At 40.9% G+C, this 72,089-nt stretch overlaps 3 protein-coding genes and 1 long non-coding RNA gene across 4 annotated transcripts; 3 read left to right on the forward strand and 1 right to left on the reverse strand.

The window, feature by feature from the left end:
* The first annotated feature begins 5,082 nt into the window (after positions 1–5,082).
* Positions 5,083–12,443, forward strand: LOC143415019 (uncharacterized). The gene is made up of 3 exons (XR_013095627.1): positions 5,083–5,163; positions 5,944–6,028; positions 12,398–12,443. It is a non-coding gene; the product is annotated as an uncharacterized LOC143415019 (long non-coding RNA).
* On the forward strand, positions 12,442–18,647 carry LOC101471363 (uncharacterized). Its single transcript, XM_076880322.1, has 4 exons — positions 12,442–12,688; positions 13,160–13,444; positions 13,663–13,812; positions 15,618–18,647. Exons 1-4 carry the CDS (start codon positions 12,442–12,444, stop codon positions 18,485–18,487), a joined length of 3,552 nt encoding a protein of 1,183 aa, XP_076736437.1. The 3' UTR covers positions 18,488–18,647.
* Positions 18,648–46,778: 28,131 nt separating this feature from the next.
* On the forward strand, positions 46,779–49,632 carry LOC101470897 (type-2 ice-structuring protein-like). The gene is made up of 8 exons (XM_004573210.5): positions 46,779–46,797; positions 46,904–46,977; positions 47,067–47,154; positions 47,350–47,412; positions 47,689–47,795; positions 47,904–48,038; positions 48,120–48,228; positions 49,295–49,632. The coding sequence occupies exons 3-8, from the start codon at positions 47,094–47,096 to the stop codon at positions 49,369–49,371; spliced, it is 552 nt and encodes a 183-aa protein (XP_004573267.1). The 5' UTR covers positions 46,779–46,797; positions 46,904–46,977; positions 47,067–47,093; the 3' UTR covers positions 49,372–49,632.
* Positions 49,633–54,793: 5,161 nt separating this feature from the next.
* Positions 54,794–64,416, reverse strand: LOC143414078 (type-2 ice-structuring protein-like). Its single transcript, XM_076877724.1, has 6 exons — positions 64,346–64,416; positions 64,201–64,236; positions 63,186–63,295; positions 62,959–63,087; positions 62,618–62,723; positions 54,794–54,924 (listed from the first exon to the last, which is right to left on the reverse strand). The coding sequence occupies exons 1-6, from the start codon at positions 64,401–64,403 to the stop codon at positions 54,794–54,796; spliced, it is 570 nt and encodes a 189-aa protein (XP_076733839.1). The 5' UTR covers positions 64,404–64,416.
* Positions 64,417–72,089: the final 7,673 nt, after the last annotated feature.

The following is a 72,089-nucleotide window of genomic DNA, read 5'->3' on the forward strand; positions in this document are numbered from 1 at the left end:
TTTATTAATAAAAAAGCATCAAGAAGTCGCAAGCAAAATGAGAACACACCGTGGTACATGTTTAAACAAGGAAGGTTTAATCATCAAAATGAATTATTAACCAAAAAGACATAACATCATTTTCTTTTTCACCCAAAAATGTCATGGCTGTGTGCGGGCAGACAGGGAGATAGGACCGAAAATGCAGCACTCTGAGGCAGACGTGAACTCAAAACACACAGCTTTATTGCTGGAGCAACGGAACAGAAACTAAACTAAACTGAGAATACAAAAATAAACTGGGCAGGCAGACGGACGGAACACACAGATAATGTAAGAGTATGACGCAACACTGAGCAAACATAAGAAACTCAAAATGCTGGGTCAACACTGACTCAGAACCGTGACAAAAAAACACATGTGCAATGCTTTTGGGATATTAGGACCACCAGTTTTAAAGTACAGCAGAAATAACATGAGCCTATATGAGACTGCTTGCTGTGTTGTTTTAAAAACAACAATGACAGCACAAAGAAATGCATTTTTGAAGATTAAATATTCAGAATTTATTTCCAGGTCTGTGTTGACGAGCATAACACATTTTATTTGAATGACGAACAGGTTTTAACAACTGTTAAGCACATTGTTGTGTGCTTTTTTTTTTTCCAGAAGAATTTGATGTTTTGAGAGTATAAGTTAATTTTCAAATTTTACCAAGTAAACATTTCAAAAAATGTGCCAAACAGTTGTAAAACAATCTGTAATCTGTAACACTATCTGTAGTGTCTTTGTTTCTGTCTCTTATTTAAATCACTATCTTTTTCATTATTATAAAAAAATTATAATTTTAAATAAAGTTAACATGTATAAAAAGGGTGTTGAAGTAAGAAATATGTTAATAGATAATATGATCTCCGTGTGGCATATGTTAATATCATATGTTAAACTTTTTCCACGTAATTATTATCATTATCATTCTGTGGTTTCCGAATTGCTGAAACTATATTTACTCTCCTGGGCCCTGTTTCAGGAAGCCGGTTTAGTGGAAAAACTGAGTAAGTATACCCTGAGTTAACGAAAACTCTGGGTTTTCGGTTTCACAAAGCGAGTTCAGCTGCAGCCTGAGTGAGTCACTATGACGACACACTCCGTGAAGCTAACCTGCCCCCTAGCAGGTTTACTACAACTAACCCTGACTGTCTCCGCCCCTTTGTCGGAAACCTGACAGTAGGAAGTGTCAGACATGGCGTGCCACTTCCTTGAAGAGCCAGTAGATCGTGAAGCCCAAATTCTCCGCAGAGCTCTCCGCCGGGAGAGAGTGATTAGAGCGCGTTTGGACATTTTATCATTTCCTGATGATTTTCTGTGCGAACGTTACCGTTTCTCAGCACAATCTATAAGTTATTTGGATAACATCCTCAGGCCATATATTACGCATGTGACACATCGCGGACATGCTCTCAGTTCATTACATATTATTTGTATTGCACTTCGGTTTTTGCAAACGGGAGCTTTCTGTATAATATTGGTGACGCTGAGCACGTTTCCAAGGCTACCGTCTGTCGGGCAGTCAGGAATGTTACAGTTGCACTGAAACGTCTCCTGTACACGTTTGTGGTGTTCCCCGGTCATAGACCCACAAGATTTATCAAAGAGGGATGCCACAAAATTGCAGGTATCAGGATGACCAAAACTTAATTCATGATGTGGTGATACTTGGACTACTACTTAAATTTCACATTTATTTTCAGGGTTCCCAGGCGTGATTGGCTGTATAGATGGCACTCACATTCCAATCATTGCTCCTTCAGTAAATGAAGGAGACTATGTGAACAGGAAGTCTTTCCACAGCAGTAATGTACAGGTACATAGTTCCCTGTAGCATTTCAAACTAACAAATTATTTCATTATAGTAATGGATGCTAATTTGTGTTCTCTGCACTGTGAAGATCATATGTGATGCTGCCAACATTATCACAAATGTGGAAGCCAAGTGGCCAGGCTCTGTCCATGACTCACAAATATTCCGTGAATGTACACTGAGCACAAAATGTGGACATGGTGAGTTGAGAATACTTTAAAATATATAAAGACCAATTGCTTCAGGGACATTTGAACTGAAGTGTATCCTTCTGTCTTAGGAGAGTTCACTGGCTACTTGCTTGGTGATAGGGGGTATCCATGTTTACCCTATTTGCTTACCCCTTACCCTGACCCTGAACCGGGCCCACAGCAGCGATATAATCTGGCTAATTGCAGGACAAGAGCCAGAATTGAAATGACTATCGGAATGCTTAAGGCCCGGTTCCAGTGCCTGCAAAGACTCAGGGTCACCCCAGAAAGGGCATGTGACATTATTGTGGCATGTGTGATTCTTCACAACATTGCCACAATTAGAGGAGAACACTGTCCTTCTGAACCAAACATCAGCAGTGATCCAAACCATGAACATCCTGACCCTCCCACGGACATACAAGATGGAAGTGCAGTCAGAGACACCATATGTCACAATCATTTCTTTTGACCCATCACCTCAACATGTTGAAAGAAGAATAAACAGATTTTTTGTTCAACTGGCTTTATTGGTCGCCTGTATTTCCTGTACACAAAGTATTAAAAGATGTAAACCTCATAAAGTGTCTCTGTTGCTTCCTCCTCTGTAACAGCTGTCAATGTTTCTTCATTATTTTCCTGCAGTAAAGAAATAGACAACATTGCTGTTCTACTGTAAACTCATATAATCTGTGGAGTATTACTCACAACTGCATGTTGGTCTGGCTCAACAGGAGGCTGCACCAGATGCAGTACACCACCACCATCAACTGATAGAATATGAGGTTTATACAGGTCACTTATAACTTACAAGGGACCAAATGGCAATTAACAAACATTTACCAATCACCTTACACTTCATTGTCATTATGCTCTCAAAGACAACCAAGAGTGAGGGAAGGCAAAATCAGTCGGAAAATAACTTCACTACAAAATAATCCATTATGGTAAAGAGTTTATCAAATGAATGAGTAGCACTGCAAAGGTGACTGTGAAGAAAGGATGTATGCACATCATGTATTATTTTGGATTTACCCCTTATGTAGGCACTTGTGTCTTGCGGGGTTATTGACTCAGAGGATGTCCCCGCAGAGATGCCTTCGGCCACAGGGCGCCCACTGTTTTGGCTGAGGGCCAACTGCTCAGCCTCTGTGAGTGGTGGTGGTGGAGGACCCCCACCTGTTTTTTGGGCCTCCGCTTTTTCTCTGTTGGCTATAACGGGCCACATTTGAGCATACAGAGTAAGCAAATATGTACTTGTATGTGCTCAGATAATTTCAATAAGTGCTTACAGAAAGAAAATTAATGTAGCCTCTAACTGCAATTGATTTACATCGGACAAACAGACCAAGCACTATGGCTCATAATACAATTACACCTCACCTGTTTGGACTATATTTTTATATTTCATTTTTACTTGCTGCCAGGCACGTTTGGGGCCTGTTGGGTTGCACCTGCGCTCACATCACATCACAAAATAAAATGTATAAAATAACAAATAAAATAACATATGATAAAATAACGTGTTAAATGGGTGGAAATCCCTAGATCAATGTTTATATTAACACTCACGCATTGACTCTGTCAGCTATGTTTTGCCATGCATGCTCCCTTTCTTTCGCAGCTGTGGCTGTGTTACTTTTTTCCTGCAAGATTTGCATGTTATCGGCATATGCTGCCATCAGAATTTCGGCCTCAAGCGCTGTAAAATACATTGACCGCGCCTTCTTTCCCTCCGTCTCCATGGTGACTCGCTTAATCTGTGCTCCACTAATCAGGGCTTTATGTATCCTCGTCCGCGCGCTTCACTTGGGGTTAAAGCAACTCCGCGTTGATTGAACTACTTGTTTTCAGCCTTTCTGAAACCGAATATTCCGAGTTGGACAGTTCGGGGTTACTCAACCCTGAGTATCGTTTTTCACTCTGAGTTTTCTAAACCGGCTTCCTGAAACAGGGCCCTGACCTCCCCTGCCTCTTTTTGTCCATGCATTGTTGGCTCAGGCCTCCTGGCTCTGGCTCAATGCATGTAAATGACATCGGCAATCAGCAGCAGGTGTGAACAATTCTGAGTTGTTGTGTTTAACTAGTGTTGTATTTGTTGTAGTCGTGTTTAGTTGTTGCCTCCAGTTGCTTCGATCCCGTGTCATCAGTAAATCACTGTGAAAAATGGGTTTCAGTGACTGTTTAGAGTTTTACTGAAAAGTGGCTCCACAACATGATGTCAAAACTGTGTGAACAAGATAAAACGTGTTTAAGGTTTGGAAGAAGATAGACTCATTCAATGAAATATTTTAAGAATTTGAGACAATGCAAGTCTCTGTTTTGTAATCTGGCGCCCCCACAGCCGGACATGACGTCAAAGGTAAACTTCGTAAACAATAAATCCTGGAAAAACAACACTTTTCTTTCCTGTGTGATGTATGTGACCTCTCTGCTGCCGTCTCCGCTGAGTTTAGTTTCACTGTTGTGTGTAAAATAAAAGAGTGATACAGTGGAGAACAGATCTGTACTGAAACCTGTTTATTTTAAATATTAGACCATCTGAAAAGCAGGTTTGAAGCTTTGTTAAGTCAGCATGGATTTTTAATATGTTGCTGTTTTGTTTTTGTTTTTTTAATTTGTTGCACTTTGCACTTCCCAGCCACCGTAGTCCACATTAAACCGCGACCGTCGCCAGGTAACTTGGTTCCCCTTCAGCTGTTCCCTATCAGGTGAACAGGCTGTAACTTCAGGGTCAGTCGAGCTGATCGGTGGTGCCTTGAGGAAGACGTCGGCTCGTTATCTGTAAGAGAGGGTTACCAGGCGGAATACTTTGTAAAAAAAAAAAAAAAAAATTAAATTAGGATAATTTCCTTGTCTGAAGATAATATAATGTTGATACGCGTATGCATTTGCACGAGCTGGAGACCGTTTTTTCCCTGAAGTGAAAATGATGAATCTACGGATTCAACATTTGGAACACGGAGAGTGGAATATGTAAACGTAAACAAATCTAATCGGTCCAGCCGCCAAAGATATGCGGAAGCTCACCTTTTGCAGCAAGTGAGCGGAAACAGTATTTACTCTTTACTCTTTCTTTGATTTTGGTCATTGATCGCTGACAGGGAGCTTTCCGAAATACTGGGTTTGCAGGTATGATTCCATACATGTGTATAATGTGCTCTGCTCGGACTTTCGAGGAGAAAAAAAGATTATTTTGATTTAATTTAAAACAAGGACAGTGCTGCCTTTGTCCTGTGGGAGTGGCGCAGGTTACCACACTTGTACTTTTTTGTTCACTTTTTTTTTATTATAGAAAGTTGTAAAAAATAAATACAAATACATTAGCATCATATAATCGGACCATTTCGTTTTCATAGCCTGTAAGTTAATTCAGGGACATTTAATTTCGTCACCGAATTCCTGCTGGACTTTCTCTTTTGATTTGGACGTCACGAAATACTGAATTAAGCTTTAAATAATTACGCTTTGTTTTTTAAATAATCCAGATGCTGCACATCTAAAATAAGACACATTTATGTAAAAACACATTTCCATAGAAGTCTGTTTTAATGTAACTGCAAATGAAAGTGAAACTAAGATGAAGCCTGTTCTGCTTCGAAGATGACGGAGTACACAAAGGAAAGCAACAGGTCTTTTTTCGAGCAGTACATTCTGAATTAAATGAACGGAACTATTGCATAATTGGGTTAAAAGATTTGATGGATCCAGCCTGTTATACGTCTTTATTCGGACCGGACCATGTTGTTCACTTCTTAATGTAAAACAGTGACGTCACCTGATTTGTCCTTATGATATCATTACAGTTAGTGGGAACAGGAATACAGTTTAAGTAGTTTATCCATAGCATAGAAGAAAATTATAATAAATAATAAGTATTAAGTGTCTGTCTGTATTCTTTTTTTTCCCCAGACCTGTAGGATGCTTAATCCTTGCTTTGATGTCTTCAGTGTTTTGTACACTTGTATTGTCCTTGGTCTGATATCCTTGTGTCAAGGTAAATTATCCAGTCATTCATTTATATAAATAAAAGATAAATTGTAGATTCATGTTTTGATGCATGCTCAATCATCCAGGTAAGAAAATCCTAAATGTCCAGATAAACAGAATCAACCGTATGTTTACATACAGAAATGAATATTTAAATTTATGTATGATTAAGGGACCATCTCGAGTGTCCACTGTATAAAAATAATCAGTGACTACCATACTGCACAGCCAGACACTGGCCATCTCATAATAGTTTAACTGTACATATCAATAGCACACACCTTCCAAAAACTCATACAATGACATGCTGGGAAAAAAAAGGTTTGCAGGCTGGAAAAACTGACACTGTTTGACTTAAGTATATTTATACAGGTGTTTAGCCAGTATTAAACTTTTGATATAGTTGCTTGGCTTCATGAGTGAATGTGTTAAATCATTTGTAATATTGATACAATAGATAATGATTTGCAAATTACATAAAACACATATTTTATTTATTATTGAACAAAAGAAAGATTCCATCCATCCTCTGCGTATGTAACTAATGCTCACTGGGTGGCTGGAGCCTGTCCCAACTACCACAGGGCTCGAGGCAGGGTACACCCCGGACAGGTTGCCAGTTTGTCAAAGGGCTAACACAAAAAGACAGACAACCACTACAAAAAACATTATTTATTTTGAATTTGAAAGGTAATCCTGGAAAAGTAAGTATTACTAAAAAGAAACAACTGGAGGAACACTTTGCATTTAATTACATTAACTGGCAACAGGACAGTACATGACTGGGTCTAAGTCATTTTAAGAAAAAATGGACACCGTGTTCTGGACCATCTTGTTATCTCTGATTGTACAGGGCTACATTAGTGCCTATAGAATTGGCATCTTGCACATCTTGGAAAAGCATCATCAGTGGTTAAAGGTAAATACAGATCTTATGCTCCAATCTAGATGACATGTTTTTCAGGGAAGGCCTTACATATTTTATCAAGATAATAGAAAACCACATCTTTTACAACAGCACTGCTTCATAGTAGAATAGAATATAAGTTCTTAACTGACTTGCCTGCAGTTCAGACTTTTCACCAGTTAAAAAACATTTTGCACATTATAAAATGCAAAATCCAACAAAGATGATAGAAGACTGCTAAGTACCTAAAATCCTTTATCAGTCAAGAATGAGACAACATTCTGACCCAAAAGTCCAGCAACTGGTCTCCTCAGATTCCAGATGTTTACAGCTCTGCTACACAGTGGTGAACATGGCCCTATCCCAACATGTTTGAGACGTGTTGCTGTCATCACATACTTAATATTTTTCTTATAATGGTATATTTACACAGCTAAAGCATTTATATATTTTTTCTGGTTTCTACTGTGATGAAATTATTTTGTTTAATTTTTCTGTGTATGTACATTGACAGCAATTTCTCCAGATTCTCTGAATCTTTTTAAAATATCATGTACTGTACATGATAAGATATTCTAAGTCTCCACAATTTTACGTTGTAAAACATTATCCTACAATTGTTCCACAATTTGTAGACAGTCCTTTTACAGATTGTTGAACTGCACATCTTTACCTTTGAGATACTCTGCCACACTGCGATGCTCTTTTTATACACAGTTATGTTACTGACTTTTTGCCAACTAATCTAATAACTTGAAAAATGTTCTTCCAGATGTTCTTTCTTTTTAATATCACTTACATTTCCAGCCTTGTGTTTCCTTGGTCCAATGTTTTTAAAACGTGTGGCGGCAAACAAATTCAAAATGAACTAATATTTTTCGTCAAATAGCATAATGTCTGAGGTTTACAATATTTTCTATGTTCTATTATGATTAAAATGATTTTCTGTAATTGGCAAATCATTGCATTTTATTTTTAATTACTTTTTAGAGCATGCCCGCTTTTTGGAAGCTGGGTTTGTATATCAGATCATGAAATGTCATGACTAGCAAGTAGTACTAGTATAATTTCATGGTGGCAACACATTTTTTGATATCTCTTAATTCTGATGGTAAGAGCATTAGTATTACAAATCATCTGACACATTAATTCACAAATGTTATAGTATTGAGGGACTATATCAAAGTCTGTTATTTGCTAAATAACCACTGGCTTCGGATGTTATCAGTCAATTTAGAATCTGATTTCTGACACCCATTGAATGGACTTATAATATCTGAAGCAGTTGAAATAACTGTACATATTAAAGATTGAATCAAGCTATGTGAGTTTGTTGAACCTGCAAAATAATAATTCTATTAATAATAATATTTACTGACACATAGTTAAACCATTATGAAAATATTAAAGCATGATGAGATTTTAACTATGAAATCCTCTTCCTTATGGGTGTACACTTGATGGAACAAAATCTATGACCTGGGCCCTATTTCAGGAAGCCGGTTTAGTGCAAACTCTGAGTAAGTATACCCTGAGTTAACGAAAACTCTGGGTTTTCGGTTTCACAAAGCGAGTTCAGATTAATTCTGAGTGAGTTACTATGACGACACACTCCGTGAAGCTAACCTGCCCCCTAGCAGGTTTACTTCAACTAACCCTTGACGTTCTCCGCCTCTTTGTCAGAAACCTGACTGTAGGAAGTGTCAGACATGGCGTGCCCCTTCCTTGAAGAGCCAGTAGATGTTGAAGCCCAAATTCTCTGCAGAGCTCTCCGCCAGGAGAGAGTGATTAGAGCGCGTTTGGACATTTTATCATTTCCTGATGATTTTCTGTGTGAACGTTACCGTTTTTCAGCACAATCTATAATTTATTTGAATAACATCCTCAGGCCTAGTATTGCTCATGTGACACATCGCGGACATTCTCTCAGTTCATTACATATTATTTGTATTGCACTTCGGTTTTTTGCAAACGGGAGCTTCCTGTATAATATTGATGACGCTGAGCACGTTTCCAAGGCTACCGTCTGTCGGGCAGTCAGGAATGTTACAGTTGCACTGAAACGTCTCCTGTACTCGTTTGTGGTGTTCCCCGGTCATAGACCCACAAGATTCATCAAAGAGGGATGTCACAAAATTGCAGGTAGCAGGATGAACAAAACTTAATTCATGATGTGGTGATACTTGAACTACTACTTAAATTTTACATTTATTTTCACGGTTCCCAGGCGTGATTGGCTGTACAGATGGCACTCACATTCCAATCATTGCTCCTTCAGTAAATGAAGGAGACTATGTGAACAGGAAGTCTTTCCACAGCATTAATGTGCAGGTACATAGTTCCCTGTAGCATTTCAAACTAACAAATTATTTCATTATAGTAATGGATGCTAATTTGTGTTCTCTGCACTGTGAAGATCATATGTGATGCTGCCAACATTATCACAAATGTGGAAGCCAACTGCTCAGCCTCTGTGAGTGGTGGTGGTGGAGGACCCCCACCTGTCTTTCGGGCCTCCGCTTTTTTTCTGTTGGCTATAACGGGTCACATTTGAGCATACAGAGTAAGCAAATATTTACTTGTAATGTGCTCAGATAATTTCAATAAGTGCTTACAGAAAGAAAATTAATGTAGCCTCTAACAGCAATTGATTTACATCGGACAAACAGACCAAGCACTATGGCTCATAATACAATTACACCTTACCTGTTTGGACTATATTTTTATATTTCATTTTTACTTGCTGCCAGGCACGTTTGGGGCCTGTTGGGTTGCACCTGCGCTCACATCACGTCACAAAATAAAATGTATAAAATAAAAAATGAAATATAATAAAATAACGTGTTAAATGGGTGGAAATCCCTAGATCAATGTTTAAATTAACACTCACGCATTGACTCTGTCGGCTATGTTTTGCCATGTATGCTCCCTTTCTTTTGCAGCTGAGGCTGTGTTACTTTTTTTCTGCAAAATCAGAATTTCGGCCTCAAGCGCTGTAAAATACATTGACCGCGCCTTCTTTCCCTCCGTCTCCATGGTGACTCGCTTAATCTTTGCTCCACTAATCAGGGCTTTATGTATCCTCGTGCGCGCGCTTAACTTGGGGTTAAAGCAACTCCGCGTTGATTGAACTACTTGTTATCAGCCTTTCTGAAACCGAATATTCCGAGTTGGACAGTTCGGGGTTACTCAACCCTGAGTATCGTTTTTCACTCTGAGTTTTCTAAACCGGCTTCCTGAAATAAGGCCCAGTTTCTCAGATTAAGGATTAAGTCTGGACAGTGCATGTCTGATGAGTTAAAAATGAGTTACTTTTTAGACAGTCAAGGGTTGACATGGATCACGTGACCATAATCACGTGCGCCAATGAGTTCCAGAAGTCCAAAAACAATGGTGACACACAAACAGTGGTGGTGCTACATTTACCAACGTAGAAGCTTTACAATTACAGAGGAAAATCCAACAAACTCCAGTTAACCATGGTGATTTGAATCTGAAAGGATCTCCTTCTAGTGGTGTAAAGAAAATGAAAATGAAATTACAAATAACAGTCATTAAAAAATGTACCAAACCCAAAATAAACTAAATATTCTACAATTTAGAGCAAGTAAATAACAATCTTTAATAATCTATAACAATGATGCTAATAATACTACTAATAATAATTTATTAGCACTGTGTGTGGTCAAACATAAACATACACAAACACACACACACACACACACACATATAGTATACTAAAAACATCTTAACAGCCTTCCATATACCATGTACAAATAGTCAAGATCCAAAACAAGCAAGTATTTTTTTTTTCTGGCAGGTTATGAGCAAATTTATTCATAGAAGCAACTTTAGATACTGTATTTATTTTATATCATAGGACTCCCAAAATCTATTTCTGTTTAAAAAACTGCCTTAATGTTTTTTTTTCTTGTAAAATTTCTCAGTGTACTTTTGTTTCAATTAATTTCATTTCAGTTTTATTTCTACAACAACAGTTGCCTCAAGGTGCATTGTATTAAAAGGTAAAGATAACAATAATACAGAGAGATCAGAGTAAACCCCACCAATGAAATGACCCCCAATCAGCAAGCACTTTGGCAACAGTGGGAAGAAAGAATCCCCTTTTAACAGGCAGAAACCAGGTTCAGGGAGGTAATCAGTAACTAATTACAGATTACTTCCCCCAAAAAGTAATACCGTTAATTTACAGATTACTTATTTTCAAAAGTAATTAATTACTTAGTTACTTAGTTACTTTTTAAAAACACGATTTACAACCTGAATAGGTGATAAAGCGATAGATCTTTCAGCCCAATTTTACTTTTTCTGCATAATCGATCATACAAAATGTAATCAAATGGAAAAGTCCCTTTTAAAAAATAATAAAAAACTAATGAAACAATAAAACTTGTTTTATTACTTTTAATCTTTTAAATTTATGCATCAAGTAAAAATTAAATTATATGCAATATTCTCTGACTTGAAGAAATTAGTTTAACATTTAAACCTATTTTCTGCACATTCCAGCACATAAAATAAAATATTTTTTTTGTGTTTACACTCAGTCTTTCAAATAGATGCAAGTAAAACACAGCAGAAAATAAATAAAATCAAAGACTAGCGGTCCTGTTGCTCTATTTTCACCTGTAAACCAGGAGTAGGGTAGGCGGAGGTTTACCCTGGTGCAGGTGTGTTGCAGCGGTCAGTTGAAGAATCCGCGAGTTTCTCTGTGAGTTTCCCATTACGTGGTAGCGCACTTGGAGCTTGCTTGGAAGTTTAGGGGGGTTTTTCGCTGTAAAAAGAAGTTTTCTTCCCACGCACAACGGACACTAATGTTTTTGTCACTTTTTATGGAATCAAACTTAAAATAAGGTCAGTACTTCCACGCTTTAAACGCTGCACAGTCATACTCTCTCCCGCACTCAGTTTATTATCCATTGTTGATCTGTTGTCATGAACGTCGCACTCGCTTACGTCAATGTCATGAGACATTGTCGCAAAAAAAAAATCACGGTTTTAGTAACGCAGTAACACACGCAGTGTTATGTGGATATGTGAATTAATTCTAAACCAAACTTCATTGTCCTGTAAATTAATTCCTATATTTAAACACAAATGTAAATGCAATGTTATGTAAAAGCCTCTACACTAATATGGTTTATGTTGCCACTGTGTGGCTGTAAGTGCAGCCATGACATACTCTCATCTCAAGGTTAAGTTCTTTATTACTTTTCTCACTGGGAATAACACGATGAACTGGCCCCATCTGTGATATTTATATTATTTAATTAATAATATCCATAACTGCTTATGTTATTTTTTTAGACATTCAAAGTTACCACATTAGTTAAGTTCGCCAGTCACTGACTCACTGGAATTATACCAAACTGTTATGTGCTTACAGTAATAACAAGGTTTGTTGTTCATTTCTGTGTGAAATAAAAACAGAAGCCTTTGTTGTCTCAGGTCAGTCAGAGGTGATTGGTGCAAATCAGCCAGTTGCTGCAACCATGGATGCTTCAGACATGACTGTGGAGTGGAGTAGACCTGACCTGGACCTCAGATTAGTCCATGTGTGGCCGGAGAGACCTGAGTTACAAAATCCATCCTACAAGGGCAGAACATCTCTGTTTATTAATGAAATGAAACATGGAGAACTTTCTCTGAAGATCTCCAGAGTAAAACCGTCTGATGAGGGAAAATACAGATGCTTTGTTCCAGACCTGCGTAAAGACTCTAATGTTCAACTTGTTGTTAGTAAGTGGATGTCTAAGTTATTTAGCTTCTTCTATTAAGAACAATTCATTTACTATTAAACATCAGCTAACATTGGCTAACATTAGCCAAAAGAATAGAAAACTCTGAAACTCAGAGTTGATAAGAATTGAACCATGAAGTTACCTGAAAAAGCCAAAATCTGTCTCCATAACACACACCTCAGAGGCTAGTAGCAGAGAGAAAGATAAAGACAATATTTCAATTCCCATGACAATTTTCATGGCAAGCAATTGGTACATATCACAAAAACATTTGTTTATGCTGAGAAATAATCTCTCTATTCTCCAGTATTCTCTGGTAGTAGTGTCCAGTATTACAAATATTACAACAAAGTAAACAAGCCTTATCATTCATTAAGTTACACAACTCATTATCAGTTAGGAAAAGATTGAAGTCAGAACTATGTTCAAAGTCCACCAGCTGTGAAGTGAGACAAGCCTCTTTTTCCAGGTGCCGTCTCCTCACCTGTTATCAGCTTTGCAGGCCTCAATAAAACCATCAGTGGAGTGGTGTTACAGTGTGAGTCTGCAGGCTGGTATCCAGAGCCTGAGCTGCTGTGGTTGGACGGTGAGGGAAACCTCTCTGCTGGACCTACAGAGACCCTCAGAGGTCCTGATGACCTCTATACTGTCAGCAGCAGAGTGACTGTGGAGAAGAGACACAGCAACAACATCACCTGCAGAGTCCAACAGAGGAACACCAACCAGCGCAGAGAGACACACATACATGTTCCAGGTAAATCGAATGTTTTATTTAATGGGGCGACAACGAGCAATGGCAAGTGCGTAAGAGAGGTGACAGAGGAGGATGCTGGGATAGGGAGAGATGGACACATATGATTTGGTGACCCATAAAGGTCTGAGAGAAGAAGTGTTAAAGATATGAATCAAAGAATGATATTTTACTAATATATATTGTAAACAATGAATTATGAATTGTTTTATTAATTTCAGATGATTTCTTCTTGGTCAGTCCTTCTGGTCCACCCAGTCGTCCAATCAGTAATCCAAATGTCACTGTTGCCTCGGCTGTCAGTGTTGCTGTTGTTCTTCTTCTAATTGGTGCAGTTTTCTTTGCATGGAAGTGGAGAAGAGGCAAATTCAGTAAGTCATTGTTTTCTCTAAATGATGAATAATTGTGTTTTACCCTCGTAAATAAGAATAATTATTATTATTATTTCTCATATAATCAATCAATCTATCAAGAAATGATTTTATGTGTTACTTCTAAAAATATTTCTGAGTCCAGTGTAAAAGACTTAAAGGGATCTATTAGAACAACAATCACCTGAAGAATAGAATTGTTGACTTCTTAACCCTAAAAATGGTTCAGTTCCACAGAGTCTGCTCATCATTGTTTATTAGTAGAGAAACTCAAAATCCACCAACATTTCTAGTGTATTGTATTTGTTGGCTGTAAGAATGTATGTTGGCTAGGAACATACAACTAGGAACCCACAGGACGCAAACCTTCCCCCAAAAAATCAATGTACTCCCAGTGCCGGTCCCATATTTCCATACTGGATCTGTTGAGGCTTGGATTAACAACAAGTGTCTCCAGAGCTGTTGATAAACAGGGTGCTCATGGAAACAGTGCTACTGTTGTTTAAAGACAAAGGGAGAGGAGGGAGACAGCATGAGAGAGGGAATATTTTAGATATCAGTCTCATGACAACATGTTATATTGGGGTGATTTGGTACTATGAGGTCATTAAGATAGATGGAGCCAAATAGTTCAAGAATATAGATGACTACTCATGTGTGGTGTCCAGTGTTGGGAAGGTTACTTTTAAAATGTATTCCACTACAGATTACAGATTACATGCCCCAAACAGTATTTTGTAATGTATTCCATTATGTTACTCAATGAGAGTAACGTAACAGAAAACTTTGGATTACTTAATATATTATAATTCTTTTTACAACTACATGAATGTACTATGGCTGTGTGATTTATTACTATTACTGAAGGATACTCGCCATACCAATACCAACTAGATTTTTAAATCTTAATATAAAATGAGTAAGAGTAGGGTGGCCATTAGGTAAGGCTGGACTTTTTGCAGTGATCCCGTATAGAAAACTATTCCGCGCGTATATAAAACAGGTCTGCAGCTCTGAACCGTAGTAAAGGGACCTCTGGCTAATACGTCTGGTTCATTTTGGGCTCGTAGCTGAAAACTAGCTTTACTTTGTTGTCTGGGTCAACTCTGCTAGCAAGAGACAGAGAGAGGCTTTGAAAGGCTGCAGTCGAGTCTTAATAGCTTAGTTACAACTGGGCTACACTGACCATGAGGCTACATTCTTTAGGGCTGTGCCTGTAACACTCTGCCTATTGCCTTCATATTGAATAAGTTTTTGAACAATCACTTTTAAAAATATTTCTTCAGGTCATTATGCGGGCCGGAAGTAGAGGTGACATGAGACACAGACATTAGAGCCTCTTGATGAGTGTTTTGTTTGGTTTCCACGACGTGGAATTACCAAAAATAGAGAGGACATAGCCTAACATATGAAACTGGAAAATACCGCCGTGTAATCCATTTATTTCAACAGAGTAACTGTATTCTGAATACCACCTTTTTAAATGGTAACTGTAGCGGAATACAGTTACTCATTTTGTGTATTTTAAATACGTAACGGTGGTACGTGTATTGTGTTACTCCCCAACACTGGTGATGTCTGTCACTGTTTCTGTGCATCCGCAAGGCAAACAGTTGGTTTTAATCTGTAAATTCACCACTAGATGGCACTAAATCTCAATCACTGCTCATTTATTGAGGTTGCTTCAAATACTTTAATGTGTAATTTATTTATTTTTTCTCACGTTTACCCATTTACCAAAAAACAACAAGAACTTTGTTTCATATTGTTCTTCATCCATTTCTACTGCTTCTTTTATTTAACAGAAAAAAAGAAGAGTGAGGAGGATGGAGCTGAACAGGCCAGGAAGAAAAACACGATCAACTCTAAAAACAGTGGGATGCCAGTGGTGGAAGAACAAAGCAAACCACTCATGACAGGAAGAGAAGAAGATGATGATGTGGACAGCAGAGAAGACCAAAGACATGAAGATGACAGAGAAACCAAACAAGATGAGTTTGTTTTAGAAACAGAACAAATAAAGAACATAAACAGTCCACAAGAAAAGAGAATAAATCAATCTACTGTTAATGACAAAGAGTCTTTGATTACAATAGAAAAAGAAACAAAAGAAAAACAGGAAGTGACAGGAAGAGAAGAAGAAGATGATGTGGACAACAGAGAAGAGAAAAACTTTAAATCGGAAAGAGAAACACAACACGATGTTCATGAGACAGAAAGGGAGCAAGGAAGGGACACTGAGAGTCCACAAGAAAGGCGAATAAATCCATCTACTGTTAATGACAAAGAGTCTTTGATTAAGATGGAACACAAAACACAGGATATGACAGGAAGAGAAGAAAAGGATGATGTGAACAACAGTGGAAAGAAAAAGAGACAAAAGAAAATGGTCATGAAAAAAACCAAAAAGAAACTGAGCAAAGAAGTGGACACTGACAGTTCAGAAACAAAAACATCTGCTGTGACTAAAACTGAGCCTCAGTTTAAAATGAAACAAGAAACACATGAAGAACAGAGCAGGAGAGGAAGACATGAAACACATAATGTGGACATCAGAGAGCAGAGAAGTAAAGATGGAGAAACACAACAAAATCAGCCTGTGACAGAAACAGTTCAAACAAGGGACACTGACAGGCCACAAGAAAAGAGAATAAATCCATTAACTGTTAGTGACAAAGAGTCTTTGATTACAGTAGAAACACAAGACATGACAGGAAGAGAAGAAAAGGAAAAAGAGACACAACGAAATGATCATGATAAAAAACAAAAACAGGAAGAAACAGAGCAAAGAAGCAACACCGACAGTCCAGGAACAAAAACATCTGCTGTGACTGTGAATGAGCCTCAGTTTGAAATGAAACAAGAAACACATGAAGAACCACGGAGAGAAAAAGAGACACAACAAGAGCAGCTTGTAGAAAAAAGACAGATGGAGAGAAATGTTGACATGAAAGAGTCAGAAACTGAGAAAAAGAGAGCAGAGGAAAACAGTGGTGAAGTAAACAATCTTTATTCTGTGTTTATGGCACAGAAGGAGACACAGAGAGAGAAACTGGAGGCAGAACAACAGAGAGAGGAAAACCAGAAGAGGCTTCAACCAGAGACACGAAGGGAAAAAAAGAAAGATGAGGGAGAACTGAAAATAAGGAAAGACAATAAAAAACAATATCGCAAGGAAGAAAAAACAGAGAGGAAGAATCAAAGAACAAAAAATTGTCTACAAGAAAGACAGGAGGAGGAGCTGATGGAGGTCGACACCCAGAGCAGAAAACCACATGGGGTCTGCACACTGCCAGTCAAGGAAGAGAAAATGCAAGCAAGGAAGCATCAGAATTCCCAAAAGGTAAAAGAGTGTGTGAACAAACAAAATGATCAGTTTATGGACGTTGACAATTTTCCTCAGAGTCAATATGCTGCAACATCACAATCGTATGAACCCATGCAATGGACCAAAGATCAGCAGAAGCTGCCAGTTCAAACAGAACCACAAGAATGTCTGAAAGAAAAGGATGAAGATCAGATGGAGGCTGAAGAATATTCAGGACTTCAGTTTTCACCATTTACAGAAGAACATAAAGAGGAGCCCATGCTATTAGGAGAAGAAAAGTCCTTTAATTTTTCTTTTCATCTGAGCAGTGATCAGGAACCACGGAGAGAAAAAGAGAGACAACAAGAGCAGCTTGTAGAAAAAAGACAGATGGAGAGAAATGTGGACATGAAAGAGTCAGACACTGAGAAAAAGAGAGCAGAGGAAAACAGTGGTGAAGTAAACAAAGTAAATTCTGTGTTTATGCCACAGAAGGAGACATGGAGAGAAAAACTGGAGGCAGAACAACAGAGAGAGGAAAACCAGAGGAGACTTCAATCAGAGACACGAAGGGAAAGAGAGAAAGATGAGGGAGAACTGAAAATAAGGAAAGATAATAAAAACCAACCAGAGGAACAGAGGGGTCAGACAGAAAGCATGATTTCATCAGTCCAAGTTCCACTGGATACACATCTGAAAATACAAGGACAAAACCACAAGAAACAACCAGAGGAAACATGTCAACAGAGCCCAGAACAAATCAGAGAGCAGCCAGAGAAACTGAGAGGAGCAGAGAGGAAAGAAGGAGCTCAGGGAAAGAAGCTGGAGGTTAATGAAGGGCTCACATCTGAGGAAACAAAGAGGAAAGACAAGGAGAGAGAAAAACTACAACTCCCACATGAAGGAGAGCTGCAGGCGGAGCAACAAGTGAACGTAAATGAAAAACAGCAGCTGGAAGAATCTGTCAGTCTCACAGAGAGAGGAGTCTGTGTGGAAGAAAAACAGGAGGAGGAGCCGATGCAACGAACATGTGATTTTGATCAAAAGAATAACCAGAGTAGAAATCGTCCAAATGCACTGAAACTGAATGAGGTCTGCACACTGCCAGTCAAGAAACAGAAAGTTGAGGAAGAAAGAAGAGCAAGCAAGCATCAGAATTTTAAAAAGCCAAAAAAGTATGTGAAAAAACAAAATTGTGATCATATGAATGTTCATGATGCAGCTCACAGTCAATATGCTGCAACATCACAATCGTATGAACCCATGCAATGGACCAAAGATCAGCAGATGCTGCCAGTTCAAACAGAACCACAAGAATGTCTGAAAGAAAAGGATGAAGATCTGCAGGATCAGATGGAGGTGGATTAACATTCAGGAACAAAAGAGCAGCTTGTTTTAGCTCAAACTCAAAACCTCTGCTGCAAAGAGAAAGTCAATTTGAAGGTTATGTGACTTGGAAATATTCAACTTTAAAATTAATTTATTTCATGTTGATATTTTTTTGAATAAATATATCTGCTAATGCATCAAAACATAATTCTTCTGTTCATATCATATTCTTCAGTTCTGCATGTACTCTGTGATTTTCTCTCCACATTTTACCTTTAAAATCTATCTACTTCGCCTTGTTTGGTATCATTCTTTTCAGCACAACCTCACGTGTCTGAATTTACAGTTATGTTTTCATTTTGACATACTGTATTAACACAATTGATCTAAAATCAGACAAAAAACATATGAACTGAGTAGAAAAAGTTATATTTTTACTGTAACAGCAACAAACATGTTTAATGAATCATATTTCATAACTTTAAATGCAAATATAAATTGTCAATTTGCACAAGTTTTGCAAACAACAAAGTTATTTGCATCCATTTACCTTTTACCTTGATTTTGTAAATAACTATTTACAGAACAATCAGTTGTTCTGCATTCAATAAGATGCCACACAAATTATTTGTGCCACTCCAAAAACATAATTTCTGGCTTATGGGTATGTGTTTACTATATCATTTAAGATTCCATGTCACAAACTACGTGCCATGTCACAAAACAATGAAAATCCGACAAACTTCGCTACTAAAGAGGCGCGCTCATATCTGACAAGCCTCCGCGACACCCCCTATGCGTATTTCATGAAGTGCAGTCTGTGGCCGCCATACCACCGAACGAAACAAAATAGGCTGGCTCACTCATGACCAACGGCAGCAACCCCCCGCCGCTATTTAAATAAAATAAAATAAAGTTCGGGGGCACCTGCTGCCGTGTCGTTTAATTTGTTCGAATCACATTTAGCCAATAAAATGTGTGCTTTAGTTTCTGTGTGAATGGGGTGGTGGAGTCCTCATGGCCAGCGAGCTCCACTAAATGAACTAAATGAAATATGAGATGTGACAATATCATTTATATCGATGTAGTCTATGTTACATTATAATTATACTCGTGGAGCCGCAAGTTTGCCTCTCTTTCGTCCACTTTTGTCTCTACGCTGTGTTACTCCGCCTCTCTCCTTCACTGAACACAACTCCCCCTCCCCCATCGCTTCACCTGCAGGCAACGACAAGATGGACACGGCAGCTATCAAAGAGGAGCTGGTCGGTAAAAAGAAAACATTTGAAGATTACTATTTTAGTGCTGTCAGCGTAAAGTTAATGCCATAACTGCATTAACGGGGCAAATCTCCGTTGACTAGTTACCGCGGATCACCCCGTGCGTGGGGCTGGGTGGCGTTAGTGAGCTAACCGGGCTAACGCGTTGACGCACGGCCTAAAATCCTTTCATCTCAAAAATCGACAGTCTGCCTTATGTATGAATTCTGGTTGTGCTTCCTGACCTCGAACCAATTTTATGTGGTACACAGCTTAAAAAAATATGTCAAAAAATGTTTTGGTACGACTTTGGTAAGCTATGAAGCTGCACTGCTTGATGGATTGTTGGAGCATTACGGCTACCGAGGAGCCTCGCAGAGTGATACTACTCTGCTTCAACGTAATATTACCATATTATGTGTGTAAGGACCATAAATGGCGCCTGTAAGAGACACGGTTACAAAGAGGATTTCAAACTCCAGGCTGTCAGTTGCGCAGTAGAACTTGGAAACAGAGCAGCTGCAAAATCTGTCTTTGTTATTATGCTCAGCATCTTTTATTTTACATTTTGACTGCACAATTGTGAGCTTTTTGTTATGCACAAAACAACATTGTTTTGGTTTATTTATGGAGCACCATTAATAAATGCACTGATAATTTAAACAGATGCTTCAGGAGTTTTATCCCACTCATACTCTCAATCCAATGTTTGTCATTCTAAGTTGTAAAACCAATCACACAAAATTATCCTTGGCTTACATAATACATCCCAGTATACTGTTGGTGCATTCCATGTAGAATACAATTTGTTAATAATAAATTAAACATTTGATGTAATGTATGTTTTGTAAATTATTTGTTTTACTGTGTTTCACATGGCATTTTACAAGGCAGAATCAGCTCACTTTAGTGAGCCAAAAAAAAATTAGGACAGGAGAAAAAAATTCGTAAGTAATGTCAGGAAGCTGGTGTTAGGGGTGGGTTTTTATAATCGATTCATCAATTAAAATCGATTCTGGCTTGGATAACGTAAAATCAATTCATTAAAATCCTGAATCGATTTTTTAATATAAATTTATTTTGTCCGAAATGCCAGAATCTCTGGTGACATCTCACAAAATTTCAAGAACCACCAAACAGTAAATGAGAGCAGGTACAGGGATTCTGCACATAGACTTAAACACACAGCGCGACCCGCGGATCAGAATCAGTTAGATGTCGCCTTTCTCACAGTCGCGGCTGAAAGCCGACAGCTCGCTGATCCGGGTCCGCGCTTTGTGTTCACGCCCTTTACGTGCTGATTCTAAAGCTGTTAGTTTGATCTCTCTCCAATAGTGATGGGATATCCGGCTCTTTTTAGAGAACTGGCTCTTTCGGTTCGGCTCACTAAAAAGAGTCGGCTCTTTCGGCTCCGAACCGGCTCTTCAGGTTGTTTTGTTGCTTTAATTAATTTATTATTAACAATAATATAAAATTATGCACAAAAGGAATTACTAACGTAAAAAAAGTGGTTTTATTTAGATATTTTTATGTATAAATATATGTGGTGGCCCCTAGAGACAAAACACGTACAAACTCCAAAACACATTTCTAGCATGAACTGAACTTCCAAAGCAGAGCTACTAGATCACTTAAATTACGCAATTGAAAGCATATGTGTATTGTTTGTGTATTTATACACAGGCACTCATATATATTCAAATAATTTAAATAAAAAGTTCATTTACCTGTTACTACCAAACACCAAATCCGGTCGTTGGTACTTGCTGGCTTGTGTAGCCACAAGATAACAAAGGCTCAACACTGCGCCCAGCATCCTGGAGCACTTCTGTTGTCTTTTGTACGTGTTTTGAGTTTTTATGTGCTTCTGAGTTTTTACGTGCTTCGGAGTTTGTACGTGTTTTTACGTGTTTTGGAGTTTGTACGTTGTAGAGTACACCCAGCACAGACACACGCACACACAGGCAGGTATAGCCAACTTTCACGTTTATTGATATTTTTGTATTTTGACAGCTGACTCAGTCGCACCGTCTGACAGCTCGAGCCCAGCTGATCTCCCTTGGCCGCTCCTCCTCGTCTCACTATAAACACAGCGGAGGAGACCATCATTAGTCCATAAACAATATCAGCTGTTCTTACCAGCCTCGCGGCGCCGCCCCGTTGAGCCTTCCGCTCCACTCCTCCCCTGCAGCTGCGCCCGGGGCCACGCCTCCGCCACACACCCCCACCGCCCGTTCGAGGCCGGGGAGCCGTCCGGCCGAGCCAACTCCCCCCCCCGCGAGCGAGAGAGGAAATCGGCCACTGCCATCTGCGCCCCCGGCCTATGGATCACCTTGAACTTAAAGGGCTGCAACGCCAGATACCACCGGGTGATCCGGGCGTTGGCATCCTTCATGCGGTGGAGCCACTGCAGCGGGGCGTGGTCCGAACAGAGGGTGAATGAGCGTCCCAGGAGGTAATAGCGCAGGGAGCCGACCGCCCACCGGATGGCCAGGCACTCCTTCTCCACGGTGCTGTACCGGCGCTCGCGCTCTGCCAGCTTCCGGCTGATGTATAGGACAGGGCGGTCGGCCCCCCTTACCTGCTGGGACAAAACGGCTCCCAGCCCTCTGTCCGAGGCGTCAGTCTGCAGAACAAAAGGGAGGGAAAAGTTAGGAGTGTGAAGCAGCGGCTCCCCACAGAGAGCCTTTTTCGCCTGCACAAACGCCGCCTGGCACGGCCCCGTCCACTGGACCAGATCCGGGGCACCCTTTCGAGTGAGATCGGTCAGGGGGCTGGTTAGCTGCGCAAACCCCGGCACAAAGCGACGATAGTAACCCGCCAACCCCAAGAACCGTCTCACCTCCTTTTTCGTCCTGGGGCGCGGGCAGGATGCGATAGCCGCCGTCTTCTCCACCTGTGGACGCACCTGCCCGCCCCCCAGGTGGTACCCCAGATACTGCACCTCCCTCCGTCCAACCGCGCACTTCTTCGGATTGGCCGTGAGCCCCGCCCCCCTCAGGGACTCCAGGACCGCGGCCACCCGCAGCACATGCTCCGCCCAGGTGTCGCTGTGGATGATCACGTCATCCAGGTAGGCGGCAGCATACGCTGCGTGCGGACGCAGTACCCGGTCCATGAGACGCTGGAAAGTGGCCGGGGCCCCGAACAGGCCGAACGGAAGTGTCACGAACTGGTACAAACCGTACGGAGTGGAGAAGGCCGTTTTCTCCCTGGCCTCGGCAGACAAGGGAATCTGCCAATAGCCCTTGGTTAAGTCCAGTGTCGTGAAAAAGCGGGCCGTGCCTAACCGGTCCAGGAGCTCGTCGACCCGAGGCATGGGGTAGGCATCAAAGCGTGACACTTCGTTCACCCTGCGATAGTCGACACAGAACCGTATAGACCCATCCTTCTTCGCCACCAGAACGATGGGGCTACACCAGGCGCTGTGCGACTCTTCTATTACTCCCATCCTCAGCATTTCCGCCAATTCCCTCTGCACGATTTTTCGCTTGTGCTCCGGGAGCCTGTAGGGCCGTGAACGCACCGTCACGCCAGGCTGCGTCACGAAATGGTGCTCGATGAGGGACGTCCGGCCGGGCAGGGGGGAGAACACGTCCGCAAAACGCTGTTGCAACGCGACAACATCCGCTCTCTGGGCCTGTGTGAGATGGTCATCACAAGGGAGGGAGGCGGGAACGATAGAATTTGGCACCTCCGGCCCCAACTCATCTCTCTCCTTCACCAAGCTCACCAGAGAAGCGGTTACAACCTCTCGCCACAGTTTGAGGAGATTGAGGCGATAAATCTGCGTGGCTCCTCCCCTGTCCGACCGAGCGACCTCATAGTCCACGTCCCCGACTCGCCGTGTGACCACAAAGGGTCCTTGCCACTTGGCGAGCAACTTCGAGCTGGAGGTAGGGAGGAACACAAGCACTTTATCTCCCGGTGAAAATTGCCTGAGCCTAGCCCCTCTGTCATACAGGCGTTGCTGACGCTGCTGAGCCTGGAGCAAATTCTCCCGTGACAACCTCCCCAAAGTGTGGAGTTTTGCTCTCAGGTCCAACACGTACTGAATCTCATCTTTGGCGGGGCTCGGACCGTCCTCCCAGCTTTCTTTAATCAGGTCGAGCACCCCACGTGGCCTCCTGCCGAACAGCAGTTCAAAGGGAGAAAATCCCGTGGAGGCCTGGGGCACCTCCCGCACTGCGAATAACAGAGGGTCTAGCCAGTGATCCCAATTGCGTTCATCCTCGTTAATGAACTTCCGAATCATGGACTTTAAAGTCTTATTCAGCCGCTCCACCAGCCCATCAGTCTGCGGGTGGTAGACGCTGGTCCGAATAGATTTAATGCCCAGTAATTCGTACAGTTCCCGCAGTGTACGAGACATAAACGACGTGCCCTGGTCAGTCAGTATCTCTTTCGGGATTCCGACTCGGGAGATGACCTGAAACAGTGCCTGCGCCACACTCTTTGCAGAGATGGTGCGCAGCGGAACTGCTTCCGGGTACCGCGTTGCGTAATCCACCAGGACTAACACAAAGCGGTAGCCGCGTGCACTCCGGTGAAACGGCCCGATGAGGTCCATGCCGATGCGCTCAAACGGGACCTCAATGAGGGGGAGAGGGCGCAGCGGCGCCTTCGGTATGGCCGGCTGGTTAACAAGTTGGCAGTCCGGGCAGGACGCGCACCAGCGGCGCACATCCGCTCGGATGCCCGGCCAATAAAATCGGGCCGTTATTCGCTCCAGAGTTTTCTCATAGCCCATATGCCCTGCCATGGGGTTATAGTGGGCCGCCTGGAAAAGCGTTTCCCGGCGGCCCTGCGGCACCAACAACTGGGTGTGTGTTTCCTCTGTCTGAGTGTCACGACTCACTCGATATAATCGGTCGTTTAATACGACGAAACGCGGGTAGGTCTGCGCGGCCTCAGGGCGCACCACGTGACCATCAATAGCCATCACTTGGTCAAAGGCTGAGCGTAGGGTGCCGTCACGAGACTGCTCCAGTGGGAAATCGCCCATGGGGGACACTTCCGGGGCCGGCGGGACGTCCCGTGAGGGACCCGCCAGCTCCTCCCCCCCGGAGTCGGTGTCGGACGACCCCGCGTCACCGCTGAATGCCGCGCACACGCTACACCCCGCTTCCGGTCGTGATCGCACCCCCGCGTACTGTCCCAGTAGCTGATGAAACCCCGGCCAATTGGTACCCAGAATCAGGGGGTGCGACAGGCGCGGGCTAACCGCCGCCGTTACTCTATGCGTTTTGCCCTTATACTTTAATAACAGCGGCACAACGGGATACCTGTGAACGTCACCATGCACACACCTCACCTCCACCCATTCTGCCTCCAGCAATGCCCCGGGGCGAACCAAGCTTTGGTGTACGAGGGTCTGCGTGCAGCCCGTGTCCACCAACGCCTGGCGTATACCCCCTCGAGTCCTTACCGGAATACTGTATGTCCCTCCTGGACCGGGGGAGGGTGCTGGGGCGCCAGCAACACGAAACACCTGCCCCACTTCCATAAGCGGACAATCCCTCCTCAGGTGCCCCGGCTGCCCGCACTTCCAGCACTCCGGCCCCGGCGTCTGTGCTGCTCTCCGTGGCTCGGGGGCGGCTCCACTTGGCTCGGCTGCCCTGGACGGCACCAACGCCGCGAAAGGGTTAGTGGGGCTCAGCGCCGGCAGCCGCTCTGCCTGCCCTGGTGCCGGCACACGGCGTCTCGGGGCCGGCACTGGGGCCTGTTTGTTCGGCCTCCGTCCGGCGTCCCCGGGTTCCCCTGCTCCAGCGGCAAGGTGGTCTTCCGCTAGCGTCACCGCTACCTCCAGGCTTGCGGGCCGGTGGCACCGGACCCATCTCGCCGTCTCCGCTGGCAATCCCTCCGTGAACTGTTCCAGCACCACCTTGTCCACCAGCTTCGTTTCGCCCTCCGATGTTCCCGGTTGCAGCCAGCGAACCGCCGCGTCGCGCAGCTGCCGGGCCCAGGCGAATGGTCGGTCTGTTGGGGCCAGCCGACAGGCCCGGAACCGCCGGCGATGGTCTTCGGCGGTGAGCCCCAGCCTGTCCACCACCGCCCGGCTCACGTCCGGGAAGCTGCTCCTCGACGCCGGAGGCAGACTCAGGGCCGCTGTTTGTGCCTCCCCAGACAGCAGGGGGAGCAGCCGCGGAGCCCACTCCTCCCGCGGCCATTGGCAAGCCTCCGCCGTGGCCCGGAAGGTCTCCAAAAAAACTTGTGGGTCGTCCCCGTCCCCCATCCGGGGCACCGACACCGACAGCGGCAAGGGCTTCGGCGTGGCAGCGGCCCCGACCAGCCGTTCCAGAACTTGCGTCTGTCGGTCCGTCTGCTCCCGCAGCGCGGCCAGGTGGGCACGCTGGTCGGCCGCCTGATCCCGGCTCATCGTCGCCATCTCCGCCAGCATCTGCGCCAAGAATTGCAGAGGCTGGGCGGGTGGCGTGGCCTGTGGGTCGGACATTTCCACCGGCACTCTTCCTGGGTTTCGGCACCACTTGTAGAGTACACCCAGCACAGACACACGCACACACAGGCAGGTATAGCCAACTTTCACGTTTATTGATATTTTTGTATTTTGACAGCTGACTCAGTCGCACCGTCTGACAGCTCGAGCCCAGCTGATCTCCCTTGGCCGCTCCTCCTCGTCTCACTATAAACACAGCGGAGGAGACCATCATTAGTCCATAAACAATATCAGCTGTTCTTACCAGCCTCGCGGCGCCGCCCCGTTGAGCCTTCCGCTCCACTCCTCCCCTGCAGCTGCGCCCGGGGCCACGCCTCCGCCACATACGTGCTTCAGAGTTTGTACGTGATTTGAAGTTTGTATGTGCTTTGTCTCTAGGGGCCACCATAAATATACTTTTATTTATTCACTCCACATAAAATGTAATAAATAAATCATATAATACAAAAATCAACTATTCACATTTCAACTTTTAACTATTTAAATTTTCAGCTTTTTCCTTTTACAAATTTAAAGTGAAACAACACAAAACACTGCAAACCACAACACAATTAAATATAAATTAAAATATGAAAACAAAAAGAAGATGCATATTCTCTGTCATATGGACCTGCATGAATAAACTTTCTGAATCCTTTATCATCTGCAACCGAAAATAGTTGTGGATGATTACTATACCTTTCTAATGTGACGTTGTTGTCCCTGGCTCTCTTTCTCTCTCTCTCCCTCTGGCTCTGTTCCTGTGCTACTCAGTGTAACTACCGCCCCTCCCCCCTCTGCCCAGCGTAAAGCACAAGGCTCGCGTGCTGAGTGAAGCGGAAGAAAAGTGCAAGAGAGAGGGGGTGAGAGAAAGAAAGAAAGAAAAAAAAACCACGTGACGAGCCGGCTCGCGTCGTTCACGTCAAAGAGTCGGCTCTAAGAGCCATTTCGTTCGCGAACGACCCATCACTACTCTCCAAACAATATTGACCGAACCAGCAGCAAAAGAAGATCCAAACGCTTCACATAAACATCATCATGAATTCACTCTTTTACTGTTTTGCTTCCATTGCGATGCGCAGCTCTCCCTCCCCCCCCTCTCTCTCTCGAACAGTTTCGCTTTCTTCATTATTCGCTTGCTTGTTACACAAGTCTACTGTTGCTTACAGCGCTGTCGGCCGGTGTTTTTTTCCCTTTTACATTCTTCCGAAAAGAAAACCTCATTTCTGCTGTTCAATACTGAACAAATTGAAACTTTTTAAAATTATTCAAAATGCAAAATGCTTAGCCATGTCTCTAATAAAACCGCTGTAACGTCAGAGGTAATGTTGATTAATTAATGGTTTTCTTTCGTTTTTGATGAATATTTTTATATTTTTATAAAATCCCAGGCCAGGAAAATCACCTACATGTTTTTCTGTGTTTTATCTTCAGCTACTTTGACACAAAGGCATCTGCTGTGATGCTCACACCTTGGATAAAGTCTTGAGAGTGTCAGCTTCCTTTTTATAGATACAAAAATATGTAAATGTCCTGATCTGAATTATATCTCTGACTGTCAAAATTTCCCAGATTTAAATCGAATCAAATCGAATTAAATCGAATCGTGGATCGAATCGATTCGGGACCTTGTGAATCGGAATTGAATCGATTCTAGAAATCAGTGACGATACCCAGCCCTAGCTGGTGTTTTATTTTAAAACTAATTGCTATTTTTATTTTTAGAGAATTAAAAGCCAACTCCAGACCACTGCTTGTCCTGATTTATGAGGGACTGATGAGGAGTTGGTAAGGAGAGGAATCAGAACAGGAGTGCCCGCCCCCCGCCCCAAACACATTATCAGGTAATGTAACTTTGGTAATTTGAGATTAATTCAGGTTTCTTTTGAATTGTTGACACTGTCCTCTCCTCTCTTCTCATTATAGCTTTTGTATGCAGTGCCAGTTCTGCTCTTTTGTCTGTTCAAGCCAAGAAGTACTCTTAAGACATCACCAGCTACGACATAGAAGAGGATTTCATTTGCCCTGTGTTTACAGTGACTGCGTCTGTTCGTTTAGGACACGAGGGGCATTGAAGTCTCACCTCAGCAGATCACACAACAGGGCTAAGAAAAGGCAGGAGATCTCAACATTTTTTTGTGATTTTTGTGAATTTAAGGAAAACTGCTCACAGCATACATTTATTTCACATATTTTAATACACTCAGGTCGCATCAGAGCATCGGGCCGTATACTGTGAGACCCTGCATCGTGACCTATGAACTTCTAACCCCTGCGAGTCAACCGTACAGTTTGAACAGGAGCTGAATCGCGTGACTGAAAAAAATCGCAGTGTCTGCCCAGCATTAGCAAACTAATTCGCTTAGTAGAAATATATCTAGCTTATAATTAAAATTGCGGGGGGGGGGGGGGGGGGGTTGGGAAACAACAGCCAGTTTCTTAACAAAAGCATTCCTGCTCTGAACTGGAAGAAAAAACCCTGAGTAGAAGCTCACATCAAGAAAATAGCTCCTCAGTTCACAGTAGCATTGCTCTGCTAACATGCTAACAACACATTTGAGCTACTCACCCTTCCTGTGTTGAATCGTAAGCGTAGGCAAATCACTCAGGACTCGCTCACCCCCTCCCTCCTGTGCTGAATCATAGAGCGAGCGAACGAATCACTCACTCACTCACCCCCTCCCTCCTGGCTCACAGCTTCTTCTTCTTCTTGGTTGGCACCAATGTTAAGGCGCATTACCGCCCCCTGGCTCACAGCTCAGTGGACATTTAGATGAGAAAATATATATTTAACACAGTTAAGGAAAATACTAATAAAATAAAAATAAACAAAATAAATGTTTATTAAGCAGTTTTGATAGGAAATTGCTTAATTTTAGAAATGTTTTTGCTCTTTTTTGCTCTATAAAATAGTTGTTTTTTTTTAGAATCATTCATCTTAGCAGTGGGATTTACATGAAAGGAGAAACAAATTAAGTTTGAGTGAAAATGTACATTTTTTGCACTCTCTGGTCAACTGACTCAGTGAATCAAATGACTCAAAAAACACGATTCACTTTGGTGAGTGACTCATTAAAACTCGATTCAGTAAAAAGAATCAAATTTACCATCACTACTTCCCATGCTCCTGTTAGTGATCCTCCATCTGGATGGATGATAACAACCTTCTGAACAATCTAGCAGGAGATGGCCCATATCTATGGGACTGATTTGTGCTAATAACGCCCATTGTATGGACTGATAACAGCCGAAGCGGGTGAATAAAGTCACCCAGTAGCTAGCTGTGCCATTACCCAGCATACACCACTCCCTCCATAAATGCAATAAACGATACAAAAGTAACAGCCTATAATTAATGTATCTGCTGTATCTGCTGTTTCTCAGGTAGTTGTTTACATTATATAATTTATTGTGTTCTGTATACGTCACTACCATGTGATTTTGGAAATATATAAATATACGGACAACAGGCTCTTCCGCGGCAATCTCTTGTGGTCAATAAGCAACGTTTAGGGAGCTCTATAGTATTCAATGAGAGGACCGTGCACGTCAATTCTCGACGCGAGGGGGGTACCCTGCGCGTCGATAAGTGAAGCAGAGGGAGCCTGACCATGCGTCACACGTTTGATGAGTTGGGAGTGAGAACGTGTTGGTTAGACCGTCCCATTTCACAAGCCTCTCACTTCAGGCCTTAGCAGTCTTTGAGTATGCGGCCCTTGTGGACCGTTAAGGCTGCAGACCGTGAACTGGATACAGCCACTGTGCAATTGCCAGTACTAAAATGGCCTCATGCCTCCTCCTACTCATGTGTCCCTAAAGGAAAGCAACCCAGAAAAAAAATCACTTGACCACACTATCCAAGCTAACCACTAGGAGATGCTAAAGTGCTAAATGTGCAGATAACATTACATGATCATTACTGGAGCAGTCTTCAGGTTCTCCATATAGTAACATGCCATTTTTGCTCCTCGTAAAAATGTTTTACTCCTGGATTAAAATATTTCTGTTGGATTTAATTCAGAGTCAGCTTTTAAAATAAGAACAGCGCATTTTTACATCAGGGGATAACAACGAGTGAAAAATTGATTTCAAAATATACTAACAGCTCTCCAAGTAAGACTTAAGCTTCATGCCTGGACGTTTTCATTTAACTGTAATCTCAACAAAACCGATTTGTTCTGGAACAAGTAAAACACTGAAATAAACAAGACATATTTTGCAAATATGTGATGTCTTGATAAATCAAGCAGATATTTGAAATTTACACATCTACAGTCTCACCTGAAAATATGTTTATTTTGTGTTGCAGAAGCAGTAATATTTCAAACTTTACTCATAGTATTAGCCGCTATCCTCCACCAATGGTGCATTTGAGTTTTGGACGAAATGCAATCTGGGATAGTTGGTTGCACAGAAGTCACAGATCACCCACTTTGCTAGGAAATGTTTTGCAATGTTTCTAGGATTAACACTTTCTTGACACAATGTGCAACAGGCTTTTTTTCCCCTTTCCTTTGGTGGATGCCAAAAATGATGTGCAGATACGCCCGACTGTAAAAGTACAATGGATATTGGGCATGACACTTTAAAGAAAGAAGAAACTCTTGTTTTTATGATAATGCAGGAAAGCCAAAAAAAAGAAAAAAGTGTTAAAAGACCAGTATGACCCAGTTCATCACCTGCTATGTTGCCCTGCTGAATGCCAGTTACGAGTCTTCATACAAAATACTTTGCTTTTGTAATGTCATCCCCAAGAGGTCTACTTTTACTTTGGAAGAAAAACAGAATTAAAATAATGTTTTATCTTTAGTCATTATTTATTTATTACTGCAGAAGGAAACATGTAGCATGTTTGTCCACATGGTCTCACTTTAACATTATAGAATGTATAGGACTAATAGGAAATCCAGTTCCTGTTTGCTGTTACAGTGAACCAGAAAACAAAAAAAGGCCTTCTAATACTGGAAGCTGATGACACAAAATCTGGTGGGTGCAGCAACTCTTTGCATCGGCTCAGCATCATTTACAGAGTAAGGGCACACAGGGATGGACGTTGAGCGGAACACTTTACATCATTCCATTTGCCTCCTGTGACCAGAAAAAACACAGGAGACAGTTAGAGCAACTGTAGACCTGAAACTGGCAATTGCTTTCTTTGTTTTAAAGAAAGTAATGCAAATGTAATAAATGTTGATTTTAGTATTATTAATAAACAGATAATCGTAAAGTCTATAAACTCAACATAGTCAAGAGGTCCAGTTCATTAACCATAAACAATAAGAAATCATTATTTTTTAATTAGGATATAGATTATCTGCATTAACACAAAGCAGCAAATAATTTGTGTTAAGAACTTTTTATATTTAAATTATTTGAATTACTCGATGAATCGTTGCAGCCCTACTCTATATCAACTTTAGGTCCTCTCACATGGAGCTTCGGAATGTGTCTACAATAGGGAATTCAGTTTATTGCTATGCACAGTAAGGAGGTAGAAAGCACAGTTTTCAACAAAACTATTTTACTTTTTCATTTAAATTTCAAATTTCATTAAACAAAAAAAAAAAAAAAACAAGAACAAAGAAAGGAAGAAAAGTTCCCAAAATGTAAAAAAAAAAAAAGATATCCAGTGATCAAAATTACGATCATTATTCTAAGCTAATAACGCTAAAGCTTGTTTTTTGTTTGTTGTTTTTTTAATCATATTTTTTTATTTAATATTAGTATTCTTTTTCTTAACCCATTTCCTCTCTCTGTTCCCGATATCAACAATGAACATTGATTTTGATGGTATTTTGCCAAGAATCTTAAAGGTCAGACAGGTTATTATTGCAATCATAGCTGGACTGGGCCGATGGTGATTTTTCGTTTTTTGCGGCCAATGACTTTTTTTTTTTTTATTTAGTAACGGTATAAAAGATGAAAGATGGCGGATTGGCCAGATGCTGCCAGATGTGTAAAAAAACCCTCAGTTGTTTGGTGGTGGCAATGGTGGAGCTTCTACAGAGGCCAGCAGGTGGATGAGGGAAAGGGGAGGCAGGAGGAGAGACCCGAGGCGGCCGCAGGTCCGAGTGTCAGGTGAACTGAACTGAACTATATGTGGGTCAGATATAAACCAACTTTAGGATTTTAGGAGTTTATTTTGTTGTGCTGACACTCAGTTACAATAACTCGTACTGCTACTAGCTAGCATGACGGAGTTTCTATACAGCTGGTTGGGTGTCATGATGTTACTGATAGTAAACTTTATTTTATTCATAAGGTTAGTTAGTAGAGTTGCCAACCATCCCATAAAAAATGGAATCGTCCTGTATTCAGAAAAAATATTACGTGTTTCATATTGAGCTGAGAAGGAACACAGTTTGTCTCGTACTTCAGCTAGAATGAAAAAAAGACAGGAAGGTACACTTATTCTGTGTCTTTACACTTTCAGCTGCCTTTTCTTTTCTTCTTTTCTCTCCCTTCCTCTCCTGTTGCTACTTCAATCATGAAACTGATCAATGATCAGCTAATCGGCTTTTCTCTCTTGTTTGTTTATCGCCCACTTTGCGCCAGAAAGAGGAAACCAGCGGATGTCGCGCTAAACAACAGCAGCACGTTTAAGCTTGATCAACTGTTATTAGAATTTATTTAATATTATCTTCTAGTATCAGCTGATGTTTGCTGGAGCCACAGCTGTTAAGCTGCTGGTCATGATGTCGGTTTGGTTATCTGGTGAGAGGGAAACATGAAGATGAAACCAGGAGATGTCCTTACTGAATCATCAGAGCTGAACAGGTGATGACATGTAGCTGACAGCTGGTAACTGTGCAGGGGCGGGTCTAGCAAAGTGTTGCCAGGGGGCCAGGTAGGGCATTAACAGGGAAAGGGGGGCACAAAGAAATACTTTTCTTTCTTATTCTCATTTAAAATGTCTCACTTTTAACAAATAATTATCTGAATCTTACAACCAAAGTTTTTATCTGATGTAAAATGCATAGAAATCATACATATACCAACAAGACAGTTTACATCCCTGTCACAACAGCGTGTGTTTTCATTTAAAGGCTTTATGGCTTTTCCGATAATACCTGGTGGGCCGGTCTCTAGTCAAAATGCCCGGGCTGATTTTTTTGTCCCAGTCCAGCCCTGATTGCAATTTTTAGTTTGCAATGTTCCTAGTATATGTTATTGGCATCAGCAATTTTATTTATTATTAGTAGGATTGTTGCTCAACACTTTCAATTTCTCTTTCACCTGCCACTGTGACCACAATTTTACCCGTAAGTGATTATTTTACCCTCAAAATGTAACTACACTTGTCTTCTTTCCTCAGCCCAGTGGGTGTATCAGAGTATCCTTCCATTCTCTTGTGCTTATCAAATCCAGGGTCGCAAGGCAAACACAATATATTCAATATAAATTCATGTGTATATTTAATATACACATACATACATACATATAGACGTTAAGTAATTGTACATTCCAAATTCCTGTAATTTTAAATATGTTTATATTGTCTATTCTGTAAAATAGTCAGATGTCTATTCATATTAATGTACAGAATTCACCTGCTTGCTTCTACTACTGCACATTCACCCAATGTATATACTATACATATATATATAATGTTCTTCCTCTACCCCCCCCCCCCAATCTTTGCACATGTCGAGGAGCATGTCAGGCTACATTTCACTGTGTGTTATACTTGTATAACTATGCATGTGACAAATAAAGAACCTTGAACCTTAAGTTGTTTTATCCTCTCTCAGATATAATGGACGGTAACGTGTATTAATCACATATTTAATCATATCACATTAGTTATAGTAATATTACTTTCTGACTTTACCATAGTAAGAGCAGTCCTGTCATTAGTTTACATGCATGTGGACCTGATCTTCCATTCCACCTTTCTTGACACATTCAGGACTCATGTCTTATGTGTATTTCATCTGATCATGAAGAAGATGAAGATATTGCATAGTTTAAAAAATATGTTTAGTTGTTCACAGTGCAATATGTATATCCAGTTACCAGGGTTGAAGCTTAAATCTAAAGATTTTTGAGCTTGGTGTAGCTGCCAATTTATCATAGATGAACCAACAAACAGTCCAAAAAACAACCGTTATCTGTGTCCTTCCTGTAAAGTCTGGCAACACCTAAAAACAATCTGGGTTTTGGACAGTGTGTAATCTACAGGTTAATGATTTGCAAGTGTTCTGCAGACCCAACTTTCCGTAAATGACAAAATTCAAATACATTTAAAGATTGCACAATGATACCACAATGTTATTTATAAAAAATGCTAAACCTACATCTGGTTGAAAATCAGTCATTAATAAACTTTTGGAAAACAAACAAAAATAACAACAACAACATAAAACATGATTAGCAGAAATCTTCTTGAAGCCTTGTCGGCATTCAAGTATTCCTGCCCTGAAACACTAGTTTCTTGATTATTCCTGACCTTAATATTAATAGGCATTCCAAGCACACACCCAGGAGCCTACATACATACATACATACATACATACTATAGCATAACATTTTAAGACATTACCCGAATAAAGAATTAATGGCATCTGATGGTGAGTTTACGGAGTGCAACCAAGTGTTGGGCTTAAAGGCCCCATAGTACCATATCACCTCAGACTCACTATCCAACATTTGCAACCTTGTTATATAGTCCTTGTCTCAGGCCGCCTCCGAACAGACCTTCCAGCTCTTCTCTTCCTTTGTCTTTGACCAACAATTTCCACCACCATCCTGTTGTCCAACACTAGAAGAGGTTGCAATTAATCTGGACCCCAATCAATCCAGTATTGGATTGATTGGGGTCCAGTTCCTCCACTGCATAATGTATGTGGTTGTATAAAATTTGATGGTTTTACACTGAATATGTTTAAAATGTTGACCCCGGGATGTTAAATGATGGCCCTGATGAAGACCAAAAGCCAAAATAGCAAACCACCATAGCAAAAAATACTATATACTATGCACAATGCAACATAGAGGACTCTGTAGAAGTGTAGTTCACAAGGCCCGATGACCATGGAGAAATCATCTGAAGTGACAACAGCTTGGAATAGGTCTAGGCTGCTGGGTGCTTCCAATCATGCACTTAGTCTTTGTTCTTCACTCACCTTTATCACTCACTACCAATCTGCATTTCATCATTTGTCATTATTAATCTCAAACAAAACTGAGTGAATTGAAATGTAATTTTAATGTACAATAGCTCATATATAATTTGACCAAACTTGTCCAGGTTTTCCAAAGAATTTACATTAGGATATGCATGAACTTTACCTGGAACATGTATATGTGTCTCTTTGCTATGGTTGATGTTCATTTGTTGGGGTCTGAAGAGACACAGCAAGCTTACCTGCAATCTCCACAGTCACTCTGCTGCTGACAGTATAGAGGTCATCAGGACCTCTGAGTGTACAACCTGGATGGAGATCCAGTCCAGTTTTCTATGAGCCTGGGCCACAAAAACCAAACCATAATCGGGCCAGATGTGGCATAGAACTAGAACAGATAAAATACAAATAGTACAAATAAATAAATGAAGCAGACAGAAAAGGGCACAAAATATTAAAGTGTGAAACAGAGATGTGTGCAAAAGAGCTATAGCTTAATATGCTGGCTTTATATGCAGGGTAACCTGATGTGCAAAAAATTATTACTGTTCAAAACTAGGTCAGCTGTACAAGAGTCTGATGGCAGTGGGGAAGGAGGAGTTGTTGAGTCTGGATGTTCTGGATTTCACACTTCTGAACCTCCGCCCCAAGGGCAGAAGTGTAAACAGTCTATATACATATACAAGAACAAAGTATAAAATACTAAGTAAAGCACAAAGAGAACTCAAAATATGACCAAAGCCAGAATTGCACCAACGAATGTTACACACAGAATAGAAAACATGAAGACAGATTTCAAGGAGAAAAAACCCTAACAAAGGTAAGCAGTGAACAAAAGATAACTATATATTATGACTATATATAACTAAATATTACATAAGCAAGACGATGCATAGCAAACTCATGAGTACTAAGGAAGCAATTTCAGTTTAAGAGGACTCAATGTAGATATCCTTGATAATGAGATATAATTTCACAAACGTTACTGTTCCATCTCTGAAGTTTAACACGTTAGGTAGTTGATGTAATTATGTAGGAAAGCGACGTCAGCTCCTCAGCACATCCAGCACCAGCTGACATTCAATGGTCATGTAAAAGTTTAGACCCAAATCCACTATGAGGAGCCTGGCATAGGCATCTTGATTTTGTTAGCTGATACTGTATCAGGTAGGAAGTGGTAACAATGTTTATCAGTATGTTCTTCCTTATCATAATCATGATAATCCTTAGTGATAAAGACAATTAATTAAAACATTGTTCACCTTACATTGTGTTACGCCCCGACTCTGCTAGGTGACAGGGGAGGTAACATAAAGGAGCCCAGATTAAAAAAACTCAAGGTTTATTACCACAACTGAAAACTGTTATTGAAATGACTCACTAGGCCAGTGGTTCCCAAACTTTTTTTGCTACGCCCCCCTTTGTTTTACAAGAAAAATGTTCGTGCCATCCCCCCGCGCACGCACACATCCTCCAAACACACACACCCATATTTTGCTCCATTGCGGTTTATTTCACACCTCAAACATTTAGTAAACAATTAAGCAAATACAAGTAATCTGCAATAAATTACAGGTAGTAAGAAAATAAACTACTAACTCTTTTATGCTGCGTTCACACCTACACGGGTGTTTTTGAAAACACAGCTGTTTCGTCCACACATAAACGTCGTTTCGAATCACCGAAAACTGAGATTTTTTTAAAACTCCTTTTTTGCGTTTATGTTTGTTTATTCATAAGGAACCCCATTAGCTTCCACAACAGTGGTTGCTAGTCTTCCTGGGGCCCAAACCATCAAATACCACCAAATAAAATGTTACACAATGAGTTGGATGCAAAAATGTCCACAGAATTTGGCTCTTACATCCACAATAAGGTTTTACAATTCTGAAAATGTAAACATGTAAATATTAAAAATTATAAGAAAAACATTCAAACAAAATACACAATTTCCATTACAAGTGACATTACCCTCTACAATTTTTACAAATAAATTAAAAACTGCCTAAATAGGCTTTTAGGTGATTTTTAAAGTTATGAATAGAAGCCAATTCTCTAATTGCATAAGGCAACTTATTCCACTGAAAAGATGCTCTAAATATAACAGAGTTTTTCAAAAAGTTACTTTTAACTCGAGGAGTTACTAAATTGTGGTTAGTTGAGAATCGTGTAGCATGATTATGTATTTCATCTGGATACTGCAACTGAGCATAAAAAAAGTGTGGTGCGTTTACCAGTATTGCTTTCTTTAAAAATACAAGTAAGCCATAGTATAATTTAGCTTGTACAGAAAGCCAATAAAGTTTATCGTGCATTTTATCAATACTTGTATAATATGAACACCTTAACACTAATCTGGACGCCCTATTTTGGACTAACTGAAGTCTGTTCAGATCTGTCTTATTAGCTGCTGACCAAATGATTGAGCAGTACTCTAGATGAGATAATACTAGTGCATTAATGACATATTTCATAATTGAAGAAGTAATATAAAAAGAGCATTTCCTAGCTATAGCTATGCCCTGTCCCACTTTCTTAATAACAGAGTTGATGTGCTGAGACCATGAAAGGTGGTGGTTTATGGTAACACCAAGTAATTTAATCTGGGTGACCTGTTCTAATACCGATCCAGCTATGGAAAGATTTAGTTGTGGGCTGTTGACTAAGCGTACTCTACTTCCTATTAACATGGATTTGGATTTAGACACGTTTAAAATCATGTTGTTTTTACTTATCCAATCAAACACGTTCAGCAAATCTAGTTGTAATACGCTTGTCAATTCAGAGTAGCTACTGGCTGAATAAAACATGGTGGAGTCATCAGCATACATTACAAGATGAGATTTATCCAGGACGTACGGCAAATCATTTGTAAAGACTGAATAGAGAAGTGGACCGAGGCAGCTGCCTTGGGGTAGACCACAGTTCATTTCACAGCCCTCCGAGAAATAATCATTATAATAAACCTTTTGCCTTCTTCCAGACAAATAACTTTCCATCCAGCACAAAGCAGCTGGTGAAAATCCATAACATTTTAGTTTATCTATCAAAAGATCATGATTTATCAAATCAAATGCAGCACTAAAATCCAAAAATACCACCCCAGCCAGATTCCCATTATCTAGATATTTATACCAGTTATCTGTCATGTGAATAAGAGCTGAACTGGTGGAATAACCAGGTTTGTAGGCATGTTGAAACTGAGTGAGTAACTGATTTTCTGTTAGGTAATGTTGAATTTGTTCATAGACAATCCTCTCCATAATTTTACTTAGAACGGGGAGTAGACTAATAGGTCTGCTATTGACACCATTAAAAATGTCATTCTTGTTTTTAGGAATGGGAATTATTTTTGATTCTTTCCACTGCAATGGAAATAAGCTGCATGCCAAAGATCTATTAAATATGTGACATATAGGAAGGGACACAAACTTGGCTGCAACTTTGAGCAGTTTACTGTCTATGTTATCAGAGCCAGAGGATGTATCGTCAGGAAGTGATATCAATAAGCACTCTACCATCTCCACATTCACTGCCTCAAACTTAAATTGGCATTGCTTATTATTCATGATAACATCCTGTATAAGACACTGTGATAAGGTGGGATCGCCTCTGCTCATATTAGATTTTAAATTTGTTATTTTATTGCTGTAATAATTCACAAAATAATTGGCTATGTCCTTGGCTTTATTTATAAACGTACCACCCGTGTAGATGTGAGACACCACCGGAGCAAGATCTCTACCCATCATATTATTTAAAACTTTCCACACCTTTTTGCTGTCCTTATTGGCCTCCTTGAGCTTGAGTTGATAATATTCTTTCTTCTTGCGCCTATTCAATTTAGTTACTTGATTTCTTAACTCGCGATATCTTGCCCACTCTTGTGGCCTGACAGACTTATGTGCTTTTGCTTTTGCTATATCCCTTTCTGACATTGCAGCCTTAAGTTCATTATCTAACAAAGGTGCGTAGTTCTTTTTAACAGTAAATCTTTTTAAGGGGGCATGTTTGTCAGCCAGGTAGCAAAAGTTTTCAATAAACATAAATAATGCCATATCAGGGTCACTCTCGAGGCAGATGTCAGTCCAGTGAATTTCTTTTACGTCATTAATATACTTATTTGCATTGAAATTTTTGTATGATCTATGAAAAATCATCTTTTGTGCAGTTTTCTGTGGTTTCATTTTCTTGGTCAAACCTACAAGATTATGGTCACTATAACCAACTGGAATAGAAACAATATTAGAGCAATGCTCAGGAACATTTGTATATATATGATCAATACATGATGATGACCTATGACCTCCTGCGTTGACCGTGACCCGGGTGGGAATGGTGATCATCTGAGACAGGCAACAAGCCGACGCTGATGAACGTATCTTTTTCCTTAAAGGACAAGAAGGAGCTGACCAATTGAGATTAAAGTCTCCTAATAAGAACATGTCTTTGTTTTCCTCAGTTACTCTTTCCAGCATTTTACAGATTCGTTCTACATACAACATATTACTACTTGGGGGTCTGTAGCAGCAACCTGCTAATACAGGCCTGCCATAGAGCGGGTGTAACTGAACCCACACAATTTCCAGGTCGTCAAACATTAAGTCCATACGTAGTTTGCTTGCCATATTATCATTAATGTATAGGGCTACGCCCCCTCCAAATCTGTTTCTGTCCTTCCTATACAACTTATAGCCGTTTATTTCAAATTCATTATTCTCAAAGGCAGCATCTAAATGTGTCTCGGAAATAGCCAGCACACTTATCGTATTTGTTGACAACAGTGACTGAATTTCCTGAATCTTATATTTAAGGCTACAAATATTGAAATGAGCCACTGAAAAATCTTTACTGGAGAATCCGGGAATAAGTATAGGATCAGACATTTGCAGACCGATCGATCTCAACAGCTACAAATGGCAACATTGCTGAAGTCTAAATATTAATTCCGGCGTTCTGTGACCTCGGTTTAACAATTAATTTGTCATATTTCAGGACGGCAATATCACCTCTGTCTCTGGCCGCTCTCAGCTGTGGTAACAGTTCTTTCCTCTTCTTCCTGATGGACTCTGAAAAATCCGATGTAAAGATTGGTACCTTTCAGTTTTTTGGCAGATGAGAAAATGAATTGTTTATCTTTAAATCTTTGTAGTCTGACCACAATCTGCCTGGCTCGTCCATTTTCCTTGTATGGACCGACTCTGTGGGCGCGTTCAATTTGAATGCTGTCACTATCCAGGCCCAGCTGGTTCTTCAGCATATGTCGGACTTTCTCCTCTGATCTTTCCCACGTTTCTGCTTTTTCATCTATTAATCAATCCAACACAATGTTGTTCCTTCTCGATTGATTTTCTAAATAGTCCATCTTGGTTGTTAATTCTCTGTGTTCCTCGCGTATGCTGCTGACCGCCGATTCAAACTCTTTTAGTTTGCTTTTAATGCGCCTCTCTTCAGTTTGCAGCTCGGTGACAACCCCATCAGTGAATTGCAGGCTGGATTTAACATCCTGTACATCCCTTAGAATGCTGTCCAACCTTTTGTTAGTTCCATCCATGATTAATTGGACAAATGTCTTAAAGTTATCTTGCTGTTGGTGAATCAGATCTTTGTAAAACTCCCATTGCTGTTCCTGTCGTGGTCTGGGTGGTTTTCCACAGCATCGGCAATCATACCAGCAGTATTTATGACCGGTGCACTCAACTGGTCTTCACCAGATTATCTGCCAACTTTAGTCAGTTCTCAGCCTCACGTCTGTTCCTTGGTGACTCATCGTGTGTATTAACCTTATTTCCTCTGTTGTAAGACAGCTCAGTGTATTATCCTCAGATTCACTCGCAGCCCTCTGTGGGATTCCCCTGACTGCTCTCTCCTCTGTTTCAGTGCCCTGGCTAGCCACAGTTTCCCCTGCCCAGTACCTGCACCCAGTTATCCCTGCCATCTAGTTATAGTCACAGTGTTTTCTCTCGCCTCAGACATCTAGTTTATGTTCCTTAATTCTAGTCTGCAATTTCTGTTAGCCTCTGAGCATTGTAAATAAAGTCTCTTTTCGTTACACCACACCTCTGGCCTCCGGGTTTGAAACTGCACTTGAGTCCATCCCATTTCCACGGGCCACTGCGCCATGACAGTTCCAGCATAGCGTTCAGCGTGCTAACACTGACATAGCTGTCATCCTCTGCCGGTAGCGCCTTGACGGCCTTCGGGGGCATATCGACCAGATCGTTTTGCCCCCCCACCCGTGAAGATCGCTTCGTGTACAATGGTGTTCACAAAAACGTATACGTGAATCAAATTATACATGATACGGTGCGATGTTCTTTCTTTCCACGCTCACCGCTTGTTGAGAAAAGAATGTGATGTGTCTAGGTATGTAGGGCCAGTCCGTATCTAGCGACCTAGTCCGATGTGACTATGTGTGAACGAGGAATACAGAGTTCATCACGCAACGTCAAAGGTATGTGCCTTTTTCACATCACGTGGTGCGCCACGTTATTGTTTACATGAGATGAATTGCAGAATAGCAGATAGAGACAAAATACTGTTAATCTTACTATCTGCAGGTTTTACAGGCTTACACATACACACACGCAGTTACTGTCCCTCCATTTAGAAAGGCAGAGGCGTCACGGTGTAATTATTTTACTGTAGTTGTTTTTTTTTTCCTATGCAATAATATTCAACACTGTTATTAATACATTTTCAAAAAATGCCTCTCTGTGCAAAATGGGTTCAAAAACATGAACAACTGTGGGATACTGTTTGTCCATGATTTAGACAGGGGGAACAAATCGTGGCAGGATCAGCCTGATATTATTTGTATCCCGCTGTAACTTTACTGTATAAAGAGCTAACATCTCCAAAATGTCAGTAGTAGTTAGTCATTACAACAAGTGTTTGTGAACTAAAAATCAAGAATGTGGGATACTGTTTGTCCGTGATTTGAACAGCCCAGCGCTGCTCTCGACACAGGGAAAGGAAGGGAAAAGCAGTTATGCAGGGGAGACCTACCTCGACACTTGTGCAGGTGAAGCCAAAGGGAAGATATGCTTCACCTTATTTTCTAGTCTTTGGCTTGGAATGAAGTTGGTTTGAAAACATATTCAGCGATGCTTCATCTTGCGTTTCTGTGGCCGCCCCGCAGTGTCCAAGCCTTTTTGTTTTTCCCCCCCTTTTCCCCCCCCTGCCATGGCTCTGCCCCCCCCCCCAAAGGGGCAGGCCCCACACTTTGGGAAGGTCTGCACTAGGCATTGAGGCAATTTAAATAAACAAAAAAAAAAAACAACTAATATATTCAAATAACACAAGAACACTAATAGAACACTAATCATCTCACAGGCAACAACTCAAAAACAGAGATTCAAAAGCCACCAGCACAAAGGCAGAGGCAGGAGGGACAACCTACACAGTCTGTTCAAACCAAAGACTCCTCCACGACTGAAGAATCCTCAGCTTTTTGTACTCCCAGTGTAACAGCAGTCTGGCGAGGAAGGAGCGGCTAGCAGGTCCCGCGGGCATGTGGTGTGGAGGTTAGCCAGATAACTCGAAGCCAGTCAGTTAAATTAAACAACAGACCTTTATTCCTTGTAGCAACATAAGACCATACAAGCCAGGTCTCCACGGCTCTACACTGTCCGTACATACATGTGCGGGGATCGGTAGGCGCCGGCGCCAGGCCGTTACAATGGTGAGGTCTATCCTGAGAACAGAACACGAGCAGCATGTAATGGCTGCCACGCTATTCTCACACACACCCCTAGGAGACTCCCCCTCAGTGGTGATGTAACACAATAAGGGTTGTTACACCAGGTAAAAGCAGGCAGCCACATCATTGGTCCACTGCGTCCGAGGATGCAGCAGCAGCCAATGGTGTGTGTGGACTGGCACACTCCAATCTGCATGAAGTTTGGTGGGCATAGGTCCCTGGCCAGCCAATCACCTGTGATTCCTGGCATACTTGATTTTCCATACAGGAAGGCGGACCGACATGAGACCAGGGGTCGCAACACATGGCTGACTGATGTTCTAGAGCTGAAACAACACCCTACCCGGAAGTGGCTGATGCCTCACTTCTTTGGAGTGATTCAATATTTGTTTTCGTTTGTTCAGTTCACTTCAGATATAAAATACATAACTGTTTTGCTACAAATTTAGCTGGACATCATAAAGGACACTGAGGTGCTTTTCTTCTGTTCACCATAACAGAAATGTGAGTAGTTCTCAGAACCATTATGGCACAGAGAAGTTCAGACACAGGCTGTATCCCAATTCAGGGTCTGCAGCCTTAAAGTACGCAGCCTCAACGGTCCTCAAGGGCCGCGTACTCAAAGACCGCTAAGGCCAGAAGTGCGAGGCTTGTGAAATGGGACGGTCTAGCCTCCGTCGCACTGCCCAGGTCGCCTAGCAACCATGATAGCTGGAAACGTGTGGTTGACAGAAATGAAGGAGAACATATTTTGTTCATTTGTTTGTTTCTACACAAGCTTTGTGTGATTTAATAAGTATCTGAGGCTGAGACCACAGGACTGTAAAACATGATTGTTGGGCTTCATTTCTGTGCTGAACAGTCATTTAAGATTAGCTAGTAAATAACAGTTAGTTAATGTTGTTCATGAGACTAAAGTCAGTGTAAATATGATATGGCCAATATTATAGTTATTATATTAAGATAAAAGTGGATAGGATTTGCTGAGGTTTTATTGGATCCAGAGCTTCGTTCCCATCAAAGTTTCAGATACCTGCAAGACTACAAACTTTCTTTTTTCAGCAGTAGGACAACAGTTAAACAAACAGAACAGGTCCCAATGATCCATCAGTCATCAGACATTATTCATTCATACATATGACTCAGAGAAAAGCTGTATGTGCGCACTTTAATTTAGTTTGTTATTTTTTTTTTGGGAGGGGGATATTTAGCATTTTATTTGATTGTTTTAAGTACATTGATTTGCAGCTGCTATGTGTCAAATATAACAATTTGTGCACTGTTTACCCTGGTGTGGTCCTTCCTTATTGATGTTTATACCTTGGCTTCCTGCTGATTGGGACTTTTCTTGCTAATAAACCTTCAGTAGGGTTACACATCAGTACAGCTGAAATGGGCTCGCTTCTGATTTAATTATTTCCAGTTTTTCCACAAGGTGACGCTATAGTACATGTTTAACACATGTTTTGCTGGTTGCTACAAGGCAACATAATGTAAAATTTGTGGGGGGGGTTGTTTGTTTGTTTTTTGTTTCTAGTTTGAACATTAATATGAGTAAATCAGACTCTCAGGTTTACTGTTACGGATGATTTCTTTTTCTTTTCTTTTTTTTGAAGGCTTAAACAGTTGGAGTCCTGCTGTCTAGCCAGAGCCTTACTTTTGCATTATTGATGTGATATTTTAAGACATCAACCTCAAACATGATGCAAACCTTTTCTTTTTAACTTTTGTTTAAGAAAATTAAAGAAAGCAGGAATGCCAAAAAACATAAACATCTTAAATTATTTTAATAATGTAGTAAGATTAAGGCAACCTGATCTCCTTAACAGAATCAATTGTTGATTGCTATACTGAGAGAAGACACCAAGAGTGTAGTAAGATTGAAGGAATTTAAACCACTCGAAGTTAGAGAAAGAACCTTTGTGTGGTTATATTGCAATTTCTACTTTGATACGGTAAGTCACTGAAGAGCAGGCGGTTGTCATTCTGATATTTTGCTTCCCTCTAGTGACATCATTACTCACAGATGCTCAACAGTGTTCCTACCACAGCCACAAACTACCAGAACACGTTTGCCTGGAAGCTTTTAATTCAAAATGAAGGATTTTAGTGGCCATTAAAATATGTTCATAATTTCCAAATAAATAAATAAAAATCATGACACAGTGCTCTCCTGTACAAGCTGCCTTTTTTGGTTAAGAGTATCAGTATTGGTACTGGCATCAACAATACTGCCTCTGTATTTTCTTGGTATCAGATCAATACCAAAATCTGTAGTATCACACAGCACTGTTTTTGTGTCTCTTGGCTGACTAAAACACATATGTCCTATAACTAGGACTTTACACTTTTAATCTGGAGGGCTAAGAAATCTGACCTTTTATCTGCACTTTACTGATATCTAGCTAACATTTAACACTGACATTTACTGACATAAATACAATAAAAATACAATATATAAACACATACTAATATGTACTTAAAAGCACATACTTTTAGAAGCATATATAACCCTATGTTCATACATATCCATTAAGATTGGAAGACTGGGTATAAGAATATTGTATGTTTGAACTGAAAATTAGTTATTTCCAGGTTATACACACACAACTGGGGTCTTTGATCATTCTGCACTTACTGTGTGTGTGGGATAGAGAGTGAAGATGTGAGATGCTGTGTTTGCTCCAGTAATACGTGGCAGTGACAGAGTTCCTCTGCTTGTGTTTCCAAGAACAGAAAAAGAAACCTGGTGCTGGAGCAACTGGGAACAGGATGTTCTAAAATAAATAAATATTTGTGTATACACATCTGTTGTAAATAGTAACATCCTCAAGGTAATTTATTTTACAAGTTTTACTCTCTGGTTCAATTTATTTAAATGATTTCCAAATGTGTCATAGGTTACACATATTCTGCTGAACCTAATCTGTGTTCACAACCTAAAGGCAAAGACATGTTTATTTTTGATAATGCAAGGTAAGGAGCTGCTTTTCACTGTAGATAACTCTACTCTAAGAGATTATATTTTAATGGGAGTAATCGTCAGATGTTATTTCTAAAAATCAACTTTAACCAACACGGTAAATTAAACCTCGAAACAATTAAATGAACTTTTTCAAATCATTCCGCCAAAGATCATCTGCAGTTTTGAGGGTAACTGTTTACTATAATGCTGTTTGGCACTGTTGCTGCATCCTGCTACACTGACCAACAGACACCCTCATATCAAATACTGGATATGCAAATATGGGTGGAGAAGTTTTTGTGGGTAGGGTGACACAGGGTAGTCAGAAAAGCTGTCAAGTACAGTTTATGCAACACGGGGACCTTAAACACATGAAAGTCATGACTGTGACATCTGTTATTATAAGCATTGGCTACAAACATATTGTGTGTAATTCACAGTGGAGAGAAATACACAGTACATGCTCATAGTTTGTTTTTGATGTGCAGTGTTATCAGAGTGGTTTTCTGGTTGATTGCAATAATAAGCCAGACTAGCGAAAGACAGGGTAGAAATAGAAAAGAGGGAGAAAACATTTAAAAGAATGGAGTTGGAGGAAAAGGTCAAAGATAAAGTAAACAGACATGCAGGGTGTCTAACTGCTGCTTTTTTTAACAAAGAGTTTAAATAATAAAGCCTCTTTGTGGATGGTAGGGCTGGTGCTGGGTCATGTCTCATATTCAAACACAAATCTATCACATTTCTTTACTGATAAATCCTTGAATAAACATGAACATTATAAACTGAACTTTGCTTGTGCTGGAGAAAAATCAGGTGATCTTCCGGCAGTTCATTGACACAGGATAAGGGCGTTTATGTGCCAGTAAAAGCCCCGGTTCATTTTTCATGCTAAATTTATATTTGCTTTTCTTTCTTTGTGTGTTATGAGTATGTATGACCTCTTTTCTTGTTTCCCCCCCTGTGAATAGGCATATTTAAGACCAGCAGTCTTCAGCTCCCCACACAGGATCTGCAGACTGAGACCAAGAAAGAAGAACAGAAGGTAACATTGCAAACGTTTTTTTTCTTTTCATTAAAATGAATGTTCTCACCACTGGTTTGTAAACCCAATGCAAATGAAACCCCCTTTAGGTCTTTATCAGAGGTTAAGGCTCCGTGATGAAGGCGCTTACTGTGCCTCTGCTTGTGTGCACCATGATGGCTCTTGCCCAAGTTTCTTGTGAGTATTTAAAGGCAAATGTGTAGATATTTTTAGATTTTACATACAAAACGTGATTGAAAAATAGCAGATTTTAGATGTTTCAATCAGTCTGATTTTTTTAAGTGTTAATTGTTCATGAGCATTTTATCTTTGTGGTACTGAATTTATGATACTGTGTTAACTCTCTTGTTTATTTCTTGTCTGTGGCTGAAGCTGTCCCTGCAACTGTTCCAGTTTACAGTAATATACCCTTGACAGATGCTCCTCCTGTACCAGGTGAATGTAAGATGGTTATTTTAGGATGAATATCTCGATGATCCACCTGTAAAAAATTAGAATAGCACATGCTCTACATTAGTAACTGCAACCAAAAACATTTTCAGCCCATGCAGATGCAGACATTTGGTGAATGAAACCATTTACAACAGATGCAATATAACAATATTTATTTATTTTAGTTTTTTCCCGTAAAAGCCAAAAAATGAAGAGTGACAACAGATTAACTATTCACTGGCAGCTCAATATCAACATTTCTTGTCCATTTGTCCTCAGAGGACCCTTTTGGTGGCTGGGTTCCATCTTGCCCTGATGGATGGAGTATGCACAGTCAACAGTGCCTCCTCTTTGTTCCAAGATACATGACCTGGGCTGAGGCTCAAGTAACAAAGATATTGATTTTTACACTAAGTATACTATGAAAGCTTGGAGTACATTAATGATGTAAAATTTCTTGGTCACTTAATTCTGTCTGTTTGTCTGCGCTGTAGAGAAACTGTCAGTCTCGTGGAGGACAGCTTGCATCTGTGTATAGTGCCAGTCAAGCTTACGAGATTCAAAAGGAGGTGCAGCGTGCTGGACGTGGCTATGGACAGTTTTGGGTTGGAGGCCATAATACTCCAGCGGTAAATAGCACGGTGTCTAGCAGTTTATGAAACAATTGCATTTTTTATTAATATGAATTAGCAATTATTTTGCTTTAACAGAATCCTTCCTGGTCCTGGAGTGATTACATGGGCGTGTCTGCTTTTACTGAGTTTTGCAGAGGACAGGAAGCTAAACATAAGCACCACTGTTTGCAGATAACTTTTGGTGGTAAGTCTACCCCCCAACCCCATCAAAAAAAAGAAAAAAAACTGCTAGATTCAAGAAGTTTATTGTCATATACACTGCAAAACACAAGTGGTGATGCAGAGCAATGAAATTCTTACTTTGCAGGTTCCCTTCACACAACTAAATAATCAACTAACTAAAATAAAGAGTAAACTTAACTCTGAGCGTAGAACATAGCACAGAAGATAATAAAGTAAAGCAAGAGCTTTGTAGCTTATCTGTGGGTGTAGACGGAATTTAGAATAAAGTGCAAGTAGTTGCAACACTGTCACAGTGGTGATAGTTACAGAGTATGCAATATTAACATGTTTATATTGTATGAAGTTGTATTGTATTGATTGTGTATGTACAAAATAGCAGTTTTTCAGGTCAAAGATAATCAACAACAACTAGTCAGTGATTCAGTAGACTGCTGGCCTGTGGATAGAAGCTGTTCTTTAGTCGGGTTGTCGTTGCTTTCACACTCCTGTAGCGTCTGCCAGTTTTCTACTGATGAAGTGTGCCTTTTTAATGACACGCTGGAAAGCCTTCCTGTTGTCGTAGTATCCTTCCAGCTTCAGTCTGTACTGTCTCTTGGTTTCCATGATGTATCTACGCAGATCATATCTGGCCTTTTTGTTTCTATCTGCATCACTAGAGGCGAATGCAGCGGAGCGTGAATGTAGCATGGCATGTACCTCACAATTCAACCGTGGCTTCTGGTTTGGATACGTTTTGTAGCATGACAATATTGTCAATGCATGTGCTGATGTAGCTGGTGAACACTGATGCATATTCCTCTGAATCCACAGAACTGTCCTCTGCTTTTAACTGTGTACACATGCATCAATGATGATATAGCCAAATGTAATTAATTAAAATAAGTGGACAAATATTGTATTTAGTTGTGTCTTAGCAACTAGCTACACTCATTTTTTTGCTAAAAATTGTCCCCTCATTTCAGAACGTTTTTGTTACATTTTATAAATTTTGATGAAAGAGGATCGTTGAGTCATAGTGTCACTGTTTGAGACCGATTCCTGTTTTATTTTTTGTGTGTTTTTTGCAGAAGGAAAGGCAGGATGCTTGGATGACATGAAGTGTGACACTAAGCTCCTATCTGTCTGTGGTAGCCTTATCATGTGATCTCATCGCTAATGCAAACCTACACTTCATCAGTAAAAACACTGACGTGTTTTTCAGCTATTGAGTCTTTATTGGTATTTCTGTTCTGTTGCTACAGCATAAGGGATCAAACGACATATACAATAAACTGCAGAAGGATTTTATGTTTGGAAAGGCTTTAAAAATAAAAGAATGCTTTCACACAATGTACACATTTGTTTTGGAAAGTGGACTGTATTTCATATTCTTATGTAAATTAAAACACTAAAGCATTGAAAGAAACTAGTGGTCTGTTGCTCCATGTTACAGCTATAGTTCTACTATTGTCATGGCTAGACGGTCCTCACTGATCGTCTTGCCAATTTGTTGTGGTGTTTGTGTGTACTGTGTACTGTGTGTACAAATTATACTTTGAGTAACTGCACCACTGAAAATGAGTTTGTTTAAAGTGTGATAAATGTCTGTCATGGAGGGAAGGGAGGCTCCAATAATCTTCTCATCCGTTCTCACTATCCTTTGTAGGGTATTGCTAAACGATATGGTGTGGTTACCCTACTAGACAGTGATGCAACGGCTCAAGACGCTCTCAATAGTCCCTCTGTAGAAGGTGGTGAGAAAGAATGGAGGGGGATGGACTGTTCTCAGCTTCCACTGGAATTTTTTAGATGCTGTTGGGCCTTCTTAGTTATGGAGCTGGTATTGAGAGAAATTCTCTGCCAGGTGAACACCACAGCAGTGTTGGGGAGCAGTGTTGGTCAAGTTACTTGACCATTGGTCATGAAGTAATTGGTAACTAATTACTGATTACTCCCCCAAAAAGTAATCCCATTACTTTACTGATTGCTTATTTTCAAAAGTAATTAATTACTTAGTTACTTTTAAAAACACGATTTACAACCTGAATAAGTGATAAAGTGATAGATCTTTCAGCCCAATTCTACTTTTTCTGCATAATCCATCATACAAAATGTAATCAAATGGAAAAGTTTCTTTTTAAAACTTGTTTTATTAGTTTTAATCTTTTAACTTTATGCATAATGCAAAAATCAAATTATATGCAACATTCTCTGACTGGAGAAAATTTGTTTAACATTTAAACCTATTTTCTGCACATTACAGCACATAAAATATTTTTTGTGTTTACACTCAGGCTTTCAAATAGATGCAAGTAAAACACAGTAGAAAATAAATAAAATGAATTACTCAGCGGTCCTGTTGCTCTATTTTCACCTGTAAAGCAGGCGAATGTTTGCCCTGGTGCAGGTGTGTCGCAGCGGTCGGTGGAAGAATCCGCGAGTTTCTCTGTGGATTTCCCATTACGTCGTAGCGTTCTCGGTGCTTGCTCGGAAGTTTAGGGTTTTTTTTTTTTCGCTGTAAAAAGAAGTTTTCTTCCCACGCAGTGAACAGCGGACGCTAATGTTTTTGTCACCTTTTACGGAGTCAAAGGTAAGGTCAGTACTTCCACGCTTTAAACACTGCACGCTCATACTCTCTCCCGCACTCGATATATTATCCATTGTTGATCTGCACACAGCTGTTGTCACGAACGTCGCACTCGCTTACGTCACTGTCATGAGACACACTCGCAAAAAAAATCATGGTTTTAGTAACGCAGTAATGCAGTGTGCTTACAGGAAAGAAACAGTAATCTAATTACCTTTTCTGCAATAGTAATCCCTTACTTTACTTGTTACTTGAAAAAGGTAATCAGATTACAGTAACACGTTACTTGTAATGTGTTACTGCCCATCTCTGTTGTGGAGTAATAATAATAATAATAATAATAATAATAAATTTTATTTATGAGCGCCTTTCAAGTCACCCAAGGACACTTTACAATAGGATAAAACACTTAGTAAAACAATGGCAGAATAAGAACAATAAAATAAAGCACAAGATAAAATGAACAAACAGTGGATTCACAGTGAATATGCAGATTTGAACAGATGAGTTTTGAGTTGGGATTTAAACTGGGGGAGAGAACCAATATTTCTTATTTCAGGGGGCAGAGAATTCCACAGCCTGGGAGCAGAGCAGCTGAAAGCTCTGCTTCCCATGGTGGTGAGGCGGAAGGAAGGTACAGTAAGCTTGACAGAAGAAGAAGAACGAAGTGAACGGGCAGAACAGGTGGTGGTTAACAGGTCAGAAAGGTAAGAAGGAGCGAGGTTATGAAGGGCCTTGAAGGTGAGCAGAAGAAGTTTGAAAATTATCCGGAATTTCACAGGGAGCCAGTGAAGTTCCTGAAGAACAGGGGTGATGTGCTGGTAGGAGGGGGTTCTGGTGATAATGCGAGCAGCAGAGAGTAACGAAATACATGTAATGGAGTTAGCTATTTAAGATACAAAATACGAGTAACTATATTCCGTTACAGTTACTGCTTAAATGGGTGATAATCAGAATACAGTTTCTTTGTTGCAGTAAACGGAATACACAACAGTCATTTCCTGCTTCATATCCTAGGCCATCCCCTCTTTACCCCTTCTCCAGTTTTGGTGATTAAACACCATCATGCAATGGTTTAGCTCATTTGGATGAGCATGCAATTTAATTGCACATGGCTGGAATTAATCCAGTTTATCAGATTCTGATTGTGATTGAACTTATCCTCAGCAGCAGAGGTGACGCTTGGTCTTCCTTTGCTGGGGCGGTGCTCGTGTGAGCCAGTTTCGATGTATAATATGAATTATAACAGTTGTCAAATAGGGCTGTCAGCTGCATACCTACCTGACTTCTGCACAACACAACTGATGGTCCCAGCCCGTACAACCCGATTAAGAAGGCAAGCAATTCCACAAATGTACTCTGACAAGTCACACCTGTGAAGTGAAAACCATTTCGGGTGACAACATCATGAAGCTCACTAAGATAAGGCCAAGGTTTGACACATTTTCAACAAAACAAAAAGTGGCTACTTTAGGAATCTAAAATATAAGACATATTCAGAGTTATTTATACTTTATTTCTTTGTTACATAATTGTATATGTCTTGCTTTATATATTTGATGTTTTCAGTATGCATCTACAATGTAGAAAGTATTAAAATATAGAAAAAAAATTAAATAAGCCTCCAAGCTTTTGATATACTCCCCAACTCACTCAGAAACAAAAAACAAAACTATGTGTTGCATAACTGCATGATTTACAATCAACAGTCTGTGGCGATTACATTAGCACTCACTGTAACTTAATCATCATCACAGCACGGAGCTGTGTTTCTACAAACACACACATACACACAGTACTCACCATAACAGATTAGATTAGATTAGATTAGATAGAACTTTATTAATCCCTCGGGTGGGTTCCTCTGGGAAATTCGATTTCCAAAAAAGCACAGCACCGACAGAAGTTACAGAGTTGCAGAATATTATATATATATATATATACACACACACACACACACACACATATATATAAATATAGAGACAATATAAATAAAATATACGAAGGGGATAAATAGAATAAATAGGAATAAAAAATAAAAATACAAGTGAATTGCACATTTCAAGTATTGAAGTCTATTGCATCATTGACTATTAACAAAAAGTATTGCACAGTGAGGTGAAGAGGCACTACAGCTTAGTTGTTCCCCCCTCCTTTGTCCTCCTGTTTCCCCTCCCTCTCCCCTCCAGAGAGGAGTTAAACAGTCTGATGGCGTGTGGGACAAAGGAGTTTTTAAGTCTGTTAGTTCTTGTCTTTGGGAGAAGCAACCTGTCACTGAACAGACTCCTCTGGTTGTTAATGGCTGTGTGCAGAGGATGCCTGGCATTGTCCATAATGTCCATCAGTTTCTTTAATGTCCTTTTCTCTGCCACTGTCACCAGAGTGTCCAGCTTCATGCCGACCACAGAGCTAGCCCTCCTGATCAGTTTCTCCAGCCTGGATGAGTCCTTCTTTGCTGTGCTGCTCCCCCAGCACACCACAGCATAGAAAAGTACTCCAGCAACCACCGACTGGTAAAACATCCTCAGGAGCTTCCTGCAGATGTTAAAAGACCTCAGCCTCCTGAGGAAGTACAGTCGGCTTTGGGCTTTTTTATACAGGTGCTCTGTGTTGCATGACCAGTCCAGTTTGTTGTCCACCCACAGCCCAAGGTACTTGTACTTGTTGACCACCTCCACCTCCTCCCCCTCTATCTGAACCGGCAGTGGACCTGCTCTAGACCTCCCGAAGTCCACAACCAGTTCCTTAGTCTTTGAGGTGTTGAGTTGCAGGTGGTTTGTGTGACTCCATGCGACAAAGTTCCTCACCAGACTTCTGTACTCCTCTTCCTGATCATCCCAGATACACCCCATGATGGCTGTGTCGTCTGCAAACTTCTGAATGTGGCATAATTCAGAGTTGTAGCAGAAGTCAGAGGTGTACAGGGTGAAGAGAAGAGGGGACAGCACAGTTCCCTGTGGTGCTCCTGTGCTGCTGACCACAACATATCCCACTGTAACTGACATTTCATGCAGTTCCCCATCAAACTTACAATGTTTATATTCATGTTTATATTTTTTCATAGTACAACATACTACTGGCTTCTTACAATCACTCCTCCCTTAACGAAAGTACATGCAGCAGTAGCGTGTAAACTGACAGTGTTGCATACAGTTATGTACAACTATGTACTCTGCATCTTTCTGTCAGTCACTCAGGATTACCAATGAGAGAGCTGATGTATACCTTTTGTGGGGAATTTAAAAACAAACAAACAAAACAAATATTCTTATGCCAAAACATTGTTTCTGTTCATCTGGTTAGATGGTGTTGTGGAAGTTTTCCATTAAATAAAGCCTGCAGATGAGCGGTGAGCAGTAGCTAAGATTCTTTAATCCAAACACACAAAAACAACAGACAACCAAGCTTGTGGAGAGCCTGCATGATCGCGGGGCAGATCAGCAGAGGCTCTCTGAGCCTAGCATGGCTCTCAGTTAAATACCTTCTCCAGGAACGAAAGGCAGTACACAGCTTAAGGTTCACACTCCCTTGCTACCTCCCAGAGTCCTCAAAGAGACAAAAGACTCTTCCTGTGGCGTGGTCTGCTTCCCCCAACTTCCTTACTACACCCCCACCATTTGTCTTACAGTATGGGTGTCAGACATGTTAAAATCCAGTGGCACCAAGGCATTATACAATAAAATAATGTGATTAATACATAAGTAAAATAAATTCCTATACAATCCCACCCTTTGATTTTTAAATCAAAGAATCACATTAATACCAGAATTTCTTTCCTGGCATTCTGTATATCACATCAACATTATTGTACACTTAAAGGAGTTTCACACTGTGTATCCTCACTTCACTGTTCTCCCACCACCCTTTGTTCATCTTTAATCTTCCCCACAATCTAAGCTCTCACATGCAAATGGCAACAACAATGATACAGAGGAAAGGCCTTCTCCAGAGTGTCAAAGTACTTTGCATGGCAAAGTGAAGCAGCATTTGGTGGTCATTCTCAGTCACGGTCATGGCTCCTGGTGTCTGTGCCGTTTACAGAGTCATAATTCCAACGCTGATCTCCCTTTGCGCTGTCACCGTTGGAGCTTGGCACGCTCTCTCCATCCCTCGATTTCTGTTCCAACGCAGCTGTAGATTAGGAGCAGAGCAAGTCGTACACTCCTGTAGTCTTCCTAAACGTCAACGTAGAAACTCTTTCATTTTATTTTAAGATTTTGCTGTTCAAAACCTCCTCGTGACAATCCTTTGGAAGCCCAGTGGTGCAGCCCACTGTCGTTTGTCTGCTGTCCTGCAGATGGTCCCTGCTTCTCACTGGTCCTCTTGGAGCCTTCTCTCCTGGTCATGGTCTGCATCTGCACCTCAGTCAATCCTTCCATATCTCTCATGTCACGGTCTCTGCAACCCTCTTTTGCCCTCTGTCAGCTTAGCACAATTAGACATGCACAATAAAGTTATGCATTGTCTCTTAAAAATTCCAGGGATTCTCCCCTGGAGTAGTTTCACTCCAGGCCCTGTCTTAAGAAGAGGTAAAACATTAGCCAGTGATGTGTCCTGCTGTAAATCATGTGATTAGATCATATGATTAACCCTCTGCTGTGGAAAAGGTGATATAGATGTTAGCGCAGCGCATCTGTATGCACACTTTCTCACAGTGACATTTGCATTGTAAACAATACAAGGTCATGAATAACACACTGCTGTTAAATTCACAGACACAGAAAGTGGCAGTTAAAAGGTTAAGTCAGCATGGCCCAAAAGCCCATGCAACCCAGGATGTTGCTGTCACCTTTCTGCTCCTGTAAAAAGAAACATACATACATAGATACAGTGTTGGTCAAGTTACTTGAAAAAAGTAATCAGTAACTAATTACTGATTACTTCCCCAAAAAAGTAATCCCGTTACTTTACTGATTACTTATTTTCAAAAGTAATTAATTACTTAGTTACTTAGTTACTTTTTAAAAACACAATTTACAACCTGAATAGGTGATAAAGCGATAGATCTTTCAGCCCAATTGTACTTTTTCTACATAATCACAAAATTTGGGCTATAATGGTTGTATTGATGTATAGCAACTTGAAATGCTCCCAAAAATGCACTACAACATGTAAAAATATAATATAAGCTCTGGCGGACTTGGTTCTATGGTAGGTCTTAAAGAGTTAATGAGGTTTTTCAGTCTGGTTGCATCTACATTCCACGGAAACAGTTGTTTTTTAAAGGTTTTTAATGACATCCTTCTAGCAAATGATCCTGGAAGCTCTGTGATTCTTGTGCTTTTAGATCTTACTGCAGCATTTGATACTGTGACCACATTATTCTCATCTCCCATTTGGAAAACTGGGTTGGCTTCATTACTATCTGAGTGACAGAATGTTTAGTGTTTATGTTGAAAGATGTTTGTCCACATCAGCCCCCCATTCTTGTGGGGTGCATGAGGGCTCAATCTTTGGTCTTCTTCCTTTTTCATTGTACTTGTTCCCTTTGGACTCTATTCTTAGAAAACACAAAATATCCTGTCACTGCTACACAGATCTATGCCATATTTACTTGCCTTTATCACCTAATAGTTCAGGCTCCATCCAATTCCTTTTAAACTGTTTTGAAGATGTCATGGCTTGGATGGCTCTGAACTTTTTGAGCTTGAATGAAAGCAAAACAGAGGTAATTATACTTCGGCCTAATAATATCTCATGCAACCCAGTTATTAATTATGGTTGGCTTAGGTCAAACAGCATGTCACAAATCTGGGAGTCATTATGGACTTGGATTTTAAACTGAATAAACAAATCAGTTCTGTGTTGCAGAAACTCTTTTTTCCAGTTTAGGCAAATAGCAAAGCTTAAACCAGTTTTGTCAAGGCATGACTTGAAGGAAATAATACACGCCTTGATCTCAACTAGGCTTGAATATTGCAATGCACCTTATACTGGAGACAGCCAAGCATCCATCTCATGTCTTCAGCTTGTTCAAAATGTTACAGAAATAGAAGACCTGCTACAAATTTCCAGAATCTCTTTTCTCTTTTAACCGCCTGTCACTTCAGGTCTTGCTTTCCACAGAGATAACATCAGCATGAAGCTGCTGATTGTGTCTGCACTTCTTTGTGCAATGATGTCTTTGACAGCTGCTATTGGTGAGTACTGGAGTATAATATGCATCATATGTGTAATTAATCATACAGATGAATAACACAAAGTAAATCTTGTGTAAAAATACAAAAAAAAAAAAGGAAAACTGATGATGAAAGTCAAATCAAATCACTTTTATTGTCACATCACATGTGCAGGTACATTGGTACAGTACATGTGAGTGAAATTCTTGTGTGCGAGCTTCACAAGCAGCAGAGTTGTGCAAAATACAATAACGTAAACAAGCAAAATACAAGAATGGCTACATCTGAAACTAATAAATATATGTACAATATATAATAGTATATGCATTTCTGGATGTGTATACTAAATATTTTTCTACTTGTGTGTGTATACACATATTTTACAAATTAAATAGAGTAAACAATAAAATAAAATATATAAAAATATACAGAGTTGAGACATGTGCAAAACAGTGGCGTTACTGTACAGTATGGAGTGCATAATGTTAAAGTTCCAGTAGTGAAGCTGAGGTGTCTATGATGTGTTCAGCAGTCTGATGGCCTGGTGGAAGAAGCTGTCTCTCAGTATGTTGGTTCGGGACCGGATGCTGCAGAACCTCCTTCCTGAGGGAAGTAGTCTGAACAGTTTATGGCTGGGGTGACTGGAGTCCTTGATGATCCTCCCCGCTTTCCTCAGGCAGCGCTTCCTGTAGATGTCTTGGAGGGAGGGAAGCTCACCTCCAATTATCCGTTCAGAGCACCGCACTACTCGCTGGAGAGCTTTGCAGTTGTAGGCGGTGCTGTTGCCATACCAGGTGGTGATGCATCCAGTGAGGATGCTCTTAATGGCACAGTGATAGAAGGTCCTGAGGATGCGGGGGCTCATGCCAAATCTTTTCAGTCTCCTGAGAAAGAAGAGGCGCTGCTGCGCCTTCTTCACTGTTTTGTTTGTGTGTACTGACCATGTAAGATCCTCAGCCAGATGTACACCAAGGAACCGGAAGCTGCTCACTCTCTCCACAGCAGCGCCGTTGATGGTGATGGGGGTGTGTACTTCTCTGCACCTCCGGAAGTCCACTATCAACTCCTTTGTCTTCGCGACGTTGAGGGTGAGATGGTTGTCTTGACACCAGTGGGTCAGGGCGCTGACCTCCTCCCTGTAGGCCGTCTCATCACTGTTGGTGATAAGACCCACCACTGTAGTGTCGTCCGCAAACTTCACAATGATGTTGGAGTTGTTAGTGGCCGTGCAGTCGTAGGTGTAGAGTGAGTACAGGAGAGGGCTCAGTACACACCCCTGTGGAGCACCAGTGTTCAGTGTGATGGGGGATGAGGTGATGCTGCCCAGTCTGACCACTTGGCGTCTGTCAGACAGGAAGTTAAGGATCCAGCTGCAGAGGGAGCTGCTCAGTCCTAGATCCTGCAGTTTCCTGTCCAGCTTCGAGGGAACGATGGTATTGAATGCTGAGCTGTAATCTACGAACAGCATTCTCACATACGTGTCTCTCTTCTCCAGGTGTGACAGGGCAGTGTGTAGTGTCAGGGCTATGGCATCATCAGTGGACCTGTTGTGGCGGTATGCGAACTGTAGAGGGTCCAGTGAGTCGGGTAGTGCAGAGCAGATGAAGTCCCTGACAAGCTTCTCGAAGCATTTGCTTACGATGGGGGTCAGGGCTACAGGTCGCCAGTCATTCAGTGAGGAGATGGTGGAGGATTTGGGTACAGGGACGGCGGTGGCTATTTTGAAGCAGGCTGGGACTACAGACAGAGAGAGGGAAAGGTTGAAGATGTGCGTGAACACTCCAGCCAGCTGAGCCGCGCATGACTTGAGGACGCGGCCGGGAATCCCATCTGGACCAGTAGCTTTGCGCGCATTCACCTTCCTGAAGCACTTCCGCACATCCTCCTCAGACACAGTGTGCGCACTGACGTCATCCGCGGTGCGCACACTGTCCGGTCTCATGGTGTTCGCTGTGTCGAATCTAGCGTAGAATACGTTTAGATCCTCACACAGAGAGGCCGTGGTCTGCGGTGTGCTGGTTTTCCCTCTAAAGTCTGCGATCGTGTTTAGTCCCTGCCACATACTCCGAGGGTTGTCAAACTGTTGCTCCACCCTGTCCCTGTACTCACGTTTGGCTGCTTTGATCGTCTTTGATCGGAGTTGGTAATGTGCGTGTTTGTAGTCCGATGTGTTCGCGGAGCCAAAGGCGGTGTTCCGTGCCGCGCGAACATCTCCGTTAATCCAGGGTTTTTGATTTGGGAAGGATTTAACTGTTCTGGATGGGACGACATCTTCCACGCATTTCCTGATAAATCCGCAGACTGAGTCTGTGTACTCATCAATGTCCCTAGCAGCCACGTGAAACATTTCCCAGTCCGCGTGATCAAAACAGTCCCGCAGCGCAGACTCCGATTGGTCCGTCCAACGGTGCACCGCCCTACAGGTTGGAGCTTCCCGTTTCAGCTTCTGCCTGTAGGCCGGCAGGAGCAGGATGGAGCGGTGATCTGATTGGCCGAATGGGGCGCAGGGGAGGGCTTTGTACGCATCCCGGAAAGAGGTGTAGCAGTGGTCAAGTAGCCGGTCTCCACGAGTGTTGAAATGGATGTGTTGGTGGAGTTTTGGTGAGACTTTCTTCAGGTTTCCCTTATTAAAGTCTCCAGCTGTGATAAACGCCGCCTCTGGGTGTGCGGTTTCCTCACTGCTGATCGCGCTGTACAGTTCCCTGAGTGCTCGGTCAGTGTCGGCTTGTGGGGGAATGTAAACAGCCGTAATAATCACTGCTGTAAATTCCCTCGGTAGCCAGAATGGCCGGCACTTAATCATCAGGTACTCCAGGTCCGGTGAGCAGAAGGATTTGACCGGGTGCACGTTCGCATAATCACACCAGCTGTTGTTGATCATGAAACATACACCACCGCCTCTGCTTTTCCCAGTAAGATCCTGTGACCTGTCCGCGCGGTGCACAGAGAACCCCGGTAGTTGTATTGCGGAGTCCGGTACCTTGTCCGATAGCCAGGTTTCTGTGAGGCAGATCACGCAGCAGTCCCGCATCTCTCGCTGGAATGAGATCCGTGCCCGAAGCTCGCACAGCTTGTTCTCCAGAGACTGCACATTAGCCAGTAATAAACTGGGTAACGGTGGTCTGTTAGTGCGCCGTCTCAGTCGAACCAGAACGCCAGATCTTCTCCCTCTGCGTCGGCGTTTGCGGCCTCCAGGGACAGAGAACAAAGGCGTCTCAGGTGAGATGAATGGGGGGTCTGCAAACGGAGCGTCCGTGTTGCAAAACTTGAACTCCGGAAAGTTATAAGAAAGACCGTCTTTTATGTCCAATAAGGTTTGTCGGTCGTACACAAGGAGACATGTGCTACTCATGAAAAAATGAAGGAAAAGTAAAATTAAACACAGAAAAAAGCTGTTGCTTGGGGGAGCTCGCGACAAGGCTGCCATACTCTGCGCCATCTTAGATTTCAACATCTCTTTGAATATATCCAGCTCTTGAAGATGAAGAGGGCAGCAGTGGGACAGAGGAACTATTGCTTACAGCTCTGTGGAAAATTTCCAGAATATCACTAAACGTAATTATAGTTCTGTCATTCTGAACAGAAGAAGTGCAATGTCCAGCAGGACACACAGCTAAGGTTGTGGTACAAAAGAAGTGTTATGGGTTATGAGAGAAAAAAAAAAATAGTCAAAAAATAAAGCAAATCTACATCTGTGGATCTGAAAAGTCTAATCATGTCATAGACACTGAACGAGCAGAGGTGCTGTTAGAGTCAAATTGTTAAATGTTGCCATTATTTTACTTAACTTTGTAAGTCTTAGTTCAAACTGTATAATCAAAGACATTCCTTTGTTTCTGACCCCCTCCCCAACCTGTTGAACGGTGGGAGAGCCTGTAGTATTTTATTATAGGTACATCCTATGTGAAGGTTCTGTTTTCTTGTTTAGTAAACTTCCTGCCTTCATTACCCTTTTGGTGAGCAGGAGGTCACACAAATGCACCCCCAAACACAAAAACACGCACTCGCGTGCACATGCATACACACGCACACGCACACACACACACACACACACACACACACACACACACACACACACACACACACACAGTGGCTTGCAAAAGTATTCAGCCTCCTTGAACTTTTCCACATTTTGTCACATTACAGCCACAAACATGAATCAATTTTATTGGAATTCCACGTGAAAGACCAACACAAAGTGGTGCACACGTGAGAAGTGGAACGAAAATCATACATGACTCCAAACATTTTTTACAAATAAATAACTGAAAAGTGGGGTGTGCTCACAGATATTGAAGCTTGCACAGAGAGAGAGAGACAGAGATGCCCCTGAGACAATGCAGCACATAACAGCAGGATAAAAGATGCTAGCAAGCAGGGCATACATGGAACGTCATAACCAAATGGCCAGCATAGTATACCCTAGTGGCCTGGATACAGTAGGGCCTTGAAGTCCCGAGGTCAAAATAGGAGACGCGCCCTAGGGTGGTGGAGAATGACCGAGCTAAGATCCTGTGAGACTTCCAGATAGAGACGGACAAAATGGTGGTGGCTAACCAACCGGATATAGTGGTGGTAGACGAACAGAAGAAGACGGCCGTAGTGATCGATGTAGTGAATCGAATGACACAGACATGAAGATGAAGGAATATGAGAAGCTGGAGAAATACCAAGAGCTCGAGAAGATGTGGAGGGTGAAGGTAACAGTGGTCCCAGTGATAATCGGAGCACTCGGAGCAACAACTTCCAAACTAGCCAAGTGACTCCAGCAAATCCCAGGAACAACATCAGAAATCCCTGTCCAGAAGAGCCCATTCCTAGGAACAGCTGAGATACTCTCAAGCTCCCAGGCATCTGGTAGAGAACCCGAGCTTGAAGGATAAAGACCATCGACAGAAGCGAGGGGATTTTTATTTTTATTTTTTTGAAGAGAGAGAGGAAGAGACTCATATTTGTTTCACCTTACTTCAACTGTACAGAGACACCTAAAAAGTGGCTGTTCTATTAGGAATACTGTTGATAGAAGCCACAAACTATTCAAAAAGGTGATCAAACTGTCATGCCCATGTAAACATATTTTTTTAATTGTCCAAAGTCTTCGAGTAGAAGGACATCTAATTAAGACTGATAATAGAACCAGCAAATGCAGATAAATATTAAATTCCCCAGTTTTAATACATGCATATTATGACTGCTGAATATGTATATGCCTTAACACAAGAGATGTAACACAGATAGATGCTTGACTGATAGCTTTAATGTTGCATAAAAAAGCAAAAAATAAAGAGATAAACAGAAGAAGCAACAGTTTTGTAAGATCAATGCTGTGGTAACACAATCAGTCTGCTCTTGTTAAAGACACAAGGCCTAAAAGACAATGCAGTTTTTGTTGATTTGTCATTTGGATGTTTAGATTGGGTGCTACCAAGGAAGGGAAAAAAATGTAACTAGAAAATGAAAGAAGAAGGAGCAAGCATAACACAAACACTATTATACATCAGTTTGTGTTTTTATGGGAGTTTCATGCTTCAGTGTCAGCCGAGGAGTGTTGATATTTTCTTGGCACATACAGATGGCCGATGTAAGTCACACCGCAGATCATCCCAACACTTGGAAGCTGCAAAGTTCAAAAACAGAAATTAGTAAATTCATTTAAAATCATTCACATATTAAGTATTCATGTTAAATATTAAGCTCTGAATTACGGGTATAATTTATCTGGAGACAATTCTGGTTGCCACCACTAGGCTCTCCTGGGCACCAGTGTGTATAGTGAAAAGAGCTCCCATCACTCCACAGCCAAACTTTTTCCTAGAAGACAGAGATTGGTAGCATCAGTTCAGGCGGGCCTAAAGATCATGCCTAGCCAAAGTCTTGTCAAATCAGCTTTATTTAATTGACATAACGAATGTAACCAGCTGGCAAATCTCCCATATTATTCATAATATTATTTAAGCTGCTTTTATCTGTCAGTGGCTTCTGTATTTTCTTTAATGACATATCTGTCATTAAGAGAAACAGAAAGGTATTGATAAAAAAAAGGTACCTCGTATTCATAAGTTCCTCCAATCCAAGTTTCCATGTAGTCATGATCACTAGTGAGGTGCTGAATGTAACGGTACTCGTTGCTGCTGTGCACAGATGCAAGGTGTCCACCCATTGACTTGCAGTTTCTCTTCAGTAAAGAGTTACACAGAGAGGTTTTCAAAGTCACAACTAGGCTAGATGTGTTTTAATCAAGTTTTGAAGACAATACAAATCAGAGAAACTTACCTCAGCTTGACCCCAACTCATGGATCTTGGAACGTAGACAAAACAGCGATGATTGAAATAAGACCAACGATGAGGACAACCAGAGGACATGTTGAACCGGTAACTCCTTGCTAGTGACAAATAAATAGCTGTATGTACATGTGTCTCCAGCTGATATTATATTTTGTTTTATTTTCAATCACGACATATGGAATATTGAAAAAAACAAACAAACAAACAAATATCACCTCGACAATTAAATATTATGTAGTTTAAGTGACTGAAAATGTGCAGGGCATTTTGATTCCCTTACAGTTATAAATTGTAATTATATGTATGCAGCTGCAATCTTCTTTTAGTAGTTATTAATCTTTTCACTCTAGTAATAGGCAGTAAAATTTCCAAACACAAAGTTTCATCAAAAATTATAAATATAGGAATAATCATAAAATCAATAACAAAGAGAACTGAACAGAACAAAACATGATCACTTAAAAAAAGTCAATGGAAATGTGTTTTAGCAACTGAATCTGCAAGTATCTCTGGTCCTGGTAAAGCTGAGGGGGCATGGTGGCAAAGTATGGTCACCTTTGGATTTAAACTTTCGACTTTTTGATAGCCAGAAGGGCCGATATGAGGCTGATATTAGGCTGGCATTTCTGGTATGTGACTTGTGCTCAAACTTAGGCAATTGTTAAACCGAAAAATGACAAACCAATATGGTATTTATAGTTATACAACTTATACTAAATGAACAACTTTAATGTATCTAAAAGGTCTTTGAACTGGCTTGTGACTGTTTTTATTTTCTTTTTTTGGGACTCTATTTCTATGTGCAATTTAAATTTCATAATATCTCTTCCTCTCTCTTGCTGTATTATATATAATTATATATTTTAAAATATTTTTTTGTTGACCTGCGTTTCCTTAAAAGATATCCTCCTTATTATAAACTCATCATGCACAACACAATTGCTTTCCTTTTTTTTTTATAAATGTGATTAACTTTGGTGAAAATATGGAAATGTCCACTGACCTGTTGGAATTAAACCTCCTGCACCACTGCCGACATCTTCATGTGGCAGAAATGAACAAATTAAAACATTAGATGGTGACGAATTATTTAAACACGTACATACTGACATATATTTACATACTTTACATTATACTGCAATACTCACTAGCAGTGGTCAGAACCATCGATCCACAAAGAAGTGCAGCCAGAACCAGGAGCTTCATGGTGTCTCTGTGAAAAAACAGAAGACAATAACTACTGTCAATTCTTTAAATAAAGGAGATAAGATAATTTAAGAGTTTGTACCAGACCTTTTGTAGAAGGTCTTCTTTCTTTTCAGTGTGAGCCAGTAGCTTCAGCCTTCCACCATAGAGGTGATGAACAGCTCCGAGACTAGTGTTTATATACTCTTACATTTGTATACTTGCAAAATCAGGAAACAACTTATTTCTTAACCAAAAAAAACAAAAACCAAACAAACAAAAGCCCAATTGCCTCATCCCTAATTTGATTTCATGCTGACTTGGTTTCAGATATTTACTGATAGTCAACAGAGAGGTTTCAAAGAGTACAAGGATCAAGGATATTAAAATACATTGTAATTAGTGTCATTATCAGTATTTAAAAAGATACAATGCATAACGTCTTCCTCCTGTTCTAAAAGTTAAGAATGTATTGCCACCCCTTGATAACGTAATTGTGACTGAAAATATTGTTGCAGTTAGTTAAATATAAACTGGAAGAAATATCATGTTGTGCTTTGAGATAAAACTGAAGATTTAAACAGTTTTAAATCCATTACACTAACAGAGAACTCTACAACCTGGTAACATGGACTTTAAATACTTACAACTTTAAATAAAGACAGTAGCTGCAGGTTTCATAGATGTGTAATTTATTCTTTTCATTCAATAGAGTCCACATTATTATAGTAGTAAGGTCTATTATACTATAGTATAATAGTGCGCATGCGCCAACCAGCATGTAGCCTGTTACAGTTAGTCCTGCTTTTTCTCATTAGTTTAGCTTTTTTTCCTTAATTGTACTTTTATCTGTTTATTATCTTTCCCTCAATCATGTGGATTGAGAGAGTTTCTGTTCTGCTGGTGGACGCAGAAGTGCTACTTTTGTCGAGGAACCGGACAACACCTATATACTGCATGGACTGTTTACTCGCTGGCCAGACCTGCAGACGTACCAGGTGCAATTTGGAGAAAAACACATCGGGGATGCAGAGGTCAAGGACAGAAGAGAAGAAAGAAGGAGACGGTGAGACAGCGGAGGCTTGAAGCAAGGAGGAGGTATAAACCGTGTCTGCCGTCTATCATATGGGAAATGTGCGATCGTTAATAAATAAAATTGATGAGCTCTCAGCGCTTGTACGGAGTCAGAGGGAATACCGGGAGTGTAGTCTTATGTCTTTCACTAAATCATGGATGCACCAGGACATTCCCAACGATAACACATCCTTGGAAGGCTTCCATATACTGTTCAGGCAGACAGGGACAGCATCAGTAGTGGTAAGAAGAAAGGAGGTGGGCTTGCTGTTTTTGTTATACATAACAATAAAAGAAAGGTTTTGTTGCCCGGATATTGAACTGTGTGCTGTTGGACTCGGGTCGTATCATTTGCCCAGGGAATTTACTCACGTCAGATTGCTGGCTGTTTACGTTCCTCCCTCGGCTAACCCCAGAGCTGCATGTGACACTACCCACTCAGCACCCAAGTGCCTTCATTCTGATCTCGGGTGACTTCAACCATGTTACATGGACAATACATTACCAGCATTTAAACAATACGTGGACTGTCCCACCAGGGGGGAGAGAATCTTAGACCTACTGTATGTTAATGCTAAGGATGCATACAGCTCCTCCTCCCTCCCCCCACTTGGAAGGTCAGATCACAACCTGATTCACCTCACCCCCCACTATGTGCCAATGGTGAGGAGGGAACCTGTCACCACGAGGAGCATTACCCACATCACCCACTGCGTGAGTATGTGAGTGGGCTGAGCAGCTCCTTTAGTCAGAGACTGAAACACCCTCACTGCAGGAAGGAGCGCTTTCGCAGATCATTCATCCCCACAGCAGTTAGACTCTATAACTCCTCAATCACGATGTCATAAGTCACTGGACACTGTGAACATCCACGGTCACCACTTCATGCATAATGGACCTTCCATGACCTTCCAAGCTATATAGTTTATGTCTTCCATATTTCCAACTATATCCATAATCACATACTGTGTATGCTACCATTGTATATAGTGTATTATCTTACTTTTTTCATTGATTGTACTTATTTGTATTTTTGTATTTCCTTCATATATCAATTGAAAATATCAATAAAGTCTTATCTTATCTTATCTTATCCTATCTTATTAGGAGGTGGTCAGAGGAGGCCTTGGCGGAACTACAGGGCTGTTTCGAGGTGACCGACTGGGAGATACTCTGTGAGCCTCACGCCGAGGACATCAATGGGCTTACTGAGTGTGTCACAGACTACATAACTTTCTGCACAGACTCCATTGTTCCAGCTCAGACTGTTCATTGTTTCCCAAATAACACGTTGTGGGTGACTAAGGTCAAGAGGTGAGAAGGGTTCAGGTGTTTCTGAAGGACAAGATCAGAGAGGCTAAGGACAATTACAGGAGGAAGCTGGAGTGGAAACTCCAGCAAAGCAGCATGAGAGAGGTTTCGAATGGCATGAAGACCATCACTGGATTCAGGCCAACCAACAGCAGGGGAGGTAAGGGAGGTGAGAATAGAGCTAATGAGTTGAATTTGTTCTTCAACAGATTCGAAACTGCAGTGACTGCTCTCACCCCCCCCCCCTCCCCCCCAAAAAAAAACCTCACCTGTAGTCAGCCTGGAATCCAGAACAACACCACTGTACCTCCCTCTCTCTTCACATAGCGCTGTTGTCTCTTGTGAGAGTCCTGACACCTCAATCGTGCCTATACCCATCTGGACCAGCCGGCGAGCACTGTGAGGGTCATGTTTTTTGACTTTTCCAGTGCTTTCAACACCATCAGGCCGACCCTCCTGGGTGATACGTTAGCAGCGATGCAGGTGGATGCTTCTCTGGTGTCCTGGATTGTTGATTACCTGACAGGAAGACCACAATATGTACGTCTCCCACAGTGTGTGTCTGACAAGGTGATCAGCAACACAGGGGCACCACAGGGGACTGTCCTCTCCCCCTTCCTCTTCACCCTCTACACCACAGACTTCAGCCACTGCACAGAGACCTGCCATCTTCAGAAGTTTTCTGATGACTCTGCGGTGGTTGGATGCATCAGCAGGGATGATGAGACAGAGTACCGGGCTGTGGTCGACTCCTTTGTCACGTGGTGTGAGCTTAATCATCTGCAGCTCAACGTGGCAAAGACCAAGGAACTGATCGTGGACTTCAGGAAGACCAGGAAACACTTGACCCCTGTTTCAATCCAGGGGGTCAGTGTTGACATTGTGGAGGACTATAAATACCTCGAAGTATACACTGACAATAAACTGGACTGGGCTAAAAACACCACAGCACTTTACAGGAAGGGCCAGAGTCGTCTCTATTTTTTGAGGCGACTGAGGTCCTTCAACATCTGCTGAAGAATGCTCAGGATTTTCTATGAGTCTGTTGTGGCCAGTGCGATCCTCTATGCTGTTGCATGCTGGGGGAGCAGACTGAGGGTTGCAGATGCCAACAGACTCGATAAACTGATCTGTAAGGCCAGCAATGTTGTGGGGATGGAGCTGGACTCCCTTAAGGTGGTGTCGGAGAGGCGGATGTTGTCCAAGATAAAGACAATGTGGGATAACACCTCCCACCCACTCCACGACATGCCGGTCAGTCACAGGAGCACGTTCAGTGAGAGACTGAGATTACCGAAAAGCACCACTGAACGACACAGGAAATCATTCCTGCCTGTGGCCATCTCCCTCTACAACTCCTCCACCTAACACACTGTATACTGCAATAGCTACACCCTTTTTGCACATGCTCTTCTTTCTTATTCAGCTATTTATCAATAAGCGACTTACATGTGTATATATGTGCATATGCATGCATACATTGTATATATTGTGCTATTCCGTACTTAGTGTATTGTCTGTCTGTGTTACTGTTTATACTGGAGCACTGTAACCAAAATAATTTCCCCTAGGGATCAATAAAGTATTCTGATTCTGATTACCATCAGCTATATCCACTATGGGGGGAAACTAGTGAGGGAGACCATTAAGACCAAGCTGGGATTCTTGAGTCTAGAGGTTTGGAGAAACTTCCTCCCTTTCTTTCATCACAGCTGTCATGTTGACCCATTGAGAGAGGCATCGTTTCAGAAACATCAGGGAAGCCTGAAGTTTGTCGCAGGCATCACACAGGACTCAAGATCTTCACCACCAACTCCCTTACTGGGAACTCGTCAAAGCTCCACTGTAGACCTGCCCCAGAAGATGAATAACCCAAGATTTCATGAACAGCGTGATAGAGACCTATCCTCTTTGTAATTTCAGAAGTACTCAGATAATCCTCAGAGGATTCAGTCCTGCAGAAAGATATATATTCAATATATATTATCCTCTCTGGTTATTCTGGTATGAATGACTCTGAATTACGTTATGGTAAATAACACACTATTGGCAAAAAAACGTGTGAAATAATTCCAGATTATAGTTTTTACTTCAACATACATGTGAAGACCTTTGACCTAAATAAAGTTTTATTTAATGCTGCTAGAGAGAACATTGTGTCTTCTTCATGCACGTTCAGTATTTAAAACAAGCCGTGAAGATCTGAGATCAGCAGCTTTTTGAAACACCAAACTGAGATACTGTTTGAACTACTATTGCTGATATATAGTCACAGTTACATGGATGCTTAATCGCTTTGACTGTTTGTCTTTAACTTTATCAGTAAAACAGCTGCAGTTACTGTTGTAAGTCCTGAGGTCTGAATCTGAGACCAGCTTCTGTAATAACAAAGAGAACAGAATCATCACAAGCTATGAAATATAAAGTGTGTCTCTCAAATCTGAAATAAAGCTAATCCTTCCATGTCCTCACACATCAGGATCTGAAGTTTTACTCTTACATGTTTTTCAGCTGACATTAGCTGTTACTTTATTTAAAAAAAGCCTTATATACTATCAGATTATCCAGGCTAATATTTATCTTTGAGTAATTGGTGCTTTTTAAATGGAGATCTGCAAAGATGAGATGATGGAAAAAGTTTCCAGTCCTGGCTCAATCTGCTGCTGCATCATGGTCACCAACATAGGTGTCATAACTGGTGTTTGTGCTGCTTGGGTATTTGACAGCAAATATTAACGCTTTAAATTATTTCTCTTGAAGGATGTAAGTTGTACAGAGTACTGTTCATGTAACTTTGTGAACAATTAACAATAATTAGACTGTTTTTTAGCCTGAACATTTTAAACAAACTCAGGAAAACAAACAAACAACAACAACAAAACAAATACAAAGAGTCTGCTAAAAAAAAAATCACCAGTGGAAAACTTAACCATAAATTTTAACTTAAGCTGCCAAACGGCCGTAGTTGGTTTTAGCACATAAATATTGGACTTATTATCAATGAGGGGTTACTGAAGTGCAAGCGTGTCTTTTAATTTGGTGTTTCTGTCCTTGCAGATGTGGCAAGAGACAAATTTAAATTTAAAAACCAGCTCTGCACAGGAGCAGAAAGTGTCATGATTCACTGCGATAAAGGACCCAAACGCAAGACTCGGAAAAAAGAGGGATGAACAAGAAGAGGCAGTTTCTATTGTGCTGTGAAAACTCAGATGCCAAAATACAGGCAACAGAACATAATAACTGGAAACAAGGAAACTAAACTTGGAAACAGAGAACTAAGAAACTAAGAAACTAACAAGTTACACTTAGAACCAGGAGCATGGAGGAAACACATAATGCTTGTCGTACTCTCACTAATGTAAGGGTACGACACGATAATAAGCAGGTGATGACAGAGGGCTAAATTACACAGCAGAGTTATGAGAAAATGGGAGACAGAAGGGAAACACAGCTGGGCCTAATTAGGCAGGACGAGACAAGGGAAGCAAAACTAGGCACACAACCTAAGCACACTAAACTATAAACAAAAGAGCAAAAGAGACAACACGAAGCGTGGGTACAGAGACACAAACTTAACACTTGTCATTTTGTCTCTGCACACTACCACAGTGGATTGTACATCAAAAAATCAATATGTGACTGAAGTACAGACTTTAGCTTTAACTCAAGAGAAAAAGCACAATCACAGTCACAGTCATTTTTATACACAGTCTCCCATTTTCTCCCATGTTCGTATTTCATTGGACAATTACCTTAAAAGCAGTTTCATGGCCAGATGAGGCCTACTCCCTTATTCATTCATGAAAGTGAACCAGACAGAATATCTGAAGTTGTTTTTAAAATGTTGAATTTGGATTTCATAGCTTGTTATTTCACTTTTAATGTTTTTTAAGACATGAGAAATTGATAAGTATGAGAACTACATTTTTCTTGTCATAGAAAAATTAATAAAACTTTCAAGTAAAAAGCAGAACTTTTGAAAAAAAGTATGATGAAATCTATGATGAAATTCCTTTTGTCAAACAAAACAGAAGTTACAAAACAACATTGTCTAGACATTTGTCTAGACAGCCCCAGTTCCAAGGAAGTTTAATTACAGAAAAATTGTGATTATATAAATAAATACACATAATGCAATAATTGAATGATTTCCAAACTCATGAATCCAGATTTTATGCATAACAAAGCACAGGAAACATACAAAAATGCTTGAACTGAGAAAACTTAACATGAAAAACAACAACTCGTCTTAAATTTAATAGCAACACATCTAGCTCGAAAAGTCAGTGGTACTACAAAAAACAGCTGGCAGCTAATTGGATTAATTGGCAACAGGGTAGTAACATGATATATATGATATAACATGAAGCGCCTTGAGGCGACTTATGTTGTGATTTGGCGCTATATAAATAAAATTGAATTGAATTGAATTGAATATATTCTATAATAATAGTAACTTAGAGAGGCAGTTTTCTTAAAAGTAAATCCTATTAGAAATTTTTTTCTCAATGTAATAATACAAATAGATTGAGTCTCTCATCATCTACAGTTATGTTTATCATCAATAGATTTTAAGAATCTAGAGAAATCTCTGTGCTCAAGACAAAGGCCAAAAAAACAAACAAAAAAAAACTGCATAGACATGATCTTTGGGCTGTCAGGCAGTGCTACATTGAAAACATTCTGTTCACTGTATTGGAGGATTACTTACAAGGAAAATAGTGTCAGCAGATTTCACTAGGTGATCCACAATTGCTGGTTAAAACTCATGCAAAAAAAAATCTATATGTGTACATAATCCAGAAAGGCGAATAATTTGGCTCAATAGTTAAATTGAGGCCAAATTGAAAACTGTTCTGTGGTCAGACATATCAGAAGTCGAAATTATTTTTGGAAAACAATAAAACAGGTCAAAGACATGGTTTGGTCCAATGATTTATCATTATTGGACATATGTGAAAGTTTTAGTTTGTTTGTTTTCTGTGGTGCTTTTGTGTCTACATATATATATATAATATATATATATATAATATATATATATATATATATATATATATATATATATATATATTATATATATATATATATATATAGAGAGAGAGAGAGAGAGAGAGTTCTTTCATGTCACCACCACAGGCCTGTTGGGTAATTAAAATCAGCCTTCTGTTGAACCTGTACCATGCTAAGACATGGATGAACTCTTGAATAGACTTAAGGAGTAGGTAGTTTTCTCTTTTAAAAAGCTATTTTTTTTCAAAAAATATGTACATTTATCAGGTAGTTTATTATTTAAAATGTTTAAGACTGATGACAGTCAGTCAC

Source organism: Maylandia zebra, linkage group LG3 (assembly GCF_041146795.1).
Source record: "Maylandia zebra isolate NMK-2024a linkage group LG3, Mzebra_GT3a, whole genome shotgun sequence".
Lineage (NCBI taxonomy): Eukaryota > Metazoa > Chordata > Actinopteri > Cichliformes > Cichlidae > Maylandia > Maylandia zebra.

Excerpts from the sequence above, each read along its gene's own strand:
- LOC101471363 (XM_076880322.1), top strand. The coding sequence starts at position 12,442 with ATGGATGCTTCAGACATGACTGTGGAGTGGAGTAGACCTGACCTGGAC. Across the intron at positions 12,689-13,159 it reads TAATGTTCAACTTGTTGTTA|GTGCCGTCTCCTCACCTGTT; the intron begins GTAAGTGGATGT and ends CTCTTTTTCCAG. Across the intron at positions 13,445-13,662 it reads GACACACATACATGTTCCAG|ATGATTTCTTCTTGGTCAGT; the intron begins GTAAATCGAATG and ends TATTAATTTCAG.
- LOC101470897 (XM_004573210.5), top strand. The coding sequence starts at position 47,094 with ATGAAGGCGCTTACTGTGCCTCTGCTTGTGTGCACCATGATGGCTCTT. Across the intron at positions 47,796-47,903 it reads TGACCTGGGCTGAGGCTCAA|AGAAACTGTCAGTCTCGTGG; the intron begins GTAACAAAGATA and ends TCTGCGCTGTAG. Across the intron at positions 48,229-49,294 it reads TTTGCAGATAACTTTTGGTG|AAGGAAAGGCAGGATGCTTG; the intron begins GTAAGTCTACCC and ends TGTTTTTTGCAG.
- LOC143414078 (XM_076877724.1), bottom strand. The coding sequence starts at position 64,403 with ATGAAGCTCCTGGTTCTGGCTGCACTTCTTTGTGGATCGATGGTTCTG. Across the intron at positions 64,237-64,345 it reads GATGGTTCTGACCACTGCTA|ATGTCGGCAGTGGTGCAGGA; the intron begins GTGAGTATTGCA and ends TGCCACATGAAG. Across the intron at positions 63,088-63,185 it reads TGAGTTGGGGTCAAGCTGAG|AGAAACTGCAAGTCAATGGG; the intron begins GTAAGTTTCTCT and ends TCTTTACTGAAG.